The 72089-nt window shown below is 35.5% G+C and overlaps 1 long non-coding RNA gene across 5 annotated transcripts; it reads right to left on the bottom strand.

Moving 5' to 3' along the window:
- Positions 1–34926: 34926 nt before the first annotated feature.
- On the bottom strand, positions 34927–54424 carry LOC131064982 (uncharacterized). Of its 5 annotated transcripts, none has more exons than XR_009111356.2 (5): positions 54266–54424; positions 52796–52916; positions 52575–52669; positions 52366–52432; positions 34927–35417 (listed from the first exon to the last, which is right to left on the bottom strand). It is a non-coding gene; the product is annotated as an uncharacterized LOC131064982 (long non-coding RNA). The 5 variants fall into 5 exon arrangements; XR_009111358.2 differs by lacking the exon at positions 34927–35417 and adding an exon at positions 37438–37666; XR_009111359.1 differs by lacking the exon at positions 34927–35417 and adding an exon at positions 44280–44827.
- Positions 54425–72089: the final 17665 nt, after the last annotated feature.

The following is a 72089-nucleotide window of genomic DNA, read 5'->3' on the forward strand; positions in this document are numbered from 1 at the left end:
TCAAAGTACCTGAATGGAATAGAGAATAATGACGTTCTTGAATGTAGCATTGAGGGAAAAGGCAATGATCTAGAACACCCTCAAAAGAGGTGCTAAATTAATTAAGAAGGCTCTATTTTGGATAAGCAATAGAGGCTTAGAAGATCTATTCTGGTTTGATTCTTGGGATTGATTCAGTCCTATTATCTCACTATATTCGCATTTGAGATCTTTGTGTACCATTTTCTTGGAGGCTGGGTGGAGTAAAGTGAAGGATTTTAAAACTTCTCAATTGGTTGATTAGGTTGAAGTGTTCGGATGGAAAGAGCCTCATGAGTGACCTCTTGGAGGATCAAATGAGGATGTTTAGGAGCTTAGTGATATTTTATCTATTAAAATTTTTTGTTCTTTGGAGGGAAGAGATATGCTTGCTTGGGGCCTTAACCCAAAGGATAAATTCTCTTTTGCTTTGGGCTATCAGGAGTTGGATAGACGATCTTACGGGAATGCTGGGGTTTCTTGGTGGAAGAAGGTGCAGAGTAAGTTTTCTCAGCCCAAATCCAATTTCTTTCTATGGTTGGCTATTCATAATTAGTGTCTCACTTGGTATAATTTGAGAAAGAGAATATTTCAACGTCCTTCCATGTCTTTTTGTGCAATCAATGTGAGGAAAGCTATTCTCATATATTTTTCTCATGCCCCTCCCTTCTCCAAGGAAATTCGGTACCGTGGGTGGGGGGTTTGGAATAAGGTGTCCATGTTTCCTCTTTCATTGGGTTATGGGATTAGGTGGGAATCCTCCTACCAAGACTCCTTTCCCCCATATTTCTTGGGACATAGGTCCTTCCTTCATTCCATGGTAGATCTAGTTAGAGAGGAATTGAAGCATTTTCCAAGACAAGAGAATATTAAGTCAGCTGTGGATGCACATAATAAGTGGTTGGCATGAAACTTTATTAGAAAAATGTTATATGTTTGTCAAAGTAGATCTAGGTGATTAGGCTATTATCAAGAGGTTGGGTTTGGAAGGATGTCGGGGGAGGCCCCCCTCTTCTAGGGGTAGTTGTTGTAGTGTCCCTCCTTGACATACTTTTCTTTTGATGCATGAATACATATTTATGGACTTGTTTAGACTTATTTATGACGCTCTTAGTAGATACTTATGGTTTTGTTTATGTTCTGGTCATAGACAATTCATATTGATAGATGATACATTATGTTTTATGTAGATTATGATAGACTTTGGACTATGTTGGGATTCATGTTTGGATATTTATGCCTATTCAGTGATTTATGTTACTTATGATGCTATCATAGTATTTGCTAACCTTATTTCATGATTATATTGGATATGATGAATTCATTGACAATGGTGTGTCTTTTTTATGATGCATTGTTACTGTATATGTGGAAGGGACAATGCTATACCACTAATTGTGTGTAGAGTGTGACGTTGTGATTATGTTCTCACCTATGTGTTATGCAACTTGCAGGTACTAGACATCGACTCCACCTTGTTTCACTAGTCTAAGCGTGTTTCTAATCTCAATGGCAAGATTGTCTAGGCCTAGTCGATACCTTATCAACTCTAGTATTTTAGTTATATGGTTATGTGGCATTTTATTTAATAATTATGTGGGTTGATTTTATTATGGTAATTAATTAATAATGTTATGGGTTCTATATGTAAATAATAAATAGTATTTATTGTGGGTTTAATATTATTAAATGAATTATTTTATTCAAGCTTTTATATTTAATTGGGAATTTAATTGATTATTTTAATTTGGAGCTTTTATATTTAATTGCTAATTAATTAATTATTCTTTTATTTTATTTTATTTGGCTTTATTGGCTAATTGGGAGTGTTATTTAGTAATTATTACTTTAAAATAATTCTTCTTGTGTTTTTTAAGGTGGAAGTGGAGTGAGCTTTGTGCTTTGCATTGAAATTTCTATTTGGGTTTTATGCATGCATTATTATTTTTTAGGATTTTTGCTTTAGGTTTTATTTAGGACTTTTTGAAGAGTTTTTAGAGAAGTTTTACATTACTATTGCATTGGCTGAAATTTGGAGAAGTGTTGTGATAGTTTTCTAGAGAAATATTTTTGGTGATTTGGGATTTTTGAGGAGAAGAATTGCTTTTGGATTTTGAAGAAGTTTCTTGTGTGTGCTTGGTTGATCGAGGTTCGCGCTTTGGGAATTTTCTTTGTTGCTATGGATTGCATTGAGGAAGGTTTTAGGAGGTTGTGTTTTGGTTAGCATTTTCCATATTGTGGTTGCGGTTCAACTTTCTTTCATATTTTGTCCATTCTTCTTATTTCAAGGTTGGTAATTTCCTTATTCTTATTTTTTTATTTTATGTATTTTGATTTTGGAAGAAAAGATTGTCTACTTTGTGGTTGTAATTGTGAACTGAATTTTAAGGAAAAATATAGGTAATATTATTATTAAAATTTTCGTTTACTATGTATGGGGATTTTCAGATTTATGCCAAACTTGTTTTCTGGGTGTGTTTTTTGTATATTGAAAAGATTAGTTTTCTATGCATATTCTTTGTAAATTTGAAACTAATTATGTATTTTGATTTTGATTCTTTGTTTACTATCTATGAGAGTTTTTGCTTGATCTTGCTGAAAATTATAGGGCAAAAATAAATTTTGTTTGGGATCTTGGTCCTAGTCGAGAAATTGTTTTATGGTTGAATTCTATGTATGGAGTCATTCATTTTGTCTCTGAGTAAAAGACGTCTCTTTTCAAATTGATTTGATTATGTTGAACCTTGTTTTGAGTTTTCTGGAGTTTGTTTATGAATTTTATTTATGTTTCGTTTCGTATTTTACTACTTTTCCATATGTGTTAAGAGAATTAGCATATGCCCTAAAAGAAGTGGCATATGTGCTATTATGTGTTACATATGTGCTAATATGGGTCACAAATGTGCTAGAAGAATTAATGAATGCGCTAAATAAATGTCTAAATGTGTGACAAGAATGTGCAAATACGCTAAAAGAGATTTCAAATGCGTGATTCTGGTTATTTTTACCTTTTTCTTGTTTTCGGAATTTCCGTCAGTCTGAGTTAAACCAAAGGCTTGTTTTTGGATTTGTGATTTCCTATGATGATTTTCCAGAGTTGATTGATTGGTTTTATGAAGGAATTTTGTGATATTCTTGATATTGCATAAGATATATGTTGGCAAGAGACACTATACCGGTTGAGTTAAGTGCATGAGGACAGTTTCAAGGTTGTCAATGATGGCAACTTAGATTTGAAATCACATCCGGTAAATGCAGAATTGATCTACTGAAAGTTTTGATATTCATTTTGTTTAAGTTTTGTTGGGTGAAGATTTTGTCACTAGCGCACTAATGAAAAAATATTTATTTCACTCATAGCTATGTTGAGACAAAGTCTCTCCTCTCATCAAGGGGATGTTCCCTGGTAGAATTTGGGTATTTCAACAATTTTGAAAGTAAATTCGTGGGTAAGATTAGGGCATATGATTCTCTTTTTTCATAATTCACGAATATCCCCTTACTTGATGAAACTTCTTACAAAATAACCAACTAAAGAAACTTGCATACAATGACTAAATTATCTCTAAAACCGCATAAGCACAAAGTCTTATGTGATCACCATCTAACTTTCAAATCAATTACAATTATAGCTAATATAGCTTGTAGCTCAAAGTCTTCAAGATATATATATATATATATATATATATATATATATATATATATATATATATATATATATATGAAACTTTCGATAATCTAAAGCAACCAGCAATAGTACAAAGCCTATTACCTAATCACTGTATCATAATACTAATTCGTAAATATGAAAATAACTCGAAGTCTATTTGCCACAATTTAGGTGCTCCCTTAATCACGTGAACAAAAATGCCACCAATATTAAGGAATTAAAGAACATATATAAGCAATGAACATAGGAATATCAACTCATATAAACTATCTTCGACCCAACACAAAGTTTGGAATCAAAAGGAATTGCTCTCTTTATTTGCTTAATTGAATTTTCACAACAAAAAGCTCAAAGTCTTAGTTGAGGCAACAATTCGATAGAGTTTTTCTTAGCATATAAAAGATAAATATTTACAAATGAGGTTCCTCCTTTTATAGGAAAATAGTGGAGAAAAATGTGGGTGTAGTTGACTATTTCAATTGCAGAGTCTTATTTGACTACATCTACTGCATAAAATGAAAATGCAGCTGCAAGAAAATTAGCAGTAAGAAAAGATGTAACTACATGAAAACTACATAGTGTCAATGACACTTTATTCTTTATTACCCCCCCTCATTGATTTTTTGGAATTCCTCAAACCTTGCCATCGTAGTTTTCATCTCTGTTGTTGTAAATAAATATTCATTTTGGATATTATTACACTTTACTTAAGTTAACATAGGATAATGCATCTATTCGTAGTTTAGATTTGAGACACTTAGGGAAGTGTGCACATAGGGATAGAGCTTGTAGAAGAAATTCCACCTTTTGTGGTCTTGTTTTGTTGTTACACTCCACATTTGGTGGGTCATCCACCTCTTGTGGAATATTATATTATTTCTCCTACCTACCCCTAGTATTTCTTACCTACCCTTGTTTCTCATTGAGCCACATGTCATAATTATGTGCTTGTACATCCATATGGCCTTGCCTTTATAAGCAGGCCTATATTCATTGTATTGGTTAATCCAGTTGATCATTTGCAGTTTGATGAGAATACAGTTTTGTTCTTGTCATTCTATTGTCTCTCTTTTTATGCTTTTCATTGTGCCCTTGATCTTGGCAAAATCCTACATGGTATCAGAACCATTGGGGCTTCATTGATTGGTTTTTGGAGACATCGTGGAAGGCTTCTATTTTTGGATCTGAGGAACTGCACTTTTTGGAGGCATCTTGGAGCATTTTCGACCTCACCATCGCGTCCGGGAGGCCGTTTCCATAAAAATCAAGTATAAATTCGACCATTTGTGGTGAAAATCGATTTTTGGGGGTGGAGGAATCTTTTGCCCAATTTGGGCGGTACGGTACGGAATTTTCGGATCTATAAAAATAAAAATAAAAATAAAAATTAAAAATTATATCCGAAAAGATTTAAAAAAAAAAAAAAAGAATTTTTTTTTTGGTTTTTGGGGGTCCGCAGACCCCCCTGCTTGTTGTACCTTTCCTGTAGGCTTGCTAGACCCGCATAGGCTTTGGCGGCCACCGGAAGCCCCGGTTCCGACAGCCCCGTGACCATCGGCCACCAGAAGCTCCGGCCCCAGCGGCCACCACTCGCCATCTGCTGCCGCCGATACCCGCAGGCCACCACTCGCCACGTGTCGCCTAGCTCCATCGTCTGCTGCCACCGGTACCCACAATCCGCCACTCACCGCGCGCCACCCAACTCAAGCGCCCGCGCAGCTCCCGCGCCGCCCATCTTTGCGGCGCCGCTGGGACCTCCGGACCCTGTTGCTGGCACCACCGTCAACTCTTTGGCAGCCACCGCCAACCCTTAAGCAGCCCTTCTGGCCACCGCTTTCCAAGCTATCGCCAAAATTTCCCAGCCGCCGCCAAAATTTTCCAGTCGCCGCCAAAATTTTTCGGTAACGAACTGGTAGATTTCCGACGACTGCCAACAGTCAGTGCCCAGTCAGCACCACCTGGATTTTTTTTGCACAATCAGTGCCTAGTCAGCACCACCTAGCTTTTTGCGCAGTCAGCGCCCAGTCAGTTTTTTGGAAATTCACAGACCCCTCTCCGTTGAGCTATTTGGTTTTTTGGGCCAACTTTGGAGGCTCATAACTTGCTCAATTTTGCTCCTTTTTGGGTGCAATTTTTTTTGATTTGGGCTAATTTTTTGCGCTCTTCACAATGGTGTGGTTATTTCTGGTTTTGGTGCATAGGTTTTTCAGAATTTTTGGATTCTCTCAGCTGTACCTGTCCAATCCCCAATTCTGCAACTTCAAAGGCCTCGTTTGAACTCATACAACCTCCTTTTCAGGTGCCGTTTTTTTTGAAAGTGCATGTTTTTTCATCTAATTTCATAATCTATGATCAGATTTTAGATATTTTGAGTGGAAGTTGTACTTTCAGACATTGGTCTTCTTTGGCCTATTAGATACTTGTAAAGTGCTTGGATCTTAGTTTAGATCTCTTGCATTATTAGTTTGAGTCTTTTTTGGCCTTATTGAGGTAGTTGTAAAATTGGAATCAGAAGCCCACTTTGCCATTTTTTGCAAGTGGCCCATTGTATACACACTAAGTATAAAGTGCCAAATCATCACTTTTGGGGGGGTTCTTTGATTGAGTGAATTTGGGGGGGTGTCTTGTGTGATTGTGCCTCTCTTTGTGCTCTTTCATCTTTGTTGCAATGAGTCCTCATAAATTTTCACCTTTCACGCCACATAATTATGCATCATGGAAAATTAAAGTATGGAGCAAATTAATGGAAAAGGGTCTCAGGCATTACATAGATGGAACAATAGCAACACCACCTGATCCTAAGGCTGATCCTAATGCTCAATTAGAATGGCTCACTAAGAATTGCATGGCTCTTGGAACTTTGCGCAAGTATGTATCAGATGACCTCATTTTTCACATTGAGAAGTGTACAACAATCAAAGAGGCTTGGGATATGTTTTAGAAATTGTATGGTCAAGTTGATGAAATCAGAGGATACAAATTGACAATGAGCTCACCAACTTGGATCCCAAGAGTTTTGATACAATCCAAGATTATGTCACCAAAGCAAATGAGCTAAGAGCAAAGCTTAAGGATTGTGGAATTGACAAAAAGGATGCTCAGTTGATATTCAACTTGTTGGACAAGCTTGCACCAGAATATGCAACATTTGTGTCTAGCTTCCAAACTCATCATTTGATAGTAGGGAGTTCCTATGTTATGCCTTCATTTGATGCTTTCACAGAAATGTTGATATTGGAACAATCTAAGTTGTTGAACATGGGGCTTCTCAAGTCTTCAAAGTCCAAGGCTTTGGTGGCTAATCAAGGGAATCAAGGAAATCAAGGCAAAGATTCCAACAACAAGAAGAAGCAATCCAGGTCTAAGCCACAATAGGAAAAAGGACAATCATCCTCTCCATCACAAGATGATTTTTCATCCTCTTCCAAGAAGGGGACACCACCTAAGAAGGATAAACCAACTTGTGCATATTGCAAGAAGTATGGTCATGATGAGCATCGATGCCACACAAAACAAGTTGATGAGTTAACTAATCTTCTTAAGAAAAATAACATCAACTTGCCATCCGCCTACACAAAGAAGGATTCATTTCCTTCCACTTCCTCACAGTCTAAGGGAAAAGGGCAAGCATTTGTGGCTACAACAAGTTCTTCACAGCAATGGATACTTGACTTGGGTGCTTCATATCACATGGGTTCTACAAAGGAGCAATTTTCTTCATTGGAGCCATCTAAGGTACCTCACATTTACATAGGTGATGATACACAAGTAGAGGTTGAAGGGAAAGGTTCAGTTGACATGAATGATGGAACATTTGAGAATGTTCTCTATGTTCCTAACTTGTCTACCAACCTTCTCTCTATCTGCCAAATCACTCACTATGGGAATGGGAAAAAGGTTGAGTTTACACCAGATTCAGTTGTGGTAAAGGAACTTGATGATGATGCCTTGGTAGCAGTGGGACAAGTCAATAACAACTCAAGGCTTTATTCATTCTCCCACTTTGTGCCAAGTTCACCTTCTAGGGCCTTGCTTACTCATTCAAATTCTGAAAGTAAGCTATGGCATGAGCGGTTTGGTCACCTCAACTACTGCTATCTTCAACAGCTAAGCACTAAAGACATGGTCACAGGTCTACCTCGAATCAATTTTTCAGAGGGTGTATGTTCAGGTTGTTCCATGGGCAAGCATCCCGAAGAGAAGTTTGATAAAGGGAAAGCTTGGAGAGCTTTGGAAGTTCTTCAACTTGTTCACAACAATGTAGCAGGTCCATTTCTAACACCTTCATTTAGCAAGGCCCGCTATGTCCTCACCTTCATTGATGACTACTCCCGCTTCACTTGGGTCTACTTTCTCATTCATAAGAGTGAAGTATTTGATAGATTTCAGGACTTCAAGACTTGTGTGGAGAAGCAATCTGGGAAAGTGGTCAAGATTCTTCGTACAGATAATGGAAGGGAATATGTGAACAAGAGGCTTGAGGATTTTTGTACATTTGAGGGGATTGATCTTCAACATTCTGTAGCATACACTCCATAGTAGAACGGCGTTGCAGAATGCAAGAATAGAACTCTCAAAGAAATGGCTAGCTGTATGATTCATGCATGTTCTCTTGATCCCACCTTTTGGGCAAAGGCTATCAGTTGGGCCACACACATCCAGAATTGGGTTCCTCACAAAGCTTTGCAAGGTATTACTCCTTTTGAAGCTTGGGCTGGTGGGAAACCAATTGTGAGACATTTTAGAGTCTTTGGGTGTCCAGCATGGGCTCGCATACCTCCACAGAAACGCAAGGCATTGGAACCTCAGAGTCGGCCTTGCATATTTGTTGGATATCCTGAGGGTGTTAAGGCATATAGATTGATGGATCCTAAGACACATGAGGTGTTCATTGAGAGGAGTGTTCACTTTGAGGAAAGCTCTCCTAGCTTAGCCTCTCTACCTCCTCCACCTTCTTCCATTGTGGATAGTGATGCTAGTGATTCAGATGATGAGACTCCTTCAACTCTGACTCGTAGGGTTACACCTTCGCAGGGTCCACTTGTAGTTGAGGAGCCTCATTCTCCACCTACACCTAGACCTCGTTGGTCTCGACAGACACTTGAGTCAGCGGGTTCTCTTGTTGGGGATCCTTCAGATACACGGAGAACTCGATCACAACATCAGGATCTTCCACATGCATTCATTGCTACTGCTTCCGATCCACAAACATTTCGAGAAGCATCAGGGGTTCCTGAGTGGGACCAAGCTATGGAGGAAGAGTATAGTTCCTTGATAAGGAACAACACATGGGATTTAGTCCATCTCCCTAAGGGGAGAAAGATGGTTCGATGTAAGTGGATCTATCGGACCAAGTTTGTAGCGAATGGTAGTGTGGATAAGTATAAGGCTCGGCTTGTTGCGAAAGGTTTCTCTCAGGTTGCAGGTGTTGACTATATTGAGACCTTTGCACCCATAGCCAAGATGAACTCCATTCGCTTGACACTTGCTATTGCTGTAGCTCATGGTTAGGTTGTACATCAGATGGATGTGAAGAGTGCTTTTCTTCATGGTGATCTTGATGAGGAGATTTATATGGAGCAGCCATAAGGTTTCATCCAGGATACTTCCTTGGTTTGCCGACTAAGGAAATCTCTCTATGGCCTTAAGCAGGCCCCCAGGGCTTGGTACGCCAAGATGGATTCCTTTCTTCTCTTAGCAGGGTTCGCCAGGTGTCATTCTGATCCGAATGTCTACATTTTGCAACAGGATGACTCTCACTTGATACTTGTGCTCTATGTTGATGATTTGATCATTACAGGGAGTACCGCATCCATCATTAGCAGGGTCAAATCTACTTTGGATGACATATTTGCTATGACTGACTTAGGTCTTTTGCACTACTTTCTCGGGATAGAAATTTCACAATCACCTTCCGCGATTACACTATCGCAGCCCAAGTATGCTCTTGATCTACTTGCACCCTTTCATATGGCTGATTGTAAGCCTGCCCCGACTCTCTTTCTTTCAGGAGTCAAGCTTGAGGCTCAGTGTTCTTCTCCACAAGTTGATGCCACTTTGTATCGTCAGCTTGTGGGTAGTCTCATCTACTTGACTCATACATGCCTTGATATTTCATTTGCAGTTGGCATGGTTTCCCACTTCATGCAGGAACCACATGAGCTTCATTGGAAAGCTACCAAACGCATCCTTCATTACATCTAGGGTACACATCACTATGGGATTCACTATGCAGCAGGCACAAGACTTCACTTGGTTGGTTACACAGACTCCGATTGGGCTGGCGATCTTGATGATCGTAAGTCTACTTCCGGTTACAATTTTCACCTTGGTTCAGGCCCCATTTGTTGGCAGAGCAAGAAGCAACATGCTATTGCTCTCTCTTTGACTAAGGCTGAGTATCGAGGCACTGTTAACGCAACAACTGAGACCATTTGGCTCCAACAGATTCTCACAGAGTTTGGATTCACCACTCCACGACCGACAGTTCTACATTGCGACAATCAGAGTACTATTGCAATCTCGAAGAACTCGATCCAGCACCAACGGACCAAACAAATCAAGATTCATATGCACTATATCTAAGAGCTCATTTGGGAGCAGGTCATTGATTTACAATATTGTCCTACAACAGAGCAGGTTGTTGACATATTCACCAAACCTTTCACCGAGAGTAAGTTTCAGCAATTGCGAGCTCTCTTGGGGGTGCGGGATGTGTCATTAGGGGGGGTCAACTGACTTCTCCTTCCTCTCTTATGGGGGGACTTTTTCCTCTTTGAGGTTTTGCCCTTCTTCTTTGAGTCTTTTGTACTTTCATCTCTCTTTTGGGGGGGAGTTTTTTCCCACTGGGTTTTCTCCTTTTCTCCATTTGTGAGAGATTGCATTGCATGGTTTTGCTTGCATTTGCATATTGTACATGGGTACCTATCATGGCCTAGTAGCCGGGACCCATCTTGCATTGTTGACTTGAGTCTTCATTCCCCTAAATTGCACTTAAGGGGGGGTGTTGGTGTAAATAAATATTCATTTTGGATATCATTACACTTTACTTAAGTTAACTTAGGATAATGCATCTCTTCGTAGTTTGGATTTGAGACACTTAGGGAAGTGTGCACATAGGGATAGATCTTGTAGGAGAAATTCCACCTTTTGTGGTCTTGTTTTGTTGTTACACTCCACATTTGGTGGGTCATCCACCTCTTGTGGAATATTATATTATTTCTCCTACCTACCCCTAGTATTTCTTACCTACCCTTGTTTCTCATTGAGCCACATGTCATAATTGTGTGCTCATACATCCATATGGCCTTGCCTATATAAGCAGGCCTATATTCGTTGTATTGGTTAATCCAGTTGATCATTTGCATATTGATGAGAATATAGTTTTGTTCTTGTCATTCTATTGTCTCTCTTTTTATGCTTTTCATTGTGCCCTTGATCTTGGCAAAATCCTACAATCTCGAATATGTCTGGCCTTGAAGTCGCATTTGAAATAGCATGAACACAAGAGATGGAATCTCCGACTTCCACATAAGCCCTTTTAGCCTTCTTCAAAATAGATGCAAGATCATCTAACTTGACTTGAATTTCAATCAACTTATCAAATGATGCCAAATAAAATTGATCATCTACCAATTGGTCGATCATGGTGAGGAATTCTTGTTTGACGGTCTCATTGGGTAAAACCTTATGTTCTGTATCAAATAATTGGCAAGGTAATTCTGATATCCCTAATGAAATATTTGTGATTGCATCAGTACATGCTTTCTTATCTTGATTCATGTCCTTTACCACTATTTTCATTAGCTCATCCTTGTGTCAATATTGATTGGGTTCGGATGTACTCGCCCCGAGTCAATACTACATTGTTATCAACAAGGATGTCTACTCTGTACTCTCTCATTTTATCCCAAAGCCCTAAATCTTTCTCAATTTCTGTTATTTCTTTGGATAATATTGATTTTACATCTTGAACCTGTACAGGAGAATTTTCAAAATTTGACAAAATCTTGACTGTAGAATCAATGAGGTGCATCCCTTCTAACTTCAAGCGATCGATCCATTCTTCCATTACCTTACCCATTGTACCTAGTTGCTCCACCTTTTTGAGTACTTCTGTGTCAACTAAAGAAACTATTAGCTGAACCTCTTGTGATGACTGCATTATTTTATGAACACTTGTCAACTATTTACATTTCTTCTTCCATTCATTCTTCTCATCCCTTTCTTGATCAAATCTACGCATGAGAGAATTGAAAGCAGTTTGAGAATCTCGCTTGACACTCTCATGTGTTTCTACACGAAGCTCTACAGTCTGCATAGTATAATCCGCAGGTTGAATGTTGTCCTTGTCCTTATTTGAAGATGACACCAATACCTAAGTGTATTTCCTTTTGCTTACCAGGTCAACCAAGATTCTAGACATATTCTTGGGCTTCTTGGTGACTTTTTGCTTGACAAGACCCAATTGATCAAAGTCAAAATCATTTGGTGAGATTACCTACTTCTCTCTTTTGGGTGCCACCACATCCAACCATGGAGGAAGATTTGATTTTGTTGTTAGAGTTGTGGTATCAGTTTGCGCAGTCACATATACTTGTATTGTAGCTTGGCTCGAAGTTACAACAGTCTGGGACATTGGCACAAGGGAAGTTGTATCGGCAACATTAGGAACTTGAGAAGAAGATGTTGCTGCTACAATGGTAGAAACCAATAGTGGATCCGTTGTAGTGATAATGGTCAAAATAAGTGGCAGAGCCTCTGCAGTAACAACTCTTGAAGGAAGTGTCACTGTTTGTTGCTCTTGAGAAATCCGTATCATTGCTTCTGAAGTCTAAGATTGAAGATTCAATCATAGACATAGGTACATCATCAAAACTTGGAAGGTTTGACAAAGTTACAAATTCTTCATCATCTTCTCCAATGTCTAAGCCTGCATCATCCTGCTCATCATCTTCTTCATCTGAATCAGATTCAATAGAATGAATGGTTACCGTAGTTGAAGCAGGAACATGTGTTGGTGTAGAAATGGCAGTAACTAGCGGTGGAAGTGATTCCCCCGCATCTTGTATTTCTTCTTCCTGTGGTATCTCACCCTCTTCTTGTCCTTTTTTTAATTCTTGTGATGTTAGTTCCTTGAAAATATCCTTTTATGCAGCTCGAGATGAGGATTCTCCTTTCTTTGGCCCCTTGATAGTGAACTTGTATGTAGGTTTCTTTCCCTTTGACCTAGAAGATGAAATTGGTGGCAACTCCTTTGGATCCAGTCTATTCTTAGTTCTCATTTCTGATGGCATTCCCACAGGACCTTCATCATCCTTCTCATCACCTGAACTTATAGGAAGTTGTTTCATCGTTATGCACTTTTTTTGCAGCCATGCATTAGTATTTGCCATGATGGGGGCAAATCTTGCATAAATGGATTTATTTTCCTTTTGTGACCACTATATAGGTGGAAGAGGAGTATTGGCAATGTTATTCTTGAAGTAAATAGGGTCCACAACATCATCAGTAGTATCCTCCCATGTATCTTGGATTTTGGCCAAATTCAAGTTTTCAATTTGCTCTAGTGTGAAGTGAATGAAATCAAGTTTCCTCACATCTTCATCATCTCTACAATTTTCCCAAATATCCTCTAGCTGATGTACATGTATATAATTTTTGTGGATCTTATTTTTCATCCCATGGAAGTCAATGTTATTGCAGGATTTAAATCTTCTAATGGTCACCCACTACATTTCTTCCTCCTCATTCTTGGCTTTAGGAGTGGTCAGTACTAAATACCTGCCAATAGATTGAGCGGACTTGAGACCAGTCTTGTGTGAAGAACACTACCTCCCATGTACATATACTAACTGTCAGCATAATTCCATCACAATAATTTTATCAGATGGATACCTAAGTAGCATAAAGGTTCGCCAGTGAAGCAAACTATACTGATGTATGTGAATGTTGGAAACTACAATAAGACACACCCATACTCACTAACCTTATTATATGTTGCATCTGAAAGCCTCTTTTTTTGCAAATCTTTGTCAAACAAACTTTTCCATACAACAAAGAAGGCATCATTGACCCTTCAGAACTGACTTCTCCAATCGATAATGGTCAACTGAGAATAATAATCCCATACTGAATTTTTCCTTTTATCACTTTTCATAGACAGTCCTGGAAATTGCCTCATGGAGGAGGCTGCATACACAAGGTAGGAAGTCATAAAATTTCAAAGTGGTTCGGACTTCCTTCAATTGTTCACAAATCGCATCACTGATTTGTTCACCCCAGTTTATTTCATCAATCCCTTTCCTGATGATATTCATATACCAGCACATCCATGTTTGAAAAATGTGAGAATCTGAAAGCCCTCTTATCCGTGACAACAAAGTGACAATATCATTATATTCCTTAGTGAAGTCACTCATGTGAAAGAATTTTGGCCAATGGGATGTTGTGGAGTTTCTAGGAGTTTGTAAGAAAACATTATTGATCATTTTCTTACACTTATGTTCATTCTCCTCATACCATTTTTGTGCCCTTGCCGAAGTAATATCCACAACTTCCTCTACATAAGAACCTTTGAAAATACTATTAAAGTATTCACTATCTAGACAGATGACTGCATTCCCATCTACATCTTTGATCTATCTGGTAGAAGGATCATAGCGCTTTGTTGCTGCCAGTACAAAGTTAGGATCATGAGCTACCATTGGAAAAGATGCATACTTGTCGAGCTCACTAGCTATAAGGAGTCATTCTTGAAGGGGCTTCCCGAACTCTTTTCATAAACTCCTCCATATCCACATTGCCCTATTTTAGTATCTCGAATTTGGTCCACATTTAACTTGATAGAGCTTTATGGGAACACATTCAAATACTTTTCGTACTTGTACTTCATTTTCTTTCTTGTTGACTTCCTAGGAGAGGGATCAAACATTTTCTAAAGGCTGCATTTCAACACCAAAAATCAGTGTCCAGAGAATCAGCATCATCAAAATTGCATCTTCATTGATTAGAATCAGAATCGAAAGGCAAAAATGCCTTAGAAAGAAAAAAAGAACAAAAAATGCAGGTTGGGTTTTAAAACCCGATCTGCACAAAGGAAGGTCATCCTTGCATATTGGGTTTTAAAACCTGATCTGTAAGATAATACACATGAATCAACATGTCTGGTTTTAAATCCTGACATGTTTAAGGTATGACATGGTTCGCAGGTCGGGTTTCAAAACCCGACATGCCTAAGGGTAGATCGAAAGCTGTAGGTCGAGAAATAAATCCCAACCTACACTTAGGGGTAGATCAACTTGCAGGTCGGAAAATATTTCTCGACTTGCACCCACATGCAAAACAAAAGGCATGTCGAGTTTGAAAACCTGACATGCCGATTAGGGTAGGTCATATGGCATGTCGAGTTTTAAAACCTGACATGCCTCTTGGCAAAACAAATTGGCAGGTCGAGATATATTTTCCGACCTGCCCATGGGGTAGAGTGTACTTTGCATGTTGGAATGTATTTCTTGACATGCGAAGTGGCAAGGTTAATACGCATGTCAAAATTTGAAGTCTGACTTGCAACCTCAAGATAAGATTCGCGCAAGTCGAACTTCAAATTCTGACCTGGATATTAGGGTAGAACAAAACTAAGTGTCAGGTTTTAAAACCCGACACTCAAAAATCCTAACAGAAGAAAATAAAAGGAAAAAAAAACAACAAAAGACTGACAAAAATAAAACACTAGCTGCAAAATAAAAGCATAAAAGGAGAAAAACGCAAACAAAAGCATCCAACATACCTCAGATCTGCTAGAAATTATGAAAACCAAGGAGAATCTACAACAAAGCAACTCCACACACTCGCCTAAAGAAAACCCATGTTTTTTAGAGCTCAAAAGTATGAATTATTGATAACAAATGATGAAAATGAAGGTTAACAAGCATTTAAAAGACTAGTTTAAGTGCATTTAATACAATTAGCGCATCAAGAAGGTCAGGTTTTAAAAACCAACCTGCCTATAAGGCAAACCTGCAAGTCGGGTTTTAAAACATGACCTACCTTTAAAGATAGCAAACTTGCACATCGAGTTTTAAAACCTGATGTGTGACTCGAAAGCTAAAACATGCAAGTCGGGTTTTAAAACCCAACATGCATAAAAAGAGAAAACAAAAAACTAACTCTTTAGAAGGTGGAATACAATTTGCGACAAAGTATGAGTATATTGATTAGAAATCAATTTTGGTTGCATAGTTTTGGTTGAGGTGGAAGAGGTAGTTGATTAGATGTTCAAGATAGCTTATTTCGCAATCCCAATCTCCAGTATTGATTCTCGTGCAAGATTGAAGGTCTGCTATTCAGTAATTTAGGAAGAACAGGGTTATTTTGGTGTAGCGTGTTATGCAAAATCTTTGGGATGATTTTAGTGATTGGTTTTGAGTTCAAGGTGATTGAGCCGACATGTGTGAAGCATTTTTTTTTTTAGGTCTGCATATTGAATTGTAATCAGATTGATCTGACCTATTGTTACACGTTTCATGTTGTGTGTTATGCGGTTTTTAGGCCCACATGGAATTGATTTAATCTAGTCGTGTGAATATATAAAACTGATTCATTTGAGAATTTTCCAGATATAGATTGTGAAGGTTGTATGAGCGTTGGTGCACAGTTTCATGTGCATTACCATTGGATTGGTGCTTTGGTATGTGACAGGGCAACAAAATAGAGCAGTTTGACATAACAGTGGAAGAAGACTATTGTCGCTTAACCAAAACTGTAATTGGGCATTTGGAGATGTTATTCCTTCAGTTCATGTAATTTGGAATGTTGTCCAATATTTGTAAGGCAATGAGCCTTCTTCGAGTTGTAGCCCTCTTTTGTAATTGAGCAGTGAGCTCTAGGCAATGTGCCTGAATGCATGTGCATTCCCCTCTTGTTATGGTTTTGTGCTTGCTTGCATTTATTTTCTACACTTTGCTTATTCATTTGCATCCGGTGGTTTAAGAATCAGGTTAAGAAAATTGTTAAGTGCAGAACATTGATTCACCCCCCCTCTCAGTGTTCATTGATTCCAATAATTGGTATCAGACCCTAGTTCCTTCGAGGAAGCCTAACAACTTGAGGAAGATCCAAGAGATTGAATCAATGGACTCCAGTTTGAAGAAGAAACTTATTGTGGCACTTGAAGACCTAGACGTAGCAAGGAAATAAGCAAGTAATCTAAGAATAAATCTAAGTGATGCTGAAAATTTCATTGAGTCATTGAAAGATCAAGTGAACACGTCCAGAGAGAAGAGAAAGGAGTTGATGGAAAAACTTAAGGAGAAATAAAAGAAAAGCATTGATGATCAAGTTCTGAAAGACAAGACATATGAATGTGAAAAACTTGCTAGAGAAAATGCAATCCTGAATAATGAAATGTAATCCATTGTGATGAAGCTGACAAAGAAGATTGAAGATAGAGGGAAGAATGAAGAAAGGTTGACTCAGACATTGAAGGATAGATCTGATGAATGTTGCAGATTGAATCATGAAAATGACTTGCTGAAGCTTGAATTAATACAATCCAAGAATAATGAGCAAGATCTTGAGAGATAGATTATAATGATGAGAGATGGACTTACCGCTACTAATGAGTACAAAGAAAAGTTCAATGCTAGCTCAACTAGGCTAGATGAAATGCTACAAAGTCAAAAGAATAAAGGTGATATGGGAGGACTTGGATTTGAGAAAGGAGAAAGCTCTGGATTTGGTCAAAGCAATCATTAGAAGAACAAGAGATCTTCGATAAGACAACCTAGTGCTTATAAATTCAATGGTAAATGCTTTGTTTGCAATAAATTTGGTCATATAGAAAGTCAATGCAGAAATAGAGCTAATCAAAATAATTCATCATTCTCCGGACAATGTTTCAATTGCAATAAATATGGTCATAAGTCGGTTCAATGCAAAAGTATGATAAATAGGAGAAATGTAAGATGCTATGCTTGTGGAAGATATGGACATATTGTTAAACAATGCAGATGAAGGGGAAATCAAAGTAATTTCAGATCTAATTAGAATAGCAACATTGTTTGCTATGCTTACAACAAATCCGGTCATATTGCAAAATATTGTAGAAGCAAAAATATGAGCAAGAATGCTCCGATAGACAAGAACAAAGTAGATGAAAAGGAAAAAAATAAGGTTGAATAGATCAAAGAGAAGCACAAGAAGATGTGGGTAAAGAAGGATGATTCAAATGCAGAAAATGGGTCCACACCTGATTTCGGTGTTGGATCTTCATCCGACAACTAAGGCATTTGGCCATAGGGGGAAGATTTTCATGCAGATCCTTAAAACCCCCTTTCTGAGATCTGTAACTGGTTACAAAAGGTTGCAGATGATTATAGATGGTTGTGCAGATGATACTGAGAGATATCTAGAAGATTTCATACTGATTTGATGCTCTGGTACAATGTTCATGAGATATAGGGTATTTGGGATAACTTTAGGGTTGAGCATTTATTGCATCTTAACGTTAGGTATTCGAAGGATAAAAATATATTTTAACATTCATTTCTCACATTGCGTTCGAAGCAAAAGAGCAGAAGACTATAGCGAAGAAGATTGAGTAGCTACACCAGAGCTTGTGAGGACTTGATGAAGATTTCTTGCATCCGGTTGAAGTCAAAAAGGTATTTTATGAAGTTTGAGCTATTTGTTCATAACCTAGAATTCAATAATGGCATCATCTAGTTATGGTGTGGCGACTTCGTTGGTTTTCAAGATAACTGATAGGGCAAGGTTGAAATTCAAGAAACATCCATACAAATCACTAGAAGATGATCCGAATGGAGCATTTTCATATGTTTTGTATGGGGTTTTGCATGTTGAGGATATTAGGGCATACATCCACTACAATATCAAGGATCTTGGGAATGCTGAAATTCTATCTATATACACCAAGCACATGATAGATGGTATGGACAATCTTAAACCATATTTGAAATCTCTGTAGGATAAGGGTTTCATTTAGTTTGTGAACTTTCTGATTTTCGATGAACTCGAATGGGTTAGATACATCTTGAGTAGGGTCCATGATGAATTCATATGGATTTATAAACCATACAAGATCACAAAGAGTGCAATCCAATTGGTGATATGTCTGAATGCAACTGGTGAAGTTCCTGGTCTGAGAAATGTGAAGAACACGATAGTGACAGAGGTAACTGGTTCCCAACATGATAGAAGATCGATGACTATCAGTGATATTATTGTGTATGATGTGATATTTGCCTCCATGGTGATAGGGTATAAAGTATATCAATCTAGCAGGGGAAATTCAGTCTCTGACACAACAATATATGCAACTTATCAAATTCTAAAGGAGGACAAGTTGTATGATTGGTGAGAGGTACTTCTGAGCGAGCTTATGAGCAATTTGATGAAGATGAAGCAGTATAAGAAGCATGCCTTTAAGTTTGGTACTTTGATTGTCTGTCTAGCCTTCTATTTCATGAAGGAGATCCCCGGTGTAGACAAAATTCAATGGGCATATGAAAAACTGATGGCGGTGCAGATCAAGGAAGCCTTATAAGGATTAGGAGATGCTCAAGCACATTAATCTATCCTACGGGGTTATAGAAAGGATCTCCAAGGAGATTGTAGAAAAGTATGAGGACACCATATGCTTCATGGTGGAAATTGACCAATGCCTAATGGAAGTTGTTGAACCAAGAATAGTGTGGATCATGCCCATGGGGTATAAAGTTGATACAAATAATCTTGACATGTATGCTCAACATCTTTTGAGCAAATCGGTGGATGAAAAGGAAGAGAGATTTGGAACGTATAAAGAGAAAATTTTGAGCCTGCACTCCCAATTCACTAAACTTGGAATGCTGAAGAGAGTGAGGAAAGAAGTAAATAAAATTGCTAAAGATATGGACATTACTAAGGAAGCAGTCCGCAGAGCCCGAGACTAAAACAACCTGAAGGAGGAGGACATGGTCCAACAAAAGAAGACCAAATTGGCCTCTACTCCTCCTAAGCCAACGCAAACCAAGTTAGCACCTTCCTCCGATGCTCAAAAGCCTATCCCTCCACCAAAGCCTCAAACCAAATCATCTAGTGGAGTAGAGAAGAGTAAGAAAGGGAAGCCAAAGAGAGTCTATGTGGCAACCACTACTAAAGGAGAGATATAATCTGATGAAGCAATGATGAAAGTTAAGAAGACTGCTACCTCTGCCAGGGTAGTCAATAAGCCACCATTCGGTGAAGGTTAGCCAAGAAAGAAGCAAAAAGTTCAAGTTGAGCAATCTAGAAGACCTCAACCTAGCAAGAAGCCCAAGTCTGAGCTTGATGAAGCTTTGAAGTTTGGAAAGCTAGAAGGTAAATGCACTATTGTGCCCCCCATTTCATTAAGTCAAATAGTTGATTCAGTTGTAAAGGAAGGAAATTTGAAGCATGTATCAGAATGCTATGGGAATTGTGATGAGAATGATCAAAGAGAAATAGAAGAAGTCATTGTAGAGTACATGAATGTATATAGCAAAGCCCTGATAGAATTATAATCAATGATTCCGAAGGGTTTATATAAAATTTTGGATGCTAGATTGTATACAACTAGTCTGGAAGATGAGAGAATAAAAGAGTATGTATTGGTTAATCTATGCTCTGTAATTTCTAAGAGTGAAGTAGACAAACTTCTTAAGATCGAGAAGAGCATATTTAGAAGAAAAAATAGAGTTAACTGAAGTGGCCATGAAAATAGAAAGAATTTTGAAACAATGTTTGGAAGAGCATAAGTATGAGATAAATCCAGTGAAAGATGACACCATTCCGGAAGTGCATACACATGATACCTCCATTCTGGATGAGTGAACAAATGTACAAACTATAGTTGGAGATGATATTGTTGATAATTAGAAGGTTACAGACTTTGGTGAAGCTAGTTAGACCCCTCCGATGACAAATGTTGAATCAGAAAAGGCAACTGAGGAGGTTGGCGGTGAGAAGGGTAAAGAGGCAAAGAAGGAGAAGGATGGAGATAAGATTGAGCAGGTTCCAATGGCAAGAGACATTGTGGACAAGGGCAAGCAGGTTATCAAAGATACTAAACTCACCAAAGGACCTATAGATCTTAACTCACTATCTCTTGTCCAAGCACTCAAGCTTGCATCACTTGCATAGGCCAAGGCGAGTGGACTTATTGGAATATCACTCTGAGGAAAAAGAACTCATATCCATGGATACATATGTGTTGGAGAAAATTCTACCATCATTCAAGCAAGATTTAGGAGACACCCTCTGGTAAGCTGAGGAATATGTTAAAGTCGGTGGATTCTCATTTTGTATCTTTGGAGAAAGTTGTAGAAGGAAAGATCCTTAAACAATTCAATGCCATGCGGTTAAGGACAATTTTGAAGATGGTTAAAGGTGATAGGGTTGGTTTGACTGGCAGTTTGAAGGCTATTCAAGAAGCATTGGACGAAGGTGGTAAGATATACAATTCATGTCTTCTTTTGCCTAAGTTCACAATTGAAAATGATAAGAATATTAAGGAATGTGAAGGGAAATTACCCGGTATTTATCAATCATTTGCCCCCCAATCAGTTTTTGTCAGTAATCTTGAAGCTCAGGTGATGGATCTACTTGACAAATTCAAGACTCTTATTCAAGAAAAGGATAGAGTAGTTGGCAGAGTGGGAGAACTTACGAACTTAATAACTCCCTGGTTGGATACCTTGTTGAGAAGTCAATAGGATGTTATGAATTCTTTGAATAAGAGTGTTCTGTCATATCTGAGAGGAGTTGAGATGCATGCCTACCTATTTAGTGCTCTTATCAATATTTTGGAGAACTTGAAGAAAGGTTAGGATGGTCACCTACAATCCATGAAGACCATTTTTGCAAACATCTTTAAATTTTTGTAAGTTATTGAGTCTACCCTTGTACATAAATTTTGGCATATCCCTACCTTTGCCATTGATGACAAAGGAGGAGAGAGTGGAATGAAAAATGATGTATATTCTAGAGGGGATCTTGTTGAGTTGTTGCAATTTTGAAGTTTTGCAATATATGACTGTCATTTTTCATCAAGTGTTCCCATCAATGTCAAAGGGGGAGATTGTTGGCAAGAGACACTGTACCGGTTGAGTTAAGTGCATGAGGAATGTTTTGGGGTTGTCATTGATGGAAACTCAGATTTGAAATCACATCCGGTATATGTAGAATTGATCTACCAAAACTTTTGATATTCATTTTGCTTAAGTTTGGAAGGTGGAATACAGTTTGCGATAGAGTATGAGTACATTGAGCATAAATCAATTTTGGTTGCATAGTTTTGGTTGCGGTGGAAGAGGTAGTTGATTGGATGTTTGAGACAACTTATTTTGCAATCCCAGTCTCTAGTATTGATTCTTGTGCAAGATTGAAGATCCGATATCTGGTAATTCAGGAAGAACAAGGTTATTTTGGTGTAGTGTGTTATGTGGAATATTTGGGATGATTTCGATTATTGGTTTTGAGTTCGATGTGATTGAGCCAACATGTGTGAAGAATTTTATCATTTTGTTTAGGTCCGCATATGAAATTGTAATTGGTTTGAGCGGACCTATTATTACACGTTTCATGTTGTGTGTTATGTGGTTTTCAAGCCGACATGGAATTGATTTAATCGGGTGGTGTGGATATATAAGACCGATTCATTTGAATTTTGCAGATATAGATGTGAGTATGAGAAGGTTGTATGAGTGTTGGTGTGCATTTTCATGTGCGCTATCATTCAATTGGTGCTTTGGTATGTGACAACAACAAAACATAGTAGTTTGACATAACAATGGAAGAAGACTATTTGCGCTTAACCAAAACTGTAATTAGGCATTTGGAGATGTTATTCCTTCAGTTCATGTAATTTGGATTGTTGTTCAATCTTTGTAAGGCAATGACCCTTCTCCGGGTTGTAGCCCTCTTTTGTAATTGAGCAGTGAGCTCTCCAAGTTGTAGCCCTCTTGTAATATTATTAAACTCTTGATCACATTATTATAATATTGCGGGTCTCAATCCCACTATGGTTTTTCCCTTTCCGGGTTTCCACATAAAAATTCTAGTGTTATGGTTTTGTGCTTGCTTGCATTTATTTTCTGCACTTTTCTTTTATTCATTTGCATCTGGTGGTTTAAGAATCAGGTTAAGAAAGTTGTTAGTTGCAGAACACTAATTCATCCCCGCCTCTTAGTGTTCATTGATTCCAAAAATGCTCTTTTTGAATAATATATATAAAGGAAATGTGTTCTGATGGTTTAGATTGTTTTATGGAACTGACTGATTATGCATATCATGAAACTGTGAGATATCTTGATGATTTATGATTTGTGTTTTATCCCTAGACTTTAGGAACATGTTAGGGGGAGTGCCTTCCAAGTGAGTGTTGGGGTCTAGAGAGAGGGTTGCCAGGATATCTCATTGGAAGTTACTTGTAAATAAATGATAATCTTAAGTAATTAATCTATATGGGTTGGGTAGTAAGTTTTCACATTAATAAGAATGAAATGTTTTTGGTGCCCCAGTCATGGCCTAGAGTGCTAATAAAGGCTCATGATGAGATTTGGGAAGGCCTTGGAGAGGCTAACCGAACTCCCTTGATTCTTTCAAAGGTTGAGACAACTCCACATGGGTGTCACAGGTGTTGGGGTGAGTCCCCAGGATCTCCCTTTTCTGTTGTGATAGCATGTGATGACACTTTATTCTACTTGTGTCCTTGGTCTTAGCCTTGTTTTAAGGAAGTCTCTGGTTAGTCTTTTTTAATATTTGAGCCTGCCTCTCATGTTGATCATCTTTGCATATGCTATTTGGTTGTTCTCTTGTAAGTCTTGATTTATGGTTGAGCCTATGTCTTGTGTAGATAGCCTTTGTTATTATTATCATGTATATATTTTGTCAATCTAATTTTACTGTGTGTAGGGCCTTATATCATTCTCTAGAGCATGGGAGGTGGTTCCTTATTGGTTCCACGTGGTCGGGTGGTTAATGTTTTTCTTCCATTGGGATATTTTCTCTACATTGGATGTTTGTGAGCATGAATGATATTTCTACTATTCTCCAATTCTTGTACTATGGATTTATGGAGCAGAAGTATGTCACAACTTCCTATTTGTAGAAAATGATGTATATTTGTATCAAGACACCTGTACATGATGTAATATGTATTATAACTTATGTAATGTTGATTAGGAAGAAGTAGATATTAGTATTGTTAGTTTAGGATTATTTGATGAACTGGTATTAAATGGATATATAGTAGAATAGTCACTAATCATTAATGGATATTCTGTATCTCCTTATTGATGTTGTAGTTTAAGTAATGACGTTATGATACCCTAGTGTAGAATGTTAAGGATGTTTATATGATTATTTCCGCCTGTGTACTTTAGTTTCATTTATGTTCGTGTTTAATTTGTGTATGAAATTTATAATGAATAATGAGTTAATGAAGTTTGGTGTGATGTTGTAATCCTTAAAAATAAAATTATCTCCAATTTTTCTAGATTACAGTTTCTCAAGGTTTTCATGATGGTCGTTATAGTTGTTGATTCAAGATTAAGGTTCAATGGGATGGCTTCTGGTCACCCTCTTCATTAGATGTTTTGAAGATAATTCCTAATGGTTCATTTAGAGGTAATCCTAGGCATGTTGGAATTGGAGGAGTTGGTAGAGATACTTCTAGAGTGGCTCTTTTCTTCTTCTTTATATAAAAAGGACACCATATTAATAACTTTACAAAAGCTTTTACAATCCCTTATGTTTTGGAGAGATGTTGTGCTCTAGAATGGAGAAAAAACATCTATGAATCTCATTTACAAATTATTGTTGATATGATAAATAGATATTAGTTGGAGGGAGTAAGTTGGCAATTGGCCTTGGTCATAAGGCATATGATAAGACTTTTTAAACCTTTGGAATCTATTACCTTTTCCAACATTCCTTAGGAATGGAACAAGGTGACAAATTGTTTGGCAAGATGGGTTTATGAGTGTTGAGACATGGACCAGCTAGGACTTGAACCTAGGACCTTCCATACGCTGCTAAGGTACTCTACCACTGAGCTATTGGCCCCTCTTGGACCAGTCCATTGTCGGTTTGGGTGTGGCTCATTTCCAACACCAACACCCCCCCCCCTCTTAAGCCACACCTCTCGTGTGCTTGGGGCTCCTAGCCTGGACCTGGCTCTGATACCATATTGAGACATGGACCAGCTAGGACTTGAACCTAGAACCTTCCATACGTTGCTAAGGTGCTCTACCACTAAGCTACTAGCCCCTCTTGGACCAGTCCATCGTCGGTTTGGGTGTGGCTTATTTTCAACACCAACAATGAGCATATGGGAAGGTGGAGTGTTGGGGACTGGGGGCAGTTTTCCTTAGAGTATTCTCAGATTCTAGAGAATTTGGTTATGGAGGACATGTGCAATTATGTTGGTGGTTTGAGGGAGTCCTGATTTGGTGTTTCCTTGTTGTTTGGCCTTCTATTGAGCTTGTTGGTTGTGTCTTCTTCGTAATACTCTTTACTGATTAATAAAATTTTTACCCCTTTTTTAAAAAAAAAGACAATATGCATGTAAGAATTAATGCAATATTCTCATAGGACTTCAAACAAAGGATTTAGCCATCCCAAGGTGTTAAAATGCTCATAGGTCTAATGTTATGCCCAAGTTCTTACATCTAGAGGTGACATTATTATCCACCCCCTCCCAATGGAAACTCCTTATGGCTAAGAATTCAATTGAAATTGGAGCACATAATTCCTAAAGGTCTTATATTGTGCCTTTTAGGTCTTGAATCTAAGATGTAGCCACTGGGTGGTGCCATGTACACTGCCCCTAAATAACATCACTTAAAAGCCAATCACTACATATAGGTTTTAATAAGCGATGACTAAGATTCCAATATAGCATGTGCCCATGATCTTCAATGTGATTTTATAATGAAATTGGAGAGAACTTTAATGATGAAATACTTTAACTTTAATGAGGTTCCCAATGTGCTTTTATTTCTTGAGAAATGATATTCTTAACAAAGAGTAAAATATCTTCAAGTATGATGGCACTTTTACATGTATCTACTTGAACTCTTCCATGAATTTTTAAATCCATATTGATTCTTCAAGAGCTACTTTTGTATTTCACCATTGTGATTCAAAGAAAAAATAGAAGATAGATATTTTATTAAAGTATTGCATCATCCATGTAATAACACCCACACCATATGTTTTTCAAGGCATGGTCTATAATAGAATCACCAATATGGTCAATAACATAATAATCAATTAAACTTGATTCTTGGTACAAAGAAATATATAATATTGCGCATTTGTCATTTGCCAAAGATCATATAATATTCCTCATAAAAGTAATAAGGAGATCAACATATATTTTCATGAGCATAAGCATGAATGATTAGTTTTCTTGTTTAATGAAAATTGGACATGGTACTACATGTAGTAATGATCCATAAAAATTTAAGCAACGGGTGAGCTATCCTTTCCAAACTTGCTCCCTGGAGAGTTTATTAGAGCGATAGCTACCCTTTTAAGTAGTTGCAACACCTAGTAAGTGTTGAATGTTATTACAGGCAAGGCAACTAAGAGGGGGGGGGGGGGGTGAATCAGTTGTACAAACAAATCCAAAATCTTTTCCTTAAATCAAATCCTTATTAACTTAACTTTATCACTTAATTCACAAAAAGATGTGTACATTAAAGAACATGAAAGGCGTAACACATCATACACAGAGGAAATGCTAGATTTTACGTGGAAAAACCATGGAGAATGTTATTCTCAATATGAACACCTGTTAGGGTGACATCGGTTAAGGTGATTTTTACAAAGAACGGCTCACTGCCACGGGCTCATTTTCTAAAAGAAAGAAAGAAAGGCTCACTACCTAGATGAAGGAGAATAAAAGATAAAGAATCCACCATAGATATACCTCTACAACAGTAAGATTTGTAGATACCTTCGACTCACTACTTCTGGTACCTAACACATGAAAGTCCTTGTTGAAAACCCTTCACCAACACAACACTCATCAAACAATTAGGGAGATAGATCCTCTTTCACATACCTTCATCGAATTTTACTTCCTTTATATATACATAATAACCATTCTCTATTTACACATATCATCCTCAATAAATTATCATTTATTTATATCACCCTCACATATGCAAAATCTCCCAAGGTCAGCTAAGCATCTTAACCGAACACAATTCAAATTAGGTTGGCACTAAACATTCCTACGATGGAAAAGAATGTAAAGTGGACCACAACAATCTTAACTGAGACCAAAATAAACATCAAACACATTATATACAATGATCCATAATCATTAGAGCAATAATGTGAAGTGTAAACACCCAATGTTAGCCAAACCTTGAGTAAACACCATTGAACTTATCAAGAACTTGTACCAATTTAATAGAATGAAGTTAATGACATAATCAACTTATCTCCAAAACTGCAACACCAGAAACCATAAGGCAGAGAAACGTGACGCATGCATTTCACACAAAAAATACTATCACACATTGGTGAACACAACTTCCTTAGCACTACAATTCAGACCATCAAATCCCAAATATAGCGTCTCTATTTACTACTTAACTGTATATTAAAACCACATGAATAGATGTACAATATAGAAGACATGCAACACAAATCTCTCAACACAACTACACAAGAAACTGAATATCAATTATACCAACTGGTTACTAATGACAACACATAAACAACTCATTCTGCCCAAGGACCGACAAACCAAAATTGCTATATGGAGTAGAGGAAAAAGTTCATGATGCAAATTTTTTCAATGCACTAAAGGATATATATGTTGTTGAGGCAATAATAATTGCAACCCATGCATCACTTTTTGCATAAGCAACAATTGAGGAGCAAGAGAAGAGACATGAAATATTAAACAAAAAGCATGTTGCCCTCAATGCAGCCTTCTATCAAATGTACATAGAAAATATCAAATTGAAGGACTTGGCTAGGAAAGAGTCTAGGGCATCATCTTTTGTTGTAGTGATTGAACAATGGCCTCCTCCCCCTCATAAGAAACGAGAATAGGTAGGAATGGGGGAATTAGATGATGTTGCCCCTACTGGCCCATTTGAAATGGAGAAATTGAAATATGAAAATAAAGTCTTAGGGCTTGTAATTAAAAAGAAGGAAAGAATGTTGGTTTGGGCGAAGAAGAAAAATAAGGAAAGTTACCTAGATGTCATGCAGGGGACAATCTATGCCTCATATCAACATATTTTTCAAGCCCACAAGCAAATGCGGGACTTAGTTAAATTCTTTAAACCAATGAGAATCGCATGGCGACCTAGGGCTGCAATTTTAAAATAACTATTTTGGTGGTGAAGAACCTATACTTAGCCCCACCTATCATTGGGGCCACATGGAAAAATTATCACTATGATTAGGGTGTTGCAATATATTGAAGGTAGGGAGGCAACATTAAGAGAAAATATTGATTCTTTCAAAGATGTCCAACATTGGACTATTCCAAATATCTTGGGAAAGGATAAACAAATAAAAGGTTTGGATGAATAGAAAAGGGATTTTTAAGTGGTGGTACATTTAGCTATTAATCAACTAATTTGGGGGAACCAACCCCAAGATTTTACTTATTATTTAATTATTGATAAGATTATTAAATCTTATTCTTTATACAAGAGATTTGTTACAAAATTAAAAAATACAGTGTATAATAAATGTAGGGAGACAACAGGGTGCAAGAGCTGCACATTTTAAAGTGGCCCACCATCTCCCAAGTTGAAATTTGGCATAAGAAGCACTAGACGCTTGAAGAGGAATGATCCTTTGTGTCAAGTTTTGTGTGCCATATTCTTTTCTGTAGGTCCCTTTTTTGCAACAAGTCACATTTTGCCTCCCATTCAACACATACCTCTTGATTGTAGCATCAACTTCAACACCAAATTTTGATTCCCATTTAAGGCAACTCTCAAAATGTGGTAACACATCAACTCCACTCCACTCCAACTTGGCATATTGATGTTGTAAAGCAATCATATTTTGACATGTGTACCACTGGCCTAAAGCTTGTTTTTCTCCCTTGTGTTACAAAAGGGAAATCAAGGTCAGTAGTAAAGGATTTTGAAATTTTAATATCAAGTAGAATGTATAGGGTGTAACTTCTGATAATAGAGAAAGTTTTCAGAGTCTCAATGTTATGCAAAATGTACATCATAATTTGAAATTAATGAAAAGAAGCAGTTTTAGATTGTCTCCAATTTTATGGGTTTGCATTGTATGAATTAATGTGTCAAAGATCTGTCAATTTGTCTTCTCGGTTAATTAACAATGTGTTGGGTAGTGAGTCTCTTTTAAGGAAAGGGTTGAATGTTGCAATTCAATTACAATAATGCAAGTATATACAATTGTGATCCTTAAGAAGAACCTGAAATTTGTTATAATGGCTTGTATGTAAAGCATATGTGTTGGGCGTAAGATTTATATGTGATGTATATGATTCACAGGCATTAGTCACTTTGTTTCTTGACTCCGTTACCTCAAGGATAGGCACTAGTAATACTTTATTGATTGTTTCAAAATCAACAAAATCAGAATAGCTTTTATTTTTTGTTTTAGGAGTAGATTAGTTTAGATTTTCATCCCAATCTATGAGTCAATGATGTTAAACAAAGAGATATAGTTTCACTCAAGGACACGTAATCTTTCCTTGGTATATTTTCATTGGGATGCATTTGTTTTGTAGCAATATTGAAGTTAACGAGTCATATGTCAAGAGTATTGCAAGTACACATGCCTAGGTTTTAAACAAACCTTGAAGGGCAAGAGTTCATCAACATTCTATTTGAAACCTCATTTATTGGCCATTGATTGAGTTTAATAAACTCATAAGAATCCTTCAAAAAATCAGTTGGATACTCCAACAGGTTTATAGACTACAACTAGAAACAATCCTTTGGGAACAAAACTTCAGTCTATCTTCATCAAATTTCTTGCTAACAATATGGAATATGTACAAACACCATTGATTTGAAACTTAACTAGCACAAAAATGACAATATGGTCACCTCATCCTCCAAAATTGAAAGTATTTTTGAATATATTCCCTTGAGATCAATAACTATTTTGGGTAGGAAAATTGTCTTTGAGCAATTTAAACATCAAATTTGATCATTAATGTTGACCTAGGTCATGCAAGGAGGTAGGTACAAATTAATAATAAAAAATATGGAAGTTGCAAAGTTTTAGAGTTGGGAATACCTTATAAACACATGCCAAATACAAGTTTAAATCAAAATACCCTTATGTCATCAAATTTGAAAATATATATTGTGAAAACTATTAGGAGTTGGAGATTGGAAACACCACAAAATCCATACCACTTGTCAAGGATTGGCAGTACACAATATCTTTTGTCCAAAGTAAGAAAATTAAGGCATCTCTACACCACTATTTTTAAAAGGATACATTCAGGAAAATACTTGGAATCAAGGATCAAAGATACCAAGGAATTCATCCCATAAGGCATAAAAATAAATATAGCTCCAAAATTGCAAACTCAATAAGATAACTTAGTCCAAACATGCCCAAGAGTATCATGTTAAAGGTATTCTTACATCCTTATATTTGAAAAAGTATATAAAAGGAAATGTCAAAAGTTAGGGAAGGGATTGGGGATCATGTCATAAATGATGGGCTTAAAGTAATAATAAAAACCATGAATCTTAAAAATAACATAGTGAAAAGGATCAAGAATTAGAGACCAAGGATAACAAGGAATTCACCCCTCAAAGTATGCAAAAAAAGGATAACTAAAACAATAACTTTGAAAGGTAACCTAACTTGTAAAATGTCCAAGTGTAGGGATCTAAGAAAAAGCATGACAATAAGAGAAAGCCTAAAACTCTAACATCTAGCTTAATCTTTATAAATTTGACCAGAGGACTTCCACACACACATTTTTCGGGATTTATGTGTCTTCCAACACATGATAGGCACTTGGGGGGAACAAAGGATAACATAAGAAAATTCAGTAAAAGGAGATCAATTAGGGATTATCTAACATCAATTATAAGATAAAAAATGAGGCCAAATGCACAACATGGGCTAAGACCATGATACTTTAGGAATTACAAAGATGGGCACCAACACCAATTTTTTGTCATCTTGGAAAAACCTATAAGTGATTCCCCCAAATACTCACTCATAGAACTTCATAGTTTCCTATTTTTCTTACCCTAGTTAAGATATTTCTATATCTAGTTCTTATTGTGCTAGCTAAGGCCATCTTAAAGAATTGATCATAAATAAAATAAATGGTTGGTACTACTTAATTTTGTGGTCCATTTCATAAGTATTGAAGCATTCCTTATATTCAATAGCATATCCCAAGCATCTATAGTCCTCTTTCAAGAGCTTCGATATGTTTACCCAATTCAACTAGTGATATTTTGAAATCACTAGTAAGGTTTAAAATGGGAACCTACTCTTTGTGTGTCACCTAGATTTCTTTTCCTTAGTAACGAGGTTCACACCCTTGGATAGATTGGTCATGAAGAGTCCCACAAATATTATCTATCCAAGAGAAACCATTTTTATCTAGTAGGACATGTTGGTTACCTATTTGATTTGGCTTCCATTTGCATCTACCTTTTGCTTGATTTCCCTTCCCCTTCATTATGTGGTGTTTGTCTTCACACACTAGTACCCCAAGCTACATGGAAGAAGCTCCTCCATCCCATGATGTATCTATGAACATGAATTTGGACTAATGCTTCATCCAATAGAAAAGTAGTGGACAAAATTGACATATACAATATTAAGCATACTATCTACCCATAAATAAAAGAAGCATTCATTTGAAGAAGTACTAATTACATAATAGTGTCCTCAATGTTTTATTCTAATTCTAATGGGCAATATTTTTCGAGTCTCCATCTATCAAGAAAGGTGCCCATTTGAAACACTAGAAATATATTTTATTTTTTAGAAACACTCGCTTTGAGTAACTGATGCTAATTTATAGATGGATTCCTCAAGCTCTATCCAATAAATTTATTTTAGAATTATATTATGCTACATATTGTATGAACATTATATATATTTTCTTAAATAAGTCTTTTATTTGGTGCAGAGGCACCTAAACACACAAGCATACCAGGAGGTCAAAAGTCATAATATGAGCAATTTTATTGTATTTGAGTCATTCATAATGTATTAAGGTTATTTGATTCTATTGAATCATAATATGTAAGGCTAAATGAGCCATTTTGTCCAAAGATATCATATTTGGTCCATATTGAAGTTTTAAAAGTGTCCATGTAAGAGTTAGAGTCATTTTTGTCAAAATTTGTAAAAATTGCAAAGTTGCAATATTGCCAAAAAGTGCAACAAAAGTGTAAAAATGAAATCCATTGGTTATGAGGTGGTTGGAGTAGTTAGAAAGGAGTTGGAAATGGTTTATAAAACCATTTTTGGTCGAAATCAAGGGGGTAGATCAGTTTGGAGGGGATTTGACAAAGATTATCCATCAAACCCTCAAACTGTCATGAGGTTTTAAGGAATCTATGGCTGTCATAGATCCATGGAGGATCACATTTGGTGTAATTTTGTATGTAGATGTTGTTGAATGATAGATTCATGAAATATCTTTCAGATGAATCCTTTCTTATGCATTTTTGTGGAGTATTTGGCAAGATATGTTTGTTTTTTCAATGATTGTCAAAACCTTGCCAAGGGTTACCTGGTTTTGGGAAAATGATCATAACTTTTTATTTAACTGTTGGATCTGTCTGAAATGTGGAGAGAATATTTGTAACTCAGTACTCTAAATTATGATCGAAGCAATTTTCTTTAGAATCAATATTGAAAAAGTTACTGATGACTGTTTGTTACAGTTCATGGTGAAAGGCAGACTGGTGAAGGCAGTAGCAATCCGGTTGCAACATTTGGTGTGGTCACATGAGGGATCACAATGAAGAAAGGATATATGTTTTGGAAAGGTCTCTGAATCATCTTTCCATTTCTTTTTGTCTTACTTGATTTGGTTAAGAATTGAATATTTTGTGGTTATTTTGGTGAAAACAGTTTTTAAGGGATGAAACCCTGAACTAGGGTATTCCATGACAAATAAGAATTTGTTCTCTCATGTTATGGTGAATTTTATGATCTAAAATATTGAATGAAGGTCTGTAGGGATATGATATAACCTTTGAAATTGGTTTGGAGTTGAGAAGAGTGATTTATCCTGTTAGATGTCTCTTGATTCAAGTTTAAAGTTTACCCTTGAATGAAGGTTTTATGGTTTGTGATAGATGCTCTGCATCAAATTGGTATCAGAGCTAGAAGAGCCTGAGTGTGTGGGTAGAGCACCGAAGGAGACAATCCACACCAGGACCTAGCCATGAAGGATTTGTTATTTGGTTTTTGCTGATGAGTTTTTGGTTGGAAGGTGCTCGTCCATCTAGCTGCAAGAAGGCAGACAAGGAAGGTCTATGAAGGGCCAAAGGGATGGTTCAGGGCCATGGGATGGTCCATTGATTGCTAAGAGACTAGGGAGAGAGGCAAAGAGGAGAACTCCTAGGTGAGGCAAGGAGGTTGTTGGTGAGGTGATGCAGCATGGAGAGGTGGACTTATGGTTGGTAAAAGCACTTGGGTGGCAACCACTACAAACTCCATTGATAGGAGTCACAAAGAGATTGTTTGAGAAGGAAGCAGTAGCATAAAGAGGCATAAAGAGGTAAAGATGAAGACAAAGGTGAAAATTTTACTCAAAATTTTTCTTGTAGGTCATTGTACCCACGTTTCCAAGGGACTTGGAAACTTTTCAAGTTCGGGAGTATGGTGCAGAGGCACCTAAGCACATAGGCATACCAGGAGGTCAAAAGTCATAATATGAGCAATTTTATTGTATTTGAGTCATTCATAATGTATTAAGGTTATTTGATTCTATTGAATCATAATATGTAAGGATAAATGAGCCATTTTGTCCAAAGATATCATATTTGGTCCATATTGAACTTTTAAAAGTGTCCATTGAGTCATTTTTGTCAAAATTTGTAAAAATTGCAAAGTTGCAATATTGCCAAAAAGTGCAACAAAAGTGTACAAATGAAATCCATTGGTTATGAGGTGGTTGGAGTAGTTAGAAAGGAGTTGTAAATGGTTTATAAAACCATTTTTGGTCGAAATCAAGGGGGTAGATCAGTTTGGAGGGGATTTGACAAAGATTATCCATCAAACCCTCAAACTGTCATGAGGTTTTAAGGAATCTATGGCTGTCATAGATCCATGGAGGATCACATTTGGTGTAATTTTGTATGTAGATGTTGTTTAATGATATATTCATGAAATATATTTCAGATGAATCCTTTCTTATGCATTTTTGTGGAGTATTTGGCAAGATATGTTTGTTTTTTCAATGATTGTCAAAACCCTACCAAGGGTTACCCGGTTTTGGGAAAATGATCACAACTTTTTATTTAACCATTGGATTTGGCTGAAATGTGGAGAGAATATTTGTAACTTAGTACTCTAAATTATGACCGAAGCGATTTTCTTTAGAATCAATATTGAAAAAGTTATTGATGATTGTTTGTTACAGTTCATGGTGAAAGGCAAACTGGTGAAGGCTGTAGTAGTCCGGTTGCAGCATTTGGTGTGGTCACATGAGGGATCATAATGAAGAAAGGATATATGTTTTGGAAATGTCTCTGAATCATCTTTCCATTTCTTTTTGTCTTACTTGATTTGGTTAAGAATTGAATATTTTGTGGTTATTTTGGTGAAAACAGTTTTTAAGGGATGAAACCCTGAACTAGGGTATTCCATGGCAAACAAGAATTTGTTCTCTCATGTTATGGTGAATTTTATGATCCAAAATATTGAATGAAGGTCTATAGGGATATGATATAACCTTTGAAATTGGTTTGGAGTTGAGAAGAGTGATTTATCTTGTTAGATGTCTCTTGATTCAAGTTTAAAGTTTACCCTTGAATGAAGGTTTTATGGTTTGTGATAGATGCTCTGCATCACTATTCTTAACATTCATGTATAGCTACTCAAAAGAAATTTATTCCTAAATACCTACCCACATACTTAATCAAATTTAATTAACATTTATATGTAACTAATTAACAAAGGGGGCATCTCACAAGGGGAGTCATGTCTCATAAAAATATTTATTTCGAGATCCATAACTATGATACCTATTTGGATCACATGACCCAATAAACCCCATTGATCCAAAGGGGGCTAGAAGACAATTTAGAGCATATGATTTTAAAGTTATCTAATAGTCTTTACCACACAATTTGGCACACTAGACATACCTGTACTAATCAACCAATGTTGCTTTACATAGAACCCCACTACCAAAAGAGTTTTGATATGAATTATTAATATCTCATCAATATGTTAATCCCCTTTGACCATTTTATACTTGTGCTATAACATACACACAATGATGGTCTACTCAAACACATAAAGCTTCTCGTGTCTCAATGACTATTCAATAGTGTGTATGGCACATCTACATTGATGTCCAAGAACACTAACCTCACTTTGTTTAATGCTATTGTTACTAGAAAGTCCAATCAACTTATATTTAATCACCTATGACTAGGTGCATGACATGTCTACCTCGATGCCCAACAATATTGACCTCGCTTTGCTCAACACTATTGGTGATATAGCAACCCCCATCAACCTGTATAATCATGAATAACTAATTGATGGCCAATACACTCCTTCCTTTATCAAGCAAAAGGTCAAAATTCATTGCAATAGGAAACAAATCCAAGCAACCTAGTCTACTCATCAAAGCTCAAAAATAAAAACCAAAAATTGGATAAACATACCAACTACAACAACACATCAAAATTGAACTTGTTACAGTTTGTTTATTATATGCAACATGCAAATCACTAAAAGCCTTGTCACTGATTTTGATATTAGGACCTATTGGTAGGTAAGTGCATTTACAATCCTATTTTATCACTTCACTTGAGATATTTTTTCTTACTTGACAAAAAATGACTTTGACTTACATTCTTGTTTAACACAATATATACTTCAATAAAAGGACTAATAGAAGGGTTGAACTTGAGACCTATATAAATCTAGCTCCCTCACTCACTTTGATAACCAACTCATCTTCTAATTGTAATTATTCTTAAATTTGTTTATCTAAATAAATAAAAAAATGACTTTTCAAAAATACAAAAGATATTTTATCACCATATAATCAATACATATTTACCAAAATAAAATAAAAAATATAAATTCCCTTTCCGTATGCTCTTTGTGAAACCCATTGTGATGTAAATATTAAAAGTTTAAAATAAACTAGATATAAATTGTGCCTCAATTTTTTATTTTTTATATAACTTTACTAATATTCAAATATAGGCTTCATACCCATTATTTTTTATACCTTTGTTGGATTAGATTCTGTCATTAAGAATTTGAGTTGTAGCATCTACTTCATCTCACATGACAAGACTTTTAAAAAATAACAAATATTTTGTAGAAAGTTGTTTCTCACAACTCTTTTCAATAGAACCCCTTTCAAATGCCGCATTTAGTACTGCCCATGTCCAACACACACATTTGTACTTTTTTATGCCATTAAACGTAAAAGTTCAATGCTTAATGCCAATTTGTAATTTAAAATCCCTTTCTGATATGTTATAAACAATCCTTGTAATAGAATCAACACCTCACTATCAACACTTTCAATGTGTGGTTTTCTAGTAGATTTGTAATAAATTCAATTTAGTTTTAGCTCCAAAAATCATAGCCCAACATTTTAGTCAATGAACACTCAAAATATGAAATACTATAGAAACCCACATTACAAAATACTATCAATGAACACTCAAAATTATATTATGTGGAATATTGTGTAAACATCACATAAAATTACTTATTCTCAATTATCTAGATTAAATTTTATGAAATATTAACAAAATATTAACATTGGGCCAACAATCAAATTGATAAATAGTCACAACAGTCTTATCGGAGGTGTTGTTATTGTGTTTTTTTATAGTCTTCCATTGAATGAAAATAGTTAGTCGCTTGTCCTTCTCTTACAACATGACTATACCCTAATTTTTTATTTATTTATCAAAAAAATATGTTAAAAACTTCCAAGATAAATCATTAAATAAAATCTAACAAAGATTACAACATGACAAGCTGAAAACTTAATAAAACATTAAACAATGAAACAACTAAACCTAAAGAACAAATACAATTCTTGACAAAGAACTTACAACTAGACGTTGAAACCACACACATTATCATATATTTTATTTCCAACATTCATTTGCAAAAGTTAAGAATGGACATCTATTTTTAATTTTTATATTAGTTTTTAGCTACAAAACTTTTAAAAAATTAACAAAAATACTTGAAAATCGTCAAGTCACCAAACATTGGCAAAGTTGTCTACTTTTTTATTGACCAAGGTTACTGATGCAAGAAAATAGCTAAAGGGAGGAACTAACAAAAAAGATTTTATTGAGCATTTATTAATAGGGCACTTTCATACTGAACATGAAGGATGCAAATTGTTTGTTGAAAAGTAAAAAGATTAGTTGTGCAATTCCATCGAATAGACTCATAAATTGCTTTCATATAAAATTGATTATAAGAGCTTAAATAAAAATAATCAATATTTTAATGACCAACATAAATATAAATGGTAATAAATTTTACTTAAGCAACAAATAAATTTCGCACCAACTATGTAAATTTTAGAGTACAAAATTTGAAGGTAACTCCATTTCAATTTGTTAAAATGGGCAACAGGAAAAGGTTTTTTTTTTTTAAATATAAATCCTTGAAATGATGGTCGACTGGATGTCATAGCTAACTTCTCATATTGCTACTTGTGACTATAGAATGAGCATCAAATTTATCATATAGTTCTAGTTGATGACAATTGAACACCTGTCAAATTTAGGACCAATTAATCAAATGTGTACCTTGACAATCAAATAGATGTCAAATTTAACTTCTAATATTTGTGTGGCTATCAAAAGAATGCCAAATTTAATCAATTGATTTATACTTGACATGTTAAATGCTAGTTGAGTTTAATTCAGAAATGACGTTTGAACACACGTCAAATTTAAACTTTCTTTTTTAGAGATGATAGCTAAACAAACGTCGAATGACCTCATACTTTATAGATGATAGTCAAATGGGTGTCAAATTTAAATGAATAGCTTTGGTAATATGATGGTCATATGGATGTCAAATGGATGGTCATATGGACGTTGAATTTGACCTCATACTTTATTTAATGACCGTCAAATTGACGTCAATTTTTATTGACACATGTTTTGAGCAATGCAATTAATTTAACACTGGAATTCAAATATATGACCAATCAAATGAACATCAAATTTATAGGAACCATTAAAAGAATCCTAGTATCACTCTCAAATCACTCAGACCTGTAGACGAATCATTAAAAATATATCATATTTTTTTTCTCTTCTTCTTTCTAGATAAAATTCTCTACTTCTTTGAAACAGACATTCTTTATTGTTTTATGAAGTATTTTAAGACATTCTTTTAAAGCCCATTCCTATGCAACTTCCTTTTCCTCTACGAATTTGAAGAAAACATACCATTGTGAATGAACTTAATATTTTGTTTATTTCAAATGAAAATATTCACTAGATTGCCTTGAAGGTTTATACATTCAATACTTTGAGATTTAACTCAAAATTCACAAAGGAATACCAAGTATTTTTTTCAATGTTATTGAGATAATATAAGACAATATTGTTGAATCTCCCTTTATAACTTTGGTGATAATATATAGATTTGAAGACTAAGGTGAGCTTACTTATTAGTTGTCCAAAAAGTGTTTGCTTGCATAAGAATCCCTTGATCAAAATCCTAATTTCATGTTTGATGAAAGGATATTGACAATATAAATAGAAAAAATGTTGTTCACCATTAAATGCAACCCAATTCATGCACAATATGATTCACATGTTGAGCTGGTCCTAATTCGCCTCTTCCAGCGCCATGTTTAACACATAACTTTGAAGAAAACATACCTTTGGAGCTTTACACCAAACTTGTTTTTTGTAACTTCTTTCTATTCATAAGCTTGTCTTCCACTACCATGTTTAACGTTTTTTCTTCTACCTTTTCTTTCCACACTTTTTTGTTTCTATGAAAACTCCTCTATTATAGCACAACTTGGTAGGCCCCATGTATAGAATGTAATATATTTTATTTTGAATGAATTGATAATTTTTTTTGATATACTTAGAGACTTCCTTTGTGTCGCCTTTTAAATGGTTAGTCTATAAAGTCAATTCAACAATTTTTTCTTATTTGATTTTAGAATTTCTTAAATATATAGATTGTGTATTTCTATGACATGATTTTTCTTTTGTTAATTGATTATGTGGTCTCAATCTGTAATCTTTCTCTTATATATCTTAATGCCTTCATTTTGCACAATGTGGTATGTCCTAACTTTGTTCTCATCTATGACTCTTTGGGGTCTTAGATTGACTCAAATTCAAAGTACATTTCAAGCTTTTATGATCTAATTTATTAGCTCTTTTGAATTCAAGACCTAAGTTCTAATATGGCTCTTACAAACTTATCATCCATGGAGACTTCCTCCTCAAAGTTGGTAATATCTTTCAACACAATCACCCTTTTTATCCAAATTATCTACAACTAAGCCTTGTCTAAAAGGTTATTAACATGTGAGCAAGGTTTGCCACACATGATGTTCTTCGCCCTACACTATTTTCCACTCCTTTCTTTGTGGGTCATAGCTCCATTAGTTTGCTTGAAATATGACACATGCACAAACACACTTTGTTATGTAGATCATACAACTTTAATCCATAGGACTTGGCTATTGATTTGAAAGCATTTGACACAAACTATGTCAGTGGGTCAAATGAACAACCAACTAAAAATTTAAGAAGATCAATGAAGAATTAGGAAAGCATGCTCAATATATTGTGGTCAAGAAATGAACATCCTATGACCCACTCCAAAATGGACGCCAACCAAATTTTACTACTTGACACAATTGAGTATAATCATCCTACTTAGAGAGACTCGAGGTATAATCTATCCCTTTTGTAAAGGCTTGTTTATACTTAAGAGTTACTTTATTTGCATTCTTATCTTCAACTTTTATTGTATGTATGCTTAATCTCTTCTTACACCATTACAACTAGTTGTGAGTGAGTCAATTTTCTAATGATGTGTATATAGATAATAGAAGAGACTTGCCTAGCATTCACAATCTAATTTAACTACAACTTTGAAATAAATGATATGCAATACTCAATTGGATGGGAGAATGAAAGTTATCTTTCATAACACCTATCTGTCACTAAATCTTCAAGATACCTAATGCTTCAACTTTCATTATTCCCTAGCTTTTGTTGAATTCCACTAAAACAGTATTAAAAAGTTTGTAGAGCCAAAATTTAATGCAAATGACTTGAAATTTTCTATTTATTTTCCAAAGAATGTCTCATCCACAATCTAATATCCAACAAGAAGACTTAACCTAAGCTTGTGTGGTAACACGATACCTTGTGACATTGTCTACCATTGTAGTTACATAAGAGCTATTTCTAGTTACTAGTTACTAGTTCAATAACACAAGCCCTTGAGTGCATCCCAACTAGAAAGACGAATCTCAATTCAACCTATACTAAACCAAGTGTCCCATCATCTTCATAGTTCAATTTTTCCTATGATGACAAGACAAGCACCCCATACTACATGTTGTGATAACTAGAAATGACATAAATATAACAATGCATAACAAATGAGACCATTATTACACATGTATGCATAGTGACTAACTCACACTCAATTGATAATGGGAAGTGGATGCAACCTTATTCCATGCATCATCCCATTACTTAGAGTTCACCCCAACTATAAATAAGAATGTCAATGCATCCCATGCTATATTGTAGGTTTCATCCTTCTAGATTAATTGTTACCTATGTCGAGAGGGCAAACATTCCATACTAGTTGTCATAAGCCTCTCAAAATACAACATATAGATATTAATGATATTTTCACAACTTGATTTAGTTGATCCTAACTTCTACCACCTCCTTACAACTAGCAAAAATTGGTCTAAACTAGAACAAGGTGGTTCATACACATGTTATAGGTATACATAGAGGTTAACATTCATAGTGGTATGCCACAAAAGCCATAGGGAAACAATATGCAAAAAATATTGTAACAAAAAAAACATGTTTTATTAATGATTAATTAAAATGTACTTTAATTTCACCTTTGAAATTGCAATTTCTTTATATTTTAGAATTTCAACATGCATATAATATGAACTATAATAAAATAATATTTATTTAAAATGAATATATTTACACATGAGCTTCTCTTAGCTTCAAGAATATTTATTCAAACATTTCTACTAACAAGGCCAACCACGTGAAGGTGGAAGCTTGTTTGGCCTCCCCTAATTGACCTACAACAACCACAAAACAACACAACACAACACAAGAACACGACACGACACAACACAACACCACAGCACGACAACACACATTTTATTTTATTTATAATAGAAGTTATTTACATAGTTTTAAATATGCAACTTAAATGTGATTAGTATGTTGTCATATTTTATGATTTGTTGTTAGTTATCAAATATGGAATTGTATTAGTAATGATATTTAAGTCGTTTACAATAATATTAATTAACGACAACAAGTTTTAATTTTTTTGTGGTAGGGTTATGACATTCATAAAATGAGTAAATTTTGCATTTGTATGGGTTATTTATACATTAACAATTCATAAATCTTGTTTTTTTGTTTTTACCTCTAGAGGTATCCCCGCGACCCAGCGCAATGCCCAATCCGCCTTACTTTGGTCTTACTTACTGCCAAATTGGGGTCAGGAAGGCGTTGAGGTGAAGAAAAGGGGCTTATGTTGAGTAAATGATATATTTAACTTTTTATTAACGATTCATAAAACTTATTTTTTTGTTTTTACCTCACAACAAGTTTTAATTTTTTTGTGGCAGGGTTATGACATTCATAAAATGAGTAAATTTTGCTTTTGTATGGGTTATTTATACATTAACAATTCATAAATCTTGTTTTTTTTGTTTTTACCTCTAGAGGTATCCCCGCGACCCAGCGCAATGCCCAATCCGCCTTACTTTGGTCTTACTTACTGCCAAATTGGGGCCAGGAAGGCGTTGAGGTGAAGAAAAGGGGCTTATGTTGAATAAATGATATATTTAACTTTTTATTAACGATTCATAAAACTTATTTTTTTGTTTTTACCTCTAGAGGTATCCCGCGATCTAGCCCAATGCCCAATCCGCCTTACCTTGGTCTTACTTACTGCCAAGTTGGGGTCAGGAAGGAGCAGAGGCAAAGGAAGGGGCTTATGTTGTGAGTAAATGATAGATTTATTTTTAGACTTGTGATTTTTAACTTTTGTGTTGAAATCAAAATCGATAATAAATTTTTAAATATAGAATGATAATGTAAATAATCTCTAATCTAGAAAATGCAATTTAGGATGCTAAAAGGTATAACTTTTTGAGGCATTTGAATACATAGTAATAAAAAAAATGAAAAACCCACAATTGCATTTCCAGATTGGAACATTTACACACTTCCTTTTCTTATCATGTTTTTTAAGAGGAACAAGGGAACCCTCACTCAGCTATCACTACCACGATCCATTCTTCAAATTATGAAAATATTTTGCACCCCTCACAACTATTTCTATTTCAAATGTTTTGTATCCGTAACAACTATTCCACATTCAAGAATCTTGGAAATGAACTTGATGACATTATGGTGAGAATTTTTGGTGATTGGTAGTGTTGTATCAATCAGGAAATTGTGGGTCAATCACTAAAGGAACATATTTGAATCAAGTCATTTTTGTTGACGAGCTAAAAAGAATTTTTGAAAGAGTATTCCTTACAGCTTAGCAAAACCAGATAAAGCAACAAGCCCAACCAAATGACAGTCTTGAGATAAATTAGGCACAACGTGAAACAAAACTGTGACAATGCAAATAGCAGGCAGGGGCAGAAAGCAAAGACAACAATCCCTTCCTCTTCCAAACGCCTGCCTTCAAATAATTCAGCTATTGATCTTGGAGATGAACTTGATGACATTATGGTGAGAATTTTTGGTGATTGGTAGTGTTGTACCAATGGGGAAATTGTGGGTCATTCAGTAAAGGAACATATTTGAATCAAGTCATTTTTGTTGACGAGTTAGAAGAATTTTTGAAAGAGCCCAAATTTCTTACAGCTTAGCAAAACCAGATAAAGCAACAAGCCCAACCAAATGACAGTCTTGAGATAAATTAGGCACAACGTGAAACAAAACTATGACAATGCAAATAGCAGGTAGGGGCAGAAAGCAAAGACAGAGCAACCCCTTCCTCTTCCAAACGCCTGCCTTCAAATAATTCAGCTATTGACCTAGAACTACTTAGGCAGCTAGGCTTAAATTCAAGCTTATATTTGATGTGATACGGTACCTAATACCTATCTGAGCCAAGTCTTAATAAGCATAAATTAAAACTTAGGCTTAAATTCAAGCTTATATTTGATGTGATACGGTACCTAATACCTATCTGAGCCAAGTCTTAATAAGCATAAATTAAAACTTATATGTGATGGGATACAGTATATAAGTTGATCCAAAATTTAGACGCATCATTTAGCAAGTTATACCTTAGTGAAGCTTTGTGGATATTATATGACACAAAAAATATTGTATAGATAACAGGAAACCATCTTTGTTCTTCAAGTGTACAAAGACCTTACTGTTTGAAGTTTTGAACTCAATCCAAGTTTACATAGTTATAACTATTTTTACTACCCAACTTTTATAACTCCTCAATTGCTCAAGAAAGAAATGCAACCAAGTAGTCAGTGAGTACCTGAAATCTAAGATTAAGAGTGAAATTTACGGCAGACTACTTATATTTTTGCAGGCTTGGTTCTTGCATTTGATTTTCTCTAGATTCTTATGATACTGTTGAATCACCCATTGTTAATAGGCCCAAAAATATTGTTTGACATCGAATCAGTCTCTAAATAATGAACTTGAAAATAAATTATTTGAAAAAGTAAGATACCTAGAAATAGATCTTTTCTCACAAATTTAACTACCTCTGTAAATTTGTCATTACTTTCTTTTGGAGGGCTTCTTGTTCTTAACCATAATACAAATTTGTAACCTAAAATCAACTACCCAGATGCTTCCTCCTTTGCTCCTCTTGTATAAATACTAAAATGTCAATGCTAAGTTGTCAAAGGAAGATGCAAGTTCCTTGTAACCAAACTAACGTATTCACTCAACATACCATTTAAATTAACAACTAAATTGCACCAACATCCTTTAGCTTATCTCTCAAACTCTTTCAACTTTGGGCGAATAATGACTGAAACTTTTCAATTGCGTTTTATAAACACATCAATTTGTATTTGTAATTTTTTACAAAGAAATTATATAATCTGTAACATACAGTCTATCAAGAAAAGATGAATCAAAAACCAAATTTTATACACTGCAGCGTAAAAGATATTACAGTTTATTGCAGTGGTTAAACAAAGGAAGGTCTTCTAAATCAGACAGTTTAACAACTTCCTCAGTTGGCCCATCAACCCAACAAAGATCAGATCCTAAAGTTGGAGACATGACCAACAATTGTTTACAAACCTAACTGAAATTGCTTTTGAAATTGCATTACTTCAACTATTAAATCAAAAAGTATGAACAAAATTTATTTCTTATTCATGGAGCACTGCACAATTTCTAATACACTTATGAGTCACTCCATCCTATTGTCATGGGATAATTCAGATTCATTTTTCCTTTTCCTACTCCTCTGATATTCTGTGTGAAAAGAAGGATTGAGGAAAGGATCCTCATACCGTCCGAACTGAGCGTTGATAGGGAAGTTGAGAAAAGACTTTGAACTGCAGATCTGACTGGTTACTGTTATGGATCAGCGTTGATGAGTACAAAAACAATAGCTAGCTTCGCAGTATAGTATGGTAGTAAAGGAGATGCTCCTAGTCCTTATCTTCTACCTTGTGCAGGACAAATTTTGTAAGATAGTCACTACCATAAAACATCCCAACTTTGCAGTCCATAAATTGCGATACATAAACGCACTGTACATCTCTATAGAGAATAATTACAATGGTAAGTTATATTGTATTCAAGGAGATTGTTTCATAGACATTAATGGAGTTTCTCAGAGATTTTACAGCCTAACAGAGGTGGAAAAAACACTGGTTAAGGATGAGATGGGTTTACCATATGGGTCCTATATGTTGCAGCACCATCAAAAGACATTGCTTGAAGCCTGGCCTATGTTGTATGCAACTGTACTGTACCCTGCACAGGAGCCCTATAGTGATTCTAATGAGCTCATGAGGACTGCCATAGTAAGTTTTTCTGTTCCTTTTATGAAGACTCTTCTGAATTCTTATGATGTTTTTGATGGTGTTGATAGTCTTGTCAATGTTGGAGGCAACTCTGAATTTTGTTTGCATCAAATCATACAGAAGCATGTAATTTTGATCGACCACATGATGTTTTTCTCAAAGATTTTACAGCCTAACAGAGGTGGAAAAATCACTGGTTAAGGATGAGATGGGTTTATCATATGGGTCCTATATGTTGCAGCACCATCAAAAGACACTGCTTGAAGCCTGGCCTATACTGTATGCAGTTGTACTGTACCCTGCACAGGAGCCCTATAGTGATTCTAATGAGCTCATGAGGACTACCATAGAAAGTTTTTATGTTCCTTTTATGAAGACTCTTCTGAATTCTGATGATGTTTTTGATGGTGTTGATAGTCTTGTCAATGTTGGAGGCAACTCTGAATTTTGTTTGCATCAAATCATACAGAAGCAAGTAATTTTGACCGACCATGTGATGTTTTTCTAAGAGATTTTACAGCCTAACAGAGGTGGAAAAAACTCTGGTTAAGGATGAGATGGGTTTATCATATGGGTTCTACTATATGTTGCAGCACCATCAAAAGACATTGCTTGAAGCCTGGCCTATGTTGTATGCAGCTGTAGTTTACCTTGCACAGGAGCCCTATAGTGATTCTAATGATATCATGAAGACTGCACAGAAAGTTTTTATGTTCCTTTTATGAAGACTTTTCTGAATTCTGATGATCAGTGTTCCATGGGGACGCGTCCCCCCCCTTTTTGGGCGCGTCCCCTCATCAGAGACGTCTCGGGGATGGGGGGACGGGGACACGACGTCCCCCGCCGTCCCGCCACCGCCACCCAAACACCGCCGGGACATGGAGACGTCTGGGCATCTCCTTGGGAGACGCTTGGGCGTCTCCCGCGTTCCCATGTCTAAACAAACCGAAAAAGACATTTTTTAAAAAACATGTGCCTTTTGGGGGAGTTAAGGGGTAACCCTAATTGGACGTGGGCCCCACCCAACCCGCCAAAACAACACAAAAGCATGTTTCTTTTAGATTTAACTCTCATTTTGGAAAACTGATTTTTTTTCCAGCAAGCTGAAGAGGAGGAAAAACTTTAAGAAGACTGATTGAAGGGGTGAGAAACGCTGATTGCAAGTGTGATAGGAGCTAGAAGAAGCAAGAAGAAGAGGAAGAAGAAGATTCTTCTACATTTTGGAGAGATTTTTCAAGCACAAGGTAGGGTTTTTCAACTTTTTTTTGTTTTATTTTCTGATTTTCATTGTTCTATGTCATTTTTGGAATTTTTTTCCCTATTCATCTCAAGACTCAAAATGAGATTTGATGTTGAATCTTGAGGGCAAAATGATTGCCCTCAAGATTCAACATCAAATCTCATTTTGAGATGAATAGGAAAAAAATTTAAAAATATATTGTTAAACTAGGCTGATTTTATTTTTATTTTTATTTTGTGAAATGCAGTGTCAATTTCACAATGAGCTCCCAAGGCATGAGTGAAGATGACATGGAAATCCATTCTCATAGTGAGAATGATTCAGAATATGAACTTGAAAATGAGGGGGGTGACCATGGGGCTGATCCTAGAGCCCAATCTAGTTCTATGGCAAGTGCACCAGCTAGTATAGGTTGCCCTTCAAAGTTGTTGGCACCATATGCTAGGGGTCATTTTGATCCTAAGTCTCCTCTAAAACAGTTTGCTTCACGAATATCAGTACAAGGCACATCACATTCAAGTGGGGGAACAAGGATGTGGAAGTGCAATATTTGTGACACAAAATGGTTCAGTAGCATTAGTAGGGTGAATGCACACTTTCTGTTTTGGAGAGGAAAAGGCCTGAAACATTGTAAATTTTTCGAGGAAGCCAAAAATATACAATACAAAATTGAGTTTAACAGGCTTTGGGGGGTTCTAGATGACACAAATATTTCAATGCCTACTACTTTGTCTGCTAGGGCAGCACTTCAGGGCAACCAGAATGTGCCACATACTTCTCATGCTTCGCAGACGGGAGGAATGATGTTTGGATCTCCATCCACTTCCACTTCTACTGCCGCCAGGGCTGGGAAACATAGGTTGCAGATACCACAGAGCAACCCCATTGTTAATATGTTTAATGTGCAGCTGAGAGATGAGATAGATGAATCCATTGGCAATTTCTTCTTTGCCATGGCATTCCATTTCATGTTACATGGTCTCATTATAGGGAGATGATGGCTATGGTGGCCAAAGGAGGACCATCTTATGTGCCACCAGGGGAGACGAAAATGAGGACCTCGATCTTGGATAAATGCTATCCCAAGATCAATATTTTGATGGAGAAGATGAAGGCATGTTGGGTGGCATCGGGGTGCAGCATAGTTATGGATGGGTGGACGGACATTAGCCATCGTCCACTCATCAACGTCATGGTCACATGTGCAGAGGGCCCATACTTCCTTAGAGCAGTTGATTGTACAGGGCATCGTAAAGATGCTGATTTCCAGTTCAAGTCCTCAGGGAGGCTATTGAGGAGGTTGGGCCACAAAATGTGGTCCAAGTAGTGACAGATGTAGCCCATGTGTGTAGAGCAGCAAGGAGACTCATTGAGGCAGCCTATAGACACATTTGGTGGACCCCATGTTGTGTGCATGCCATGAACAATGCACTCAAGGACATGGGGAAGATAGACTGGATTAGAGGAGTGGTCATCGATGCAAGAGATGTGCAGATGTTTATCTGCAACCACCACACTTCACATGCACTCTTCAGGACCTTCGCGAAGAAGGAGTTCTTGAAACCAGTTGAGACTAGATATGCATCCTATTTCATTCTCTTGGAGAAAATGATTGAGTTGCAAGAGGCATTGCAACTCATGGTTATGACTAATGAGTGGAATAGGTGGGTTGAGGCCAAGACAGAGCAAGGGAGAAGGGTGAAGGAGATAGTGAAGAGTGATGTGTTTTGGACTGATGCGAAATACATTGTCTCTATCATTTCTCCAGTATTCCAAGTGATCAGATATGGGGATGGGGATGCACCTAACCTTGGAGAGGTGTATGAGTGTATTGACTCTATGCTTGACCAGATGAGGGCTGCTGTGCAAGTGAAGGACCCCTCTTTAGCATTCTACAATGAGCAAATCTAGCCTATCATTCAGCGTAGATGGGACAAGTTGAACACTCCTTTGCATATGGCTGCCTTTGCCTTGAATCCTAAGTGGTACAAGGCTAGACCGGGTAGACTGACATCGATTCAGATGATGAAGTGAAGGCGGGTTTCTTTAGGTGCATAGAGAAGATGTTTGATTCCAGAGATGCCGACACAATGCGCACTAAGTGGGGAAGATTTGCCACTCTTAGAGGTTATTCAGATGCGGCAAAGATGGATATTGATAGCATGGCACAGGAGGAGCCACTTTTATGGTGGAATTGTCATGACCCGAAATCTTTGACCACCACTCTAGCCATCTGTCTGCTATCCCAGGTTTCCAGTTCTTCAGCTGCTGAGAGGAACTGGTCTACATATAGCTTCATCCACTCTCTTAAGAGGAACAGACTTACCTCTAAGAGAGCAGAGAAGCTTGTGAGAGAGCAGAGAAGCTTGTGGCTGTACACAGTGCTTTATGTCTCATGGACCGCAAGACACTTGTGTACAAGGAGAGTCCCGCAGCGCGATAGGATCTAGAGCCAGAGGAACCTTCACATATTGATGAGGATGATCCTAACACTTCAGATGCAGGGCTAGTTGGTGTGAGCTTGAGGGACCTTGATCTTCAGGAGTCCAACGGTTCCAGTGAGGAGGAGTTCGCAGATGATTAGAGGCCTCCATTAGCTACATTTTGAGTTTTGTCATTTTGTATTTGACTCTAGTCTCTTTTGTAATGCTATTGCTACACGCATTTGTATTTGGCTACTCATTGTAATGATGAATCATGTAATCATCTTTATTATTATAGACTTTGCAATGGCATCAGATATTCGTATTTTTGTTTTCCTTTTTCGATATTCATATGATAGAAATGAGAAATCTCCAATTTGACAATTTCATTTGTCAAATTTTATTTACTTTTAGCAATTAGCATTACTAATCTAAGTAATCTTGGTATTTCCTATAGTTTCATTTGAAATCTAATTCTTATATTGTTATACTGTTATACATCTTTTCAAAACTAGTTTTTCAAGTACTATATGTATATGTATAAGTATATGGGCACCACCACCCCGCCACCCCCCCGCCACTGTCCCGCCGCTGTCCCCAAATTTAGACCCTTGGTCCCCCCGTCCCGGAGACGCGTCCCCGCGTCCCCCCTGTGCCCCCGTCCCCAACGCCCGTGGAACACTGTGTTTTTGATGGTGTTGATAGTCTTGTCAATGTTGGAGGCAACTCTGAATTTTGTTTGCATCAAAACATACGGAAGCATGTATCAAAAGACACCATCATAAGACATTGCTTGAAGCCTGGCCTATGTTGTATGCAGCTGTACTGTACCCTGCACAGGAGCCCTATAGTGATTCTAATGAGCTCATGAGGACTGCCATAGAAAGTTTCTTTGTTGCTTTTATGAAGACTCTTCTGAATTCTAATGATGTTTTTGATGGTGTTGATAGTCTTGTCAATGTTGGAGGCAACTCTGAATTTTGTTTGCATCAAATTATACGGAAGCATGTAATTTTGATCGACCACCTGATGGAGCTATTCAGATGTAATATTGATCATCATTTGATGAACTGTACACTGTACAGTAATCTTTGACAGGTCAAGCATGGGAGATGAAATATGGGGGATGGATCTGGGCAGTTACTAACCAACCTGTTCATTATGGATTGTGAATTTTAATATCTACGATGCTATGTGTATGGAAATTATGGTACTTAGGATAGATTTCATCAAATTGTGAGTGGAATCAGAAACCAACAAGAAAAGAATGCGCTCTGCTCTTTAACTCAATCACACTGCATTGCAATTCCTTTTTCAATCCCCTCTCATTTATCAACTTTATTATTATTGGAACATCATCTTTGCTAGATTTTGCATAAATATTTGAAAGCAGCACCCAGGTGTTTCAGGTTCGTCAAGCTTTGTGTTCCAACAAACTTTGCATGTGCTAAGCAAAGCCCCCTAAACAACTATTCTATTGAAGGTGCAATACAAATTTTTTGAATTATAACATCAAAACATTGCATGATTTGACACTAGACCTGCATTACTTAAAAGAGAGTGGTAACATCCTCTTGCATCAAACAGAACCTAAACAAAGGTAACATAATTTGGCTATGGAACTTTCTCCTGCATTTGTTACCAATCAGTGAACAACCTGTTTAATTTCTAATCAATTATTATGCACCTAAATTGGGCAAATTATTCATCCCGATCTGTTTTCATGCTACATATCACAGTGTATTCCAAATTTTTAGACATTTAGATTGCATTCTAGCATATATCTAGTGTCTCATCACTTGTGTTGCTTTGAACAACACTATTATAAATGACTGAGCAACTAGAGATGGGTGGTGAAATGCACAATATTGTAGGGTTCATTCTCAAGAGTTTGCCATCCAACGTTTATGTGCACTACTATTAAATAATAATTATTTTGCGATTAAATAAGGTCTATTAATCCATCATGGCATCTGCTTTTTCCCATGTGGAATGGCTATGTAATGAATGGAAGGAAGATTTGTAAGTCTCAGAATTGTAAATAATAATTAATGATGCCATGAGGGCCATAGCAAAATAGAGAGGTACAAGATGTGAAAAGAAAAGATCAAAAATCCACAGGCAACGACATTCTTGGGAAAAAACAAGTGTGAAGATAGTCCATCCCATTACTTTGGGAGACAAATCGATGGGATAATAAAAGCCATTTAATTTTAAAGAATAGTAACATGAATGAAAGGTCATAGGAACCTGAACAAAAGTGTCAAACAATAATAATATTAGACAAAGGGGCATAGAATATGAAGAAGTTCATGACTACAAATTACGTAAGGAAGAGAGTTTTCTGTTTAAACAAAGCTGCAATTTGAGAAATGGGAGAGTCAAAGTGGAAGTACGCAAGGAAGAGAAATCAAAGCTGCCCAAGAGCTAAGCTAGAATGGTGAAGTGCATGGAAAATAGAGGAGAGTGTGGGCAGAGAGAAAATCGATTGAAGCACCCAAATTGGGATTAAAATCTGCAGAATACAGAGTAAAGAGGGAAGGCGTCCATGCTAGAGGAAGAAAGAACTTGCAAATTTAATTAAACAAAAATTAAATAGAAGTACGTGGGAGAATAAGGAGAATGGAACCTGCAAAATAAAACTTTTTGAATTCTATAAGGAACGCACCAGAAAAATGAAGGAAACTGCAGATTAAAGAAGAGAGCAGTAATAAATAAGTGCAAGAAGAAAAAGAAATACGTGTGAGAGGAAGCAGAGGTTAAAATGCACAGAGAATGAGGAGGTAAAGAACGTGAAGTGAGAAGTATTAAGAACAGAGTAGATGGAAAAGAGAAAGATATGCTTGAGTTTAAAGAATAAATGTTTTTATTATAGAGCCAAATGCTTAGCAGGCAAAGGGCATTGGATATGGAGAAAACAATTTAAGAGTGAAGTTTTAATTTCAAAATATATTGAAAACTATTTTGAACAGAAGTACTTAGAGAGTTTTGTTTTGTAGAGTAGCAATAGAATGTAAATGCTGGTTGCAGCATAGCAAACTATCAGAGAAGTTTTGTTTTGCAAAATAAAAATAAACATGTTTAAATCTATTATTGCTTGAATTATGGTCAAGAGAGTACTTGCTGCAGATTGAGACTATCTAATAAGGCGCTCTTTCTCAAGCTGATCTGCATGACAGTCAACATGAGAAATGTTCTTTTGTAGGGTTTTCAGTTTGTCTGTTAGAAAAAATGGATGTGTGTAGGACATCTTTTATAGATAGAAGAGACAGAGTATTACAATGTAATAAATTGATGCACAAGTGATTTAACGTATCGATCTCAATTTTTATTGTAGAAGCACCAAATCATAGTAATAAAATGCATACCAATATTAAAGACGTCAAATCTATAAAATTATTCTTAAAATCTCATCATAAAAGGGTATACACAAGAAACACACAGAACAAAGCATGCTGGTCACACAAATTGATCATGTAAACAATCTAAAACATCAGGTACATGTACATACCAGGTTTCATGTTTAACCATTCATGTCAACCTCACCAAACACGTCATCTTCAATGATTGCAGCTTCTCTGTAATTATTACAACAATCTATAAAACTACTCTTAAAATTTCATCATAAAAGGGTATACACAAGAAACATAGAGAACAAAGCATTCTGGTCACACAAATTGATCATGTAAACAATCTAAAACATCAAGTACATGTACATACCAGGTTTCATGTTTAACCATTCAAGTCAACCTCACCAAACACGTCATCTTCAATGATTGCAGCTTCTCTATAATTATTACAACCCATGGAAAATCCTGGTGGTTGATTGTCAGTCATAAGATTCCAAAAATTGACCAAAAAGTACTTAAAATGAAAAAAAATATACATGAAAGACATTATTCCACACCCTAAGTTTTTAAATAGGGAAAAAAAGGAAAAACCTAAATTGATGATGCAACTCAATAATCCTCAGTTGTCAATGTGCTGTGAGAAGTGCTAAAAAATAATACCAGCATGAGAAATGGACCCACCCATGAATCCATTGTTCAATGTCATGAATGCCTGAACATAAACATAAACATGATTCAATCTATAAGAAATTAAAACAAATAAAAACATTTATTCTTAAGAAAAACAAAACAGTGTGAAAACTAAAAAAATAAGTGAAAAATATCCTTTGAAGTGACCAAATCTAAAATGTATTATCTACAAACTTATACTAAATTAATCAAAACGTTAAATTGCATCCCAGATCTAACATGTAATACCCACTGTCATCATCGTAACGGTATAGAGAATAAGCCATGCCAAAAGAAACAAAGATAATAATACTAAGGATGAATAAACCAGAACTGGCAGCTTCAATGGTAGAGGGCAGTTTTATATTATTATTATTATCTATTCGTTCAGACAGGGAAAACAATCTATTAGTTCTTATGATAAATCTAACCTATAAGAAGATGTGCATTCCTATTTATTCTAATAGGGCAAACAATCCATTAATTTTTGTAATAAGGATAATATATAGGAAGATCCACAATTCTTATTCATTCTGGCAGAACAAACAATCCATTAGTTTTTATAGCAAAACATTTTCTAAGTATTTCTTGTCGAAGTTATAGTCCTTTATCCCCAAGTACTGTATGCATGTCACTTCGAACTCCCCAAAATCTGTCAATTCTTCAATACATTTTTTGGCCCTTCACCTCAATACCTTGTTTGACTTCCTCAGTGCCCTTCCTTTGTCAAACTTCCCTCATTCAATAGTTGTTTCTTGATGTGTTGTAATCCTTAATCCGTATTAATCTAAAGCCTTGCACACCTTAAAAGGAAAGAGTTAATCCTCAACCCTGATCCTCAATGCCCTAATTTCATAGATTGACTACATACTAGCTCACCATAATGGCCCAGAATTCCACATGCATGCCAAATTAGCTACTAACACCTAGGAAGGTACGATCAACTATCCAAGAATGAGCAGAGGTGCTCTTGTACCCTAGCCTCATGAATTCAATGGAATAGAATGCCACGATAGCTAAAATTAATGCAAAGAATTGAATCTTAGAGAGGTCAAAATTTCATGCCACTTTTAGCGATCTATTAGTAAATTTTGTATAGTATTGATCAAAGCACAATTTTAGTGGGCAGGGTAAACAATCCTTTACCTGCTACCACACAGTAAAAAAATAAGAATAGTAAAGATGATCTAAAGAATTTATGAACCAATGTGCACACTGCAGACAAACTCTTACAAGAAAAATGAAAAACCCTAAGAAAAAAACAAGAAATAACCAGAAAACATAATAGAAAAACATGGCATTGACAGAAGAGAAAAACAAAAGAAAGAATGTTATCTGCAGACAAACTCTTACAAGAAAAATGAAAAACCTAAGAAAAAATCAAGAAATTACCTGAAAACAGAACAGAAAAACATAGCATTGGCAGAAGAGAGAATGTTATCTGTACCGATGTGACAAGTGCCAAGGGTTGTAATGTTAACTTCACATGCTTTTCCCCGCTCCATGCCATCTGAATTATCATTACCCTTGTAGGCTTCATTTGAATTTTCTTTACCGTTGTACGTTGGTTAGTTTTGAACATTCTCTCAACGGTCAGGTATTTGAGTACATATTTAAACAAATTAATAGCTTTTAGGTATTCATTTTTTTAAATATTTTTAATTAATTTGTATGTAATTTGATTTTTTATATTAAAATTTTAATATAATATTAATTGATTTTAAAAATATTATATGTAAGAGCAGTAGTAGAGAAAACACTAAACTTTAAAAACAACATACAATGGTGGCATGATAATCTATGGTTTGACACGTAACTATTAGCAATGACATGTTACAATTACACAGATTCAAATATTTTTGTCATTTAACTTAATCAAAACTTTTAGAAATATTATCAACATTGTTCCAACAAAAAATAAGTAAAAGTCATCAATCATTTTTTAGAAGCATGTAATATAAGGAAAGTAAGGCAAATATTCCTAGCAATTCAAATAGAACACAATAAATTTTTAATAGTACAATTTTTTTTTTTATTCAGATATGTTTATGCTTACCGTTTCTTTTCTTACTTGGTAATTTTGATGAGAAGTGAATAGAAATGACACTAGTAACTTTCAAAAGATTTTAAAATCCATATGCATGCTCTTACTTAAGTTATAGCTAACAATCTAATTCCTTGCAAGACACCCTCTTCCTCTACCCTCTCCACACCTCTTCCTTGCGTACCATTTTTTTTCCCCCATCTCTCTATATACTTTTTTATATTTTACTATTTAGTCATAGGAAATATCCTAATTTTCAATATTTTATCTTTAAAAAAGAAGTCTCTACTCATAGATTTATTATTATTAAATTGAATAGGTGTTTGCTTTTTATTTCTTTTGGAGAGGAGATAAATAAAGTTCTTTAACATTCACTTTCAAGACATTTAGCCAATAAATTTATGATTCCCTCAATCAAATAGGTATGGATCCTTTAATGAGTTGTTCTACCCTCCACCTAGCCTACTTTTCTCTAAGGGAAAATCATGAAATGTCACACTTCCCACCATATTCTAGGAGTTTTTAGATTAGTAGACCGACAACTATCCTCTCCAAGAGGATGACCATGTGCATAGAATGTTGTCATACTAGGAGTTGAAATTTCAACTAGACAAATAAATCCTCATAACTTGGAAGAGGTTCCACATAGGGTACTTCTACATCCCTGCTAAAACATAGAAATTTAAAACTTACCCCATCTATAAATTTGTAAGATCTCAACTTGGAACAAAGTTGTGAAGCAAGGTGAAGATGTGAAGCCTAGGGGAAGACATGAAATAGTGTATTGTAGCATTTGTAACTTCGCAAAGATGGTAGGAAAGGTAGAGGTGAAATGTTTGAGCATGTTGCATGGCTTAGGAGGGCTCATTATATCATGTCAATAACATCCTCATCTCTCTCATATGCATTTATGCATCATATTATTCCTTGTTTGACATCACCAAATCAATATCCCTACCACAAGTGAGAGTATTTTGAAATGCTACAACTACCATCCCCATCCTCTAATTTCCTCTTCCACCTTCCTTCACTACACTCAACAATTGAACCATTTTAAACCTACGCAAGCTCTCCTTATGAGTGCATCATGAAAATTATTTAAATTCCCTCTTCCATAAATGTACAATATAATGCACACTTTAATTTTTTGTGTAATAAGTACAATTGAATGCCTTGTTATATTTCTCTTTGTCTTTGAAAGATTTGGAATTTCTTTTTCTCCTTCTCCCTACATTTGGGTTCTTATTTTTCCTACTCCTTAAAACCTCAAACTATCAATCCAATTTATATAGAAATTCATTTAGTTTAGAATTCCAAATTATCTACAAAAGATAGCATGAGGATTTTTTTATTTTGTGAAGGTATTGAAAATCCTCTTTTTTGTAGTGTTCATTGCAAATATGATATTTTTAGATAGCCACCAAGGCCATGGTGAAAAATAAATGGAGAAGATGGTGAAGAAAAAACGGAGCAATTCAAATTGCTTTGATGTGCCTCTATTATTCGTCAATGGCGTCCAAGTGTAAAAGTAACATTTTTGCTTTAGTATTTGTCACTTAATTTAATCTTTTTGAAAAAAATCAAGTTTTGGGGAGTTATATCTAATTGTTAGATTCATCATTAAGGTCTATCCAGGTTGATAAGAGAATTTTTTTTTTAGTAAATCTTGGTGAGGCTATGAGCACCTTCGACCAAGTGTTGTAGTTTATGATCGAAGTATTTTTAGTAAGGATGAGTGTTGATAGCTTAACAAATGCATTTACATTCTCGATGGACTCATTCAATGGAAGTACATACATTAGTCCATTCAACTTTTATATTATGATATGCAAGAGTTTCTTGATTTTTTCTAAATATAATTTTTTATATTGTGGTGCATATAAAAATGACTTTTTGTGCCTTGTGATTTGGTGTGAATGGTTTGTTTGATAAGTGACGTGTTTCCATTGCAAAATGTGTTTATATGTGATAGTAAACATATAAAATATATAGAATGCCCTATATAAACTAAAGTGCAATTAGGTCAATACAAAAGCCTTTCATTTAATAAGATGTCTTTAAAAATGTTATTTATTGTCAATTTGAGATAATGTTTCAAAATTAAATAGTTAATTTGAATATTTTCTAAACAAGAGTGCTCAATGGAACATAAATATTGTCCATCATTCAATAATTAAACAATCAATATGTAACTATTCTTCTACATTCATGGCTAGATATTTACCTTTGAGAGAGGGGAGGTTCACTCATAGGAGTGGTTATTTCCCTACTAGAGTATATCTATACAACTAAGGTTCTAATTATGAATGTAAGTATTTCTCAAGTACCACATAGTGTTTAATTAAATCTAATGACATAATTGACTTATCTCAATTTTCATTTCATAATAAGAAATGCAAGTTCTTTGTAGTAGGACAAAGAAATTTTAAAAAAAGAAATAAGTTTAACACAAGCATTGAAAAAATCCCATTCAATATTCTCAAAGCATACTAAAGTTAAGAATTATATTAATATAATAAATTCAAAGGGACACATATGATACATGAAATTAGAGATTCTAATAAAGTTCATGAGACTTATCCTTAAACTAATTTTGAAATTGAACAAATTATCATGTTGTGTGACATTTTGATACATTTGGTTTTCACTAGATGTGACAACCTAATGGTAGTTGCACTAAAAATGAATAAAGATGAGCAAGAGCTCTACTCTGATTTTGAAATTAACTTCTTTAAGTACAAAGATTCCACTAAAAAAATTGTTGTAATGAGACCATATTAATACCTATGAATCAGTGTACACTATTTATCATACAAAAATGAAAGAAATCAAATCTTTACAATAAGAGTATTGTAATATTTTATGACATAAAATAATATTGTCAAAAGAAATAGGCAAACAACCTCCAAGGAGGGCTACTTCTTAAAACATGAAGTGAAAGTTAGTAGCTAGTGGCAAGAGGAACACAAAATTTAGCAAGGGAGGAGATGGTTCCTCATCAAAATTACTCATTGAGTGAGAGCAACGTGATCAATCCTAATAAGAATGCAACTTGTAACCCTACCAATAAATGAGAATGTTGATACTAAAGTTGAGTAGGTCAATGGTGGAATATATAGGGATTTTAGCTTTTCATGCTCTATGCAAATCATAAATAATGTTCAAGCAGATATGAGTAGCATTAGATGGTTATAGAAAGGGAAATGCTTGCCACATCACCCAAATATGAGTTTGTCATTAACTATTTGCCATATAAATTGAGATATATGTGTCGTGTATCAAAGTCATTTGATAATCAGTTACAAATGACTCAAAGAAAAAATAAATAAGTATTTTAAAGTATGCATGTGGTTGAAGAGCGAGAAGTAGACATTAGACAATTGAGAAATAAGTGCATAAAGGGATCATGTGATAGTGGATAAATTTACTAATGAGAAGCCATAAATTTTTATTTTTTTAAGATTTTAGAAAGCATTTGAAGAAATCTCTATGATACATGGTAAAAGATAAATTTATTGATCATCATATATTATCTCTTGCAATACTCCACTTTTTCTTTGTGTTCAAAATATGCATGATATCGTGTGCTTCAAAGCTCCTTTATACATATAGTCTAATGATATTGGATATGAAGAAAAGAGATGAAGAATAAGTCAAATGAAAGTACTAAATCTTTGATTAAATCAATTCTGACTACTATTCCCAATTACATCATGTATGTTCTTCCAATGCCTATCAAGATTAGGACAGAGCTAGAATCTCATCTAAAAATATTTCTATGGAAGGGGAATAAAGATCCAAAAAGTAAAATTCACTTGTTGGCCTAGGAGAAAGTATGTTTACCCAAGTTTTGTGGAGGTGCAAGTATTCCAAATTTTGAAGATAGGAATATGGCCCTTAGTGCTAAGTTGTTTTGGAAGCTCTATACTAACTCTTCTTTAGTTTGGGAGACTATTATTAGAGGTAAGTATCTATATTTAGGGGAACCTGAAATAATATTCACAATTCTTGACCCCCCAAAAGGATCTTAGATGTGGAATTTCCTCTTTAAATGTAGGGAGATATTTTTGCCTAATTTGACTTGGATTGCGCATGATGGGAGGTCAGTCATATTTTGGGAGGATTCATGGAATGGATTTACTCCTTTGGAGAATGAGTAGGGTTTGGGTGAAATTAAAGTGATATTAAAGTCATTGTCGGGTTGTTCAGTTAACAACTATTTTCAATCTTCTCATATGGTGGTCTTTGGGTAGTAAACTGGGAAGAATTGGATGATATTATTGCTCTTCTTCACCAGAAACAAATGTTAGCATATGAGCTAAAAAACAAAGAGATTTATTACAAAAGGACAAGAGATAAGCTAGTTTGGATGCCTTCCAAATTGGGCTCTTACTTAGTGAAGGGGGGCTATAGGAAACTCACATCATATGGTGTTGGTAAACCTTTGAGGAAGTTTTCTTTTTCCTAGAAGGGGAGTGGTTTGCAGAAAGTTGGGGCTTTTGTTTGGTTGGATTTAAGAGGGAGAATGCTATTGGCAATTTGGAGGAATTGATTATGTGTTGCATTGATGTTTTGTCATTGATGTCAACACTAGCTATTTTGCTATCTACTGGCTTCCGGTAGAGTGGTTGGATTTGATGTTGATCAGGAGATTGGTCTATGGTTTGGTCCAGCTTGTGGAATTGGCTTGGATTGGTTATTCATGTGCTCCTGATGCATATCACATTCAGTTGATTTGGGGTTTGATGATCTGGATGCTATCATTTGTTCTAGTAAGACTTTTGGTCACCGGTCACCGGTAAGGGTTTTACCGGTAGTGCTTTGATGAAGATATTTTGATGAATCCGATAAGTGGTATTGGTGTAGCTTCTAGAAGGTTACAGGATGTTGACGATTATCATGTTCATGTTCCAGTTGTTCGTGGTGTTTAATTTGGCTTATGGAGACCTATTTTGGGTCTGGTGTTATTCTACTAGGTTATGAACCATTTTGTGTAACGTGTTGGTTGATGCTCTCGATGCGTCAGCAATTGGATTTATTGTTTGGATTATGTTGTTTCAGTCTTAGGTCGACTTGGTTTATCATTGGTTTGCGGGATTATGTAACGGATCTATTGTCTTATCTTTTAGGTGGTCACCCTAATTGTTTAGGTTCGTGGTTGGCATAAATATGATTTAAGATCTCTTTGTAGATAAAAGGTGGTGGTCATGGTTTATAGGATTATTTCTGTGTGAATAAAGTTGTAATCATATGCAGAGGTTTTGGTCAATCATAGGTGATCGAATTGGGTTTGTGAAAGAGGTTTAAGACCTCCGTATTGAGCTTAACCGAAACTATACTCAAGCATAGGAGATGTTATTCTTGCAATTCACTCATCTTTCCATATTGTAGTCTGGATTTCTTTGTAGTCAATGAGGCTCCTTTTGTGATGAGCAGTGTGTCTCTTATTGTAATCACATACTTGCTACAAAAGTATTATCTAATTGTGGGTGGGCTTCCCACCATGGTTTGTCCCTTTACCGAGTTTTACACGTACAAATCTTGGTGTTATGTGTTATGTATGGTTGGTTAATTATTCTATGATTTATGTTTGTGCTTAACTGTTATATCTGTTATTCCAGTATTTGGTTTATCCATTCCAGTAGAAGGTTTTGTGTGCCTAAAGTTTTATAATTTGTTGACAACTGATTCATCCCCCCCCCCTCTCAGTTGTCCACCAATTATCCTAACAAATACTAACTAGTGACATATTGATGTAGCTAAGGATAGCTCAACCTTTTGAATATGTTTTGTGCAACCAAGTGATGGAAATAGTTGATCATGTGCTTCTACAATGCGAATTTTCTCAAGTTTGTTGGACATGGTTGATTAATAAGCTTGGATAAATTTCTCCTTTCCAAGCAACATTGACTTCTATTTTTTATTCATGGCCATTTATTTTTAAGGACTCTTTTTTCTCAAGTATTTGGGAAATAGCCCCAATCATTCTTGTTTGTAACTTATGGTTGGAAAGAAATAGGCGCATATTTAGAAAAGAATGTGATAGCGTAGATGATGTTATTAAGAAGATTGAATTGGCAATTTCAGAAAAAGTTAATGCACACACCTCGAGATGCAAAAAATTGGACTCCCCTTTCACCTCATGGGATAATAACATTATGTTGGTATGGAAGTACTTGAAGTTACCTTTCAAAGGGAGTTTGATGACTAATACAAATAAAAAGATCAATAGAAAAGAAATCAAATGGAGGCCCCTACAGTTGAATTTCTTTCAATTAAACTTTAGTGGTGCCACAAGGAGCAATCTAGGTGTTTCAGGAATCAGGTGTGTGATTAGAAATCATGAAGGAAAGGTATTGAAAGTTGGTTATGCAAGAATTCAAAATGGTTCAAGTAATGTGGCAGAAGAAAGGGCCCTTCTATTTGGGGTCAAGCTGGCCATATCTCAAAAGATTACAAAATTGGTCATAGTTGGTGATTCTTTGAATGTTATTTCATCCCTCAAAAAAATTTAAGCTACAACTTGGAATATTGATTACATTATTCAGGAGGTTAGAGTAGCACTATCGCTTCTTGAATCCTATTGCATCTTGCATTGCTATAGGGAAGGAAATCAATTGGCCGACATATTAGCTAACAAAGGGTGTGAATTAGTGGACAGTGAAAAAGTCATGTCAATGTTGGAGATAAGTGCAGATAGTGATCTCTATAAGCAAATAAGGATTAATCCTAAACCTTTGTATAATTTCATATTTGCCTAATGTTTATGCTTATTGCAGGGTCTATGGTTGGGATGCAACTATTCTGGCTCCAAAATGATAGTGTCGTACCAACAACATGCATGTTTCAACATGGGACATACATGCATACCCATGCCCACTTGCATGTGGTCCCCCGCACGAGCTGCGACGAGGTGGACTTGGCGTACGTGGGGGTTGTGACGATGTGGACATGCCAATGATGTCCACAACATGTCATGTCACCGGAAATGAAAGTGTGCATAACACGCATTCATAATCTGTCATCAGATGCCCAACTGTTAGTGGTCTGCATTGACTGCAGAACCAAGGTGGAAATTTGCTATTAGGCGAGAATAATTTGTTGTTAGGTAGGAAAGGCCCACATTTATTCTGGCTCAAAAAATACAATACGTTGGATGGAATGCGCATAACACGAGACATAGTCAAATATTTTACAACGTTCATTGCAAAATCTACGACTGTGATTTTCCAAGCAGTCAATAACTTGATGTACTAGTATGGTCAGATAGGCTGCGTCCCATAACATGAAGTCATGTCATGTAGAAACATGGATTTCAAGATAGCAGTCAATAACCTACATATCTTGGAATCGAAGAAATTGTTAACAAGCCTTAACAAGCCAGAAGTGCATGTAGCTGAGAGTCTGAAGCAAGCTAGGTACCCATTTGTGCGAGAGATTTGCATCCTTCATCTATTCAAAAATTGGAGGTTTTTTGAGATCCATTTAGAGCCTAATAACTGTGTACGGCTACCGGGGAAAGGGATCGAAGGCCAGAAAGGGACGTGGGCAAGGGCAGAAAGAGAATTTGTCAATCCATATTTAGGTAAGTATACAAGAAAGCCTAAAAACTTTCCTTTCTTCCTCACGTGTTAGGGTTTACGTGAGCTATTATTTCTTTGTACGTAAGTGGGTTTCAAAAGAAGTTAGTTAATTTTTTTATTTTGTTAAATCTTGGTGACATGAAAATAAAATCTGCAGTCTTAAAAGAACTCACTGTCGGATTCCTAGTTGGGTTCACTCCATCTTTTTGTGTGTTATTGAGTTTATTAAAAACTCAAAGTTGCAGCTAAACTAGCTCCAAAACTGCAACATGAGTTTTAACATGTGTTTTTTCGAGCCAGTTTAGCCATGACCGTAACTTTCCTGTGGCTAAATTGGCTCCAAATCCACAATAGTCAAAGCATGTGTAACAGATTTGCATGGGTATTCTAGGGTTTTAAGATTTATAAACTTCTTTGTTTTTTAGACAATGTTCAACACGTGCTTACATTTGACGAGCATGCCATTCCCCTTGCAATAATCTAGACTTTCTTCTTTGGTCAAAAGTTTCAAATCCTTGAGTACGAAGGTTAGCCGTGTCCTCAAGGATCTGTAACTTTCGACTAACCTTCATGTGTGTCGTGGATAAATTGGGTTTGGATCTATAATTTCCCATGACTAAACTTGCTCGAAAAATGCAACACGAGTTTTAACTTGTGGTTTTCGAACCAGTTTAGTCGTGTTCGTCAATAAAACGCCTTTTCTAACCTCGTTTTGTAGCCAGAATAGCTGCATTCACGGAGGAGCCCAACATGAAGGTTAGTTGAAAGTTAATGCTAAATTTTGACAAACCTTCGTGTTGGGCTCCGCTGTAGACGAACGTAGCTATTCTGGATCTAAAACCATAGTATAGTGTTAATAACACGCAAGTTAGTGTACGTTATACACCGTTGATTTTGCAAACAAAAGCTATGTTTTTTTAAGTTCTTAATAACATGATGTACGAATTGACAGTTTTGTAGCCAAGATGCAGCTAATCTGGTTGCAAAACGAGGTTAGCAAACCCATGTTATTAACAATTTTGAAAAATCGCAACCTTTCTTTACATCATCAACGGTGTATAACTGTCGTGTTACTGGGATCTGTATCACGACAGTTGCATTTATGGAGCCAACCGCAAACCACTCGCTAGCTCGAAAACGGGGTTATACAACTCTTGTTATTGATTTTTATGAAAAATCACAGTCGTAGCTTGCACGATCAATGGTGTGTAATGCTCGTGTTATTGACTTTACTTGGTACGACAATGTCATTTTCGAGCCAGACATGTCGTCAGGAAGCTTCATGTTATTGACTTTTTGGAACCAGGTTCGTAAGTATGTGACATTTAGTATTTTCATTATCCATTTTATAATATTTAAATTATTGGACAACTTTGAATATAAATTTGAATTTAATTTTTAATACTAATAATTATTATTATTTTGATTTTTTACTATTTATTTGTGATCCTCGATATTCTTATTATTGTACACTTTTGAATTTAAATTTAAATATTAAAATTATTATTATTGTCTTAATTATATAAAATTTAATTATATTTTAATTAAGTGTTTGGATGTTTTATAATTGTCTCTATATACTTGACATTAATGACCATTTTCCAACACCTTATTTGTTGCAGATTTTGGTAACAGTTTATGTGTGTCTTTTCCAGTTTCCCCAATTTCGTCATATCTTCATTCAACAGTTTCAACCACCACTATCAATTTTGTCAAAACCCTAGGCAATAGTTTTCCATTTAGCAAATGAGAATCGATAGTTAGGGATGGTGAAATCATCCACAGACATGGTGTTCAAAACCGAATTTGCCTCAAGTTGTCAAAATTGTTACTCAAGTCTCATGGTGATTAGAATTTCAATTTTTTGCAAAATATTTCTATTTTTGACCTTTACAATTTGCGGCAGTCACTTTTTCAGAAAGTCCTAATTTAAGACAAAGAGTCAAGGCTTATCTTTTTATCACTTTAGTTTGTTTTTATTTATTCTTTGTTTAGAACAGGATTTGCTTTAAAGTTCTTTCTTTCATTATTTTCAAAAAGTTTTAAGTATTTCTTCTTTAAAACATTAATTTTTGGGATAAATAATCTATTATCACGAATCCCAAAAAAATTGGTATTTTGTAACATCTAAATAAATGCTAGCACTAATATGATGTTTTAACCAATACCAAGCATAATACTCATTTATAAAATTTGGATCAGATTAGAATACTTATAAATTAATATAAGACTTTTGAAAATATTCTTAGAATGGCATAATACTTATAGCAATAATTTTAGAAGTTAATAATAATATTTAACAATAATAAATAGAAATAAAAATTAAGGTTATTAGATAATATTCTAAAGCAAATACTGGAAAAGAAATTGGTATTTTATTAATACTGCAAAAGAAAATATTTTTTTTTGATAATAACAGATTATTTAATAACCAATATTAATATAGGTGCGTTGACTTGAATTTCATCATCAGAATACTACCTGCAACAAGTTAGTTTCACAAATACAAAGGAAATGCTACAAAAAATCCAAACTCAACCAATGAAACTACATGAAATACATATGAAATAAAAATACTATTATTACCTTCATGATTTATCTCTCATTATGTCCTAACTCTATTGTTCCTGGTTGCAGATGGTGTGCTCTTAGACAAGCACTGATAGCTTCCAAGATGGCATATGAAGAATGGACTGATAACTAGTAGTTAACTGATACTATGATATGCAATGCTAAATGACTATGCTAAAATGATTATGCTAAATGATTATGCTATTTGCTTCAAGATTAAAACTCACCGATGCATAAGTTTTCACAAATGATTAGCTTGAAAACTCACTTGAAGACTAACTCTCTCTCAACTCAAACTCCTGATCTTATAGACTTTGAGAGGATAAGATGATGTGGCCCAGATCAACGGTCATGATCATATCTACAAATTTGGATGGTTGTGAGCAAAGGTGAAGGTCGAGAGAAAGGGGGAAGGAGAAGACAAGTGTCACTCATCTCACCTTGACTGGGTTGCTGACTGAGGGAATCTAAGGATGGTTGGAGAATATTTAGGCATGAGAGGACAAGTGGACTCAAGTCCTTCCTAATATGTAGGGATGTTAGAGGGAATATAGAAGAAGGTTATGAAATATGTGTACGTACACAATATTTCATTAAATTTGGAGGTTGAAGATAAGTGGCTAATAAATGTTTTATTTATTTTAATTTGCTGAATTAATTTAGCCACATGATGGATGAGTTGGCAAAGGAAAGATGAAGTGGAGATGGAAGGTGAGTTGGAAAAGGGATTAAATAATTTAGAAATTATTTAATATTTGAGACTATAGGATAGGAGAATAATCATTAAACATTAGATATTTAAATGATTGGACAAAATAATTAAATATTAGATATTTAATTAACTGATTAGAAGAATAATTAAATATTGGATATTTAATTAATTAGAGGAATAGGATAGATGAATTAATTAATAAAATGTTTCAATTAAATTAATTAATAGAAAGACACGAAATTAATTAAATAAATTAATATTTTCAAATTAACTATTTAATAGAAGAATAAACATTAAATAAATATAAAATATTTATTTAATTGCTCATAGCCAATTTTTATGTGTATACAATAGGTATTAATAATATAACAAATACCATTAATATAATCTAGCATAGTCAAAATAGTTAATCCTAAATAACAATAATAATAATAATAATAATAATAATAATAATAATAATGTCATTAGTATTTGCTAATACTAATTTTAACCAACTAATGAATGTTTATCTAAATGGAAAACTAATATAACATACTAATATTTTCTTTATCTAATAATCATTCATTTTTAAATTATAAAAAATATTATTTTGTCTGTGGATGATTATTATTTATATTATTAATATAAACGTCATTGATATCTCATTAATACTAATATGTTGTGTGTGTTCTGATTAATTAGAAAAATAGGTTTTCAGGACCCGAAACCTTTAACAAAGGAGATTAAAATAAGACACCAAAAAGTCCAGTGCTTAAGAACCGCATACAAACCTACTGGCAAAAAAGCCAGCAAAGAAAAACAACAACAAAGAAACAAGGAAGGCGCTACACAGTTATAGTCTTCAATAGGTCCTCCGCCTTTTTCACTAGTTGGTCATAGGTGGCCCCAACAGCTTTGAGATCTTCCAGGTCCTTGTTAGGTTTCTTTTTCTTTTTGCCTCTGGTACGGGTTTTGGGACCTTGAGCTTCCCCCGTTCCTTCAGTGTCCAGGTCAATATCCAGTATTTCCTTTTCTTCATCCAGTTTGTTGATGAGAGTGTTAGTGTTGCTAGTAGAAACCTTTAGGATCCTTAAACTCTATTCAACAATTCTCTTCAGACGCTCCTCAATTTTGTTGACTTTACTGACAGTATCCGAGATAGTTTGGTCATTAGCGTCAACAAGATTTTTCCTTTCCAGCAAATCTTTCTCTATTTTCTCAAACCTGGGGTTGAAGGCATCTCTTATGTTTTCGGCTTTAGCAATGGTATTTTTTAGGTCCTCTATGTAATTAGCCATGGTCTTCCCTTCCCCAGTGTTGATGGTTTCCAAAATCAGAATTCTATTGCAGGGTTTTTTGTTGTCATCCACAGCTTTCTTGTAACCAGTTATAAGCCACTCCATAGTATCCATGAAACCTTGCATACCCTCTAGAAGAGGGTTAGGGGGGGGATTAGCCTTATCAAGGATATCCTGTTCCTTTTTTGGGGTGTCCCGAAAAGTAGTTGCAACCCTAAGAGCCTCGTCAATGGTCACCTTCTCCAAATTCTATTCGGCTTCCAAGGTCCTTTCCTGCTTATAGACCTCCAACTCTTTAACATTATCCTCCTTCCGTTTGTGCTTATTTCTGGTCTAGGTGTGGGCTTTTGTCTTCTTTTTTAGCAACCCTTGAGGGTTCTCCTCCTCTGAGTCTTCTGAGACCTCCTCCTCCAAGGAAAGGCTAATCTGGGGGATTCTGCCTTTAGGCTTCTTACCCTTAGAGGAAGAAGGTCTTGTTTTGATGCATTTCCTCTTCTTTCCAGTTTCATAAGCTGAAACATCCATGCTCTCCTCAGAATCACTCGAGGGGTCACTGTCAGACTCCTCCTCCAGTGAGAAGGCAGAGTCAGACCCCTCCTCCTCAGTCTCTATAGAGGGCTACATACAGGCTATTTGATTGGCCTTGAGATGGTCATAAATAAGGACCATTAGGCCTTGATGCATGGCAGTATCCCCCATTGGGTTATCTTTGTAGGCCTTAATAGTGGCATTCATCGAGCAAAGCAGAAAATAAGGAATTTAACCTTTTCATCATGCCTAAAATGATTTAGTAGGACGAAATGGTAACCATAAACTTTTGTAAACCTATCATCTAATGTAATGTAGCGCATTAAAACAAAGAGGACGTCCCACCAGGGTTTGACAAAAGCCCTAGGAGGGTAGTAGGTTTTTCTTAATAGCCTCCTTGCTGACTTTCCTATCTCTATAGAATATGTTGTGTGTGTTATTCACTTTCCTAATTAGAATTTTCTAATTCTAAAAAAGATCACCATAAAATTATTTAGGACAGTATTTTCTTTAAAGTCATGTGTTGCATAATTTTCAAAAAGCTTTAAGTGTTTCTTCTTTAAAATATTGATTTTTGGGATAAATAATCCATTATCACAAATCCCAAAAAAATCATATTTTGTAACATCTAAATAAATGCTTTGAGCACAAAAAAAATTTAATGCTAGTTGAGGCTATCGTTATGTTGTTGAAATATTGTTCAATTTGATATTGTTCTCTGCTTCACTATGCTTGTTATTTCATTAGTGGAATAGAAAGTACATTATACCATCAAGCTTTGTATGGATGATACTGTCTATCTAGGTTGTAGATTTTCATGCAACATAACATTTCAAATCCAAAAATCACATGTTGTTATTTATCTTTGCAATCCTATTTAAATCTATTTATTAATCTATATTATATCTAGTAGAAAGGTGTTGTTGCCTATTAACAGATAAGCAAGTAGCTACGTTCTTATTTCAAAACCCACATAAAATATTGTCTAGTGTCAATAACTCTATATTTTGCATATAGCTTAGTGTCTAGGGTTTGGTTTAGATCTCAAGGAGATTCCTTTTATAATTTGAAGAGAATTTTTACTTCGCATACTATTCCAACTTGAGTTGTTCCAAAAGAGACAAGTTAAAAAGTTGACATCATGTTGTGAGTTTTTGAACTATGACTCAAAGTTATCACTTTTGATTGAATGCATATGGTACTAATATTTTCTTTAAGATAAACTTTCAAGAATAGTTTTAACAATTCTTGCACTTGTGCTTGGCATGATCCACAATACTTTTCAACAACTTTTATCATTAAAAAAAGTTTTAAATTAGCACTGCATCTCAAGTATTTTGTGAGACAAAATTGTTTATAATATACTATATAGAGGCTATCAATGGGCATTTTTGAGAGCACATAAAAGGATAGATGACATGAGAGCATTTTGTGTGGTGAATTGCAAACCTGATGTCAACCTAGTCAACAAATTCCAGACATTACAAAAATAGACAACTAGATTCATTTTCATTGTTGTTACATGTTTGTATCCACACATTATAACCATCATTGGCAACCTATAAATGTTTCCCAACCAAATAAAATGTACCTTGCATAATTTAGGCATTATCTAGGAAGCCATTATTGTAAACCTATGGAAACCCCTTGCCAAAAAGGGAAACATTTTTTAATAGTTTTATTCCAAGGTAAATGAGGTTACACATAATCATTCAAAAGTATCCCTAAAAGTTTCATCATCTAGGAATTTTTGTCTTTCATGTTTTAATCTGAGTTCATGAATTCTTAGTCATCAAAATCTAACAATATTCTACTAGTATAAGAACACTCTATATGACTATATAATAAAATGGGTTTGAAACATTTACAACAACTATAAGAATTTAGAGATCTATCTTATGTACTTCAACATGATTACTAGCAACTGGAATGATTACCTTCATATCCCTTGAACATTGAAAGATGTTGAATGAGTTTCACATATGCTAAACATAAATCATCCGCGTTGAAAGATCAACAACTCACATTTGAGTGAATGACCAATTGATGCAGAAAATAGGATAAATTAGATTGGATAGAGTAGATGGATTATTTGAGTATAAATGTCTTTTAATTGGAAACCAAAGTTGACATCACTTATTCTACAAAGCCTTTCAAACATATAATTGTAACTGACTTGGCATAATCAAAATAATAAAAAAGGGCCCAAATCACAAAGGAAAGAGACATAGATGTACAATTTTTACCATTACAACACTAAAACATCCTAATTCAGTGATATTGACTGATATGTACTTCACTAGGATGGCAAAACACCAAAAATGGTGACAAATGTTGGGATTGGAAGTGCAAGACGATGGTGAAGATATCCATCATTTGTCTTTTGCGGATATTCAGTGGCAAAGATGAATCCACGAAAGAGATTTGTGCAACAATTCCACTTGCTAGATTGGATGCATTCATCAATGGGGAATCATTGCTTGAAGGTGTTAAAACCATGTTTGTCCGAAAGAGGCACTCTGAAGACCATAGTATTGTGCACAACAAACATACAACAAAGATGCACAACTAGTTACTAGATGAATTCATTGGTATGCTTTGTCTACGTGTAATGACATTATGAATTTTGCTGACAATATGACAGGTTTTTTTAAGGTATTGGTGTGCATATGGTCTCGAAGATAATAGGAATAAGTCGCGACCTCAGAAGTGGGATCGTCCATATCATAAAAATTGAGGTTGTACATGCCACTTCATTGTTAAGGTGTTATATGGTAGGCCAGATGTGGCCATCTTGACATACAAGCAACTGTTGCATGTAGACAACAATGGTGAATTTTGTCATGGTGTGCATGATACCAGCAACGAGTTGTGCTCTCAATTTGTACCAAACTTGTCCAACAAATGCATAGCATATATATGTAGGGAGCTTGTTGGTGATGGATGTTAGTGTTGACACTATAATGGACAAACATATTGATGATCCCATTTTTTGTAGTATGTTGAGGAAGAGAGATTCATTCCTAACACACAAGGATGTTATGAACGCGATGACAAGGGTCCGCTCCATTTGATCATGAAAGAATGTGCATGATGCCACTAGCATCTTAAAATGGAAAAAAAAAGATGAGGCTAATTTCTTATTTTCTAGCAGCCACAAGGTCCCAACACACCTTTCACTATGAGAATACAAGATGAGGCTAATTTATTTTTTTTGTCTGGGCATTGTAGCTCCCATCATCATCAATACCCTCATAACAAAAAAATCAAATAACATCTTATAATAACCATACCTTGACCCCTTATCCCAAACTTGGGTCCACTTTTGAACTAGCCACCCGACCCCTGTCCTTGGGTCACAAATTTTTACTTGCAATTGATCCTCCCACCATGTCCTCTTCTGATAAATAATCAAATGGCACAATAAATAATAGTGTTTAAAGTTCAAATCCACATTAGGCTTCTTTGCATTGATAAGCCCCTCATGAAGCTTCTCTTGAATGATAGTGACAAAATCATATAGCTCATTGGTGGATTAGTGTTGAATTTTTAAGGCCATCATCATAAAGTCTATAGGCATCATAGTTATCCCATAATCCTCTCTCAAAACCTAGGACAATGCATAGTATGTTTTGTTGAAGTAATATTCAAAAGAATTCAAGCTAAAGGGCTCCTTCTCAGAATGCAAATAGAATTTTTTCCCCCTTTATACAATTTTTTCATGAAGAGAGGCACTACTTTTTCTCTATATGTGTCCCTTTTTGCAGTATATTACCTCTTCATTTTTTCTCTGTCAATGCCCTTAAAGGCACTCCTATCCAAACAGAAGCATTGAATGATTTCTTCCTGAGTCACATCAGCCAAGATATGGCCGCTTCTTGTTCTCACAATCACACTATGTGGGTGATACATTTTTCCAAGCTATATAACTAGAACTAGCTCAACAAACACATTGGGAACCACCAACTTACCCAAATTGAGGTTCCAAGGGTTTGATATTGGGACTGGCTTTTCCCTATTTCCATAGAAGTAACAGAAGATGTCCCAACCCCTATCATTGGTATGGGCATCCCTGCAACCAACCTTTGTGTCACTGAATACAACCAGGTAATTTTCTTGCATAGTAGAGCCTTGGAACAACTCAAAGAGGTCTTGGTGGAGGCTCCTAGTCTCTCTTGTTTGTCTTTGTGCCATCTTTTTCAATTGTTGCTCCACTTCTTTGGAGACTTCATCTGCAGATTTTTCAAGGGCAAGAGGAGTAGCAGTTTGAGTTGATTTCTCATGTTGGGCAGGAGATTGTTCTTCTTTAATAGAGACTTGCTTAATCTTCTTTGCTACTTTGGGCGTGGCCTTTTTAGCAGGGGTTCCTCTTTTCTTTGCTTCTAAAACCCTTTTCTATGGATTTGATGCCTCAGCCTAATAATTTGATGCAGTCAAGGTAGGGAGACCCAATGAAGGACAACCCAACCTTGCAGCTTAAAACATAAACCATGCAAAGCAT

The sequence above is a fragment of the Cryptomeria japonica genome, chromosome 6 (assembly GCF_030272615.1).
Source record: "Cryptomeria japonica chromosome 6, Sugi_1.0, whole genome shotgun sequence".
NCBI classification, from domain to species: domain Eukaryota; kingdom Viridiplantae; phylum Streptophyta; class Pinopsida; order Cupressales; family Cupressaceae; genus Cryptomeria; species Cryptomeria japonica.